Source organism: Vanellus vanellus (assembly GCF_965231255.1).
Source record: "Vanellus vanellus genome assembly, chromosome: 1".
NCBI lineage: Eukaryota > Metazoa > Chordata > Aves > Charadriiformes > Charadriidae > Vanellus > Vanellus vanellus.
This window is the reverse complement of record NC_138905.1, coordinates 107,146,281-107,218,369: the sequence shown is the minus strand read 5'-3', so window position 1 is coordinate 107,218,369 and position 72,089 is coordinate 107,146,281.

Genomic DNA, 72,089 nt, shown 5'->3' with positions numbered 1-72,089 from the left:
TTCACTTAGTATTTCAAGTTATTCTCAATGAATAGAAGTATGAAGAATAAATACAAGTTAAACAAACACTTATCTCATCTCAAATGATGACAGCGTATACAAAATAAACTGAAAAGAATATGAAGAAAAATAACAGGCAGGTATAAACCGGTAAGAAAAAAGAAATCTAATTTTGAGGTAGAAACTATTCTCCCCCACCAAAAAAACACCCCAAACTGGAAATGACCAACACCCTCCCCCTCCCCAAACTGGACAGATAATTTCCATTACAATTTTAATTAGTTAAAACCTCTCATTCCCACTGAAAATATAGATATTAAATATTTGATCAGTCTTCATGTTTGATAAAATTATATTGGCTACAGATGAAACAATGAGTAAGTAGTATACCACTATTTACAAGTGTGCTGTGTATGCCTCAGATGTTTGAACGTGTGGTAGCTCTTATGGCTTTCGGCATGTACGTTATGGCCCGTTTGCAGTATGGCTGAAACCCTACATTTAGAATAGGGCTGACACATGCCTGGAAATCCTGGCCAAAGAACAGATTCTCAAAATTTGCCAGAACAAGAATTCCAGGTGGGGAAAGTGTATATAAATGGAAAAACAAAATAAAAATCAATACTTCGCCTTCTCGCGCCCAGTACACTGTAGACCTAAGAGGCATAAGAAAATGAAACAAAATTAGGAAAGCCTTTTGCCTCTAAGGACAAGATGTCTACGGGTGGTAGAAGGATATCATGTCTCACCATTTGGTGCCTGTGCTCCAAGGGGAGATTTTACTAGTTCTAAGAAAGGTTCCTAAAATGACTGAGAAAGGCATGCCATAAATTCAATCTGTTTAGTTTACTATGGAGAAGAATAAGGATAAAACTTCTCAGTGTATGTAGAGTACCCATATTTTAAAGCAACATGAATATCTGCAGTATCAGAATTCACCCACAATACGTGAGCTGAAATAGCTAAAAATTCAATAAATTCAACATCCAAATAAGGTGCAGTTTCTGTGTATTGAGATCTAATAACAAGTTGGCCTGGAAGATGGCAGACTTGCTCTTGCTTGGAGTATTTAAAATAGGATTCAATATAATTTAATGCATCTTTTGAAGATGGCTGTGTGGTATGTATATAAGGAAGCTTGGACTGGTGGCAACTTTGTTGGTTAAATAATTTAACTAGCATGTAATGTGAACCATACAGTATCACAGGGTTAGATTCAGAACTTTCTTGATAGAAGGCTGTGCTTTCAGTACTAACTTCTTTGTTGTATCCTTAATATTTGAAGTATTCTGTGACAGCAGGGAATCTAAGCCAACCCTGAATTTAGTGGTAAAGGCACATTTCAATTACGCCAGTAGATTTGGCAGCACCAAGGCTTGTTAACCATTCTTATTTTCATGACCATGATGTTACAAATACCGTGGGAAGCAAATCAAACCTCCTCATACCTGACAAGTAAAAAGAGTGACTGGTAATAAAGCACGGCACTGCTCAAAATGATAAGCTGGTTGTTCCATTGCAATAAATCAACATTACTTCTTTGGCGATGAAGTCTCTTGGATTTATGCCAGCTAAGGGTCTGACCAGCATGTAGCACTTTGAAATCTGGAGAAACCATTTTTCTTGGCTGCAATACATCTCATTCGTCATAAAACCACAGTAAAACATTCAGAAAGGTTACTTAATACATTGTCAAAGTAAATGCATCTCTGTAAATCAGAGTCAGCGCGGCTACGTCTCGGGTGATACTAGTGTTGCTAAGGTAACTACTAATTTCCACCCTAGAGTAAATAGTTACATAAAGCTGACAGCTTATTCAATTTTATGTGTTAGATTCTGGGGCAGCACATGCTTTTTATTTCCTCCTGTGATATTGACCCTAGTTCGGGTTGCGTACCCCTTGGCTGCTTAAAATCAGAGGTCACCTTTATCGCTTGCCAAAAAAGCTATCAAGGTAACAGCCAGCAAATCTGATCCCTCTTGTCTGCCACTTTCTTATACCCTTTGCTTTTTATTTTGTGTCAGGTTATGAGTCAAATTTCTTGACTCACACACTGAAGCTTAGAAACAGCGTCTCTAAAATACCATGTAGATGGTTTCTAAGTAAAGGCACACAGCTGTTACCAACCCAGTTTTCCCACTTAATTTGAATCTCCAATAAGTAGCTCACTTGTCTTTTCCTTTTCCACTTGTTGGGCTCTTTGGTGGGCAGCTGTTAGTAGCTGGTTGAAAACACACAGCAGTACTTACATGTTCATTGGAACTCCTCTAAAACTATTGTTTCAAGTGCAAAATGTTTAGTGACAACAGCAGCTTAAACTATTCCTTTCCCTGTCTTATGGTGCACTTTGCTTCTTACTGTGCTGGCACAATGATTTGATAGCCTGTGCTACAGCTCTGATTAGGATTCTCTCTTAAAAATGAAAAAAAGCCTTCCCTGACTGCCTTTTTTATTAGCCCAAATCAATTCCTTGATTGGGTTGAAAGAATGGCCCTATAAACAGGCATCCTGACAAAACTGAGGATGTTTGTGTGCATGGCAACAGGAAAATGGGTATGTCAGATGAGAAGGGCAAGGAAAACAAAATACCTAAAAATTCAGACTTACTGCACTCACACAAGTATCCTAAAACCACAACACACATTTTTTAATTCTGCATTTACCATTTCCTTCCTCGCTTAAGAAGATGCTAGGCTGTAGCTTTCCTGTTTAGTTCTTGCCTCAGCTTTTGATACAAGGTCTGAATATGCCTAGAATGCATTGTTCTGATCTAATGCATCTGTAGCTAAATTCAAACATACCCTTTGAGTTTCATAGAGTGACATCAGTTTACACCAGCAGAGAAACTAACTTAAGAAGATACAACTTAGTAGGGCAACAACCATCTGCACACCTGTCAGGATTGTCGAAATAAATGCTGAATAGTCATTGGCCTGTAGCTGCTACTTGAAATGACTTTTGAATATAATCAGTTTATGTTATAAGAGGTTTAATCTCACTTGAAAATGCAGTAGAAGGGGGAAAAAAAGGAAAAAAAAAATCAAGCCTGAGTTTACAACAAAAAAAATCTTCATGTCATTTGCCAAAAAAAAATTACTTTATGAAATACCCATACATTTGCAAAGAATATGGTTGATAGAAAAAAACCAAAAGTATATTTTTGTTTTATTTCATTTTCCACTAATATAAACAAGCTAATTTTCCAGGTATGGAATTAAAGTTATCTGACCTAAATACCTGAACCTCATACCTATTTTTAACATAGTTGCATGAAAGAGACTTAAACTAGTTATTTATATGCCCACATCCATATTATCATCACATTTATGCCGCTTATTCAGAGAACAGAAGAACACAATGTGTATTAAAAGATATGGCGTTGACAGCTTGTCAGATGTCCTGTTTTCCCCTGAAACAGAGTACTAATCACTGTCTCACACTGAAGATGTAATCCTATAAACATTAAACTGCAATGGTGGAAATGTGGGATTGAAAGACTTTCTCAAGAGATTCAGAAAACGTTTAAGGTCTAGATCAGAAAACTATTGCTTTTGGGAGAGACTGATCCCCATTCCAACCCCACATGCAGCGTCAGTGATTGAATGCAACATCTTTATATTGGTGAGAAAGTATCATGGACTCTCTCAAGGAAAACAGCTCATGGACTCTCTCTCAAGAAAAACAGCTAAGCAAACTCCCTTTAGTTTGTTCAGCCTTCAAGAGCGGCTGACATCTGTGAATCAATTAAGGATTCCAGAAAGCTCCCAGGAGGCACGAGGGCAGCAAGTATTTATTTGCACAAGCTGGTTGCACTCTCGAGTCTTTTCTTGAATGGTTGTTTTCTATTCCTGTTTAGTCTTTGAAATCTAAACCAATAATAGAGATGATTTTATTAAGCGGACAGATGCCCTTAACAAACCAGACTGGAATCATCATTCCCTTTGACATAAATTTATGTAGCAGTTGTCAGATGGTAACGACTTTCAGTCATCACCATGTCTGAATCTGAGGCAGTGAATTGTGTAATAATAGGGTCGGTGCTGCGTTACCAGTTTCCTGAACCATGTAGTGTCCTGCATCCATCTTGGAAAGAATAGATCTCGATGTTCCTAACAAAATGTTAGAAAATTAAGATTCTTCTTTCAATGCTCATCTAACGTGTACAGACTGAACAATCAATTAAGTTTCCTGCAGTCACGACTGACTTTTTAAAAGAAACTTCTAACATAAATCCTCCTTCTTTAGTAATTTTTGTGACTATCACAGTTAAAACATCCCTTCATATAATACCCCAAAAAAGTTTAGAGCAACGGTTTCCATCTATGCAAAGTGAATATAATCAAGGCCAGATGTGTCAGAAACAAATTAAAACAAATGTCATTTGAGAATTCCTCAGGCTTATGGCCATACTGCCAGCAAGAAAATGGACACAGATGTTTGCATCATGTACTGAATTTTCTGGAAAACTAGTGAAGGAAATCGTTTTCTATTTCTTGAAGGATAGAAATTAAAAAGAGTATATTTAACTCTAACTTCATTTTATAGTGCAAATTAGTGTGTGGGCAGCAAATGATTTTATGCAATATTGACCTATAATACAATAGTATTGGCATAAACATGAAAATTTTATTAATATAAAGTATTTTTAAATTAACTTATTTTGCAAGTGCACCTTAATATTTGCATCTTATGGCATACTTTGAAGAGTGATGCTGAAGGACAAGTCACCATAAATACTCTATTGCAAAATTACCTGTTAGCTTCCTGCCTGTTTTTGCTTCAAAGCCTGTAAAAAGTTACATGTGTTTACCCCAAGTGACAATACTATTTTGTTTGTTAGTATACAGACTTATAGAAAAGCAGTTGCATAGTACTAAGTGCACACTACCATTAATGGACCGAGGAGTTTCATCCCTCAGGAAGTCAAGGAGCTGATTAACTGATATTTGCATGTCCATAGGATTGCAGAATTACAGAATACAGGAAGTAAGGATGACAGCGAAGTAAGCAAGATACCAAACCACAAATCAGTCCTTAACACGGGATGAGGTGAATCTATAGTAGGATATTTGGGCTCCTGAAGATGAGCTTATCTGCCTGAAAATTCTCCCACATATCTACATATACATTTCAGCTACACACATTAGTTTGAGAATGGGTATCACAGGGGTTAAAAGAGGAAGAAATGCCTTTTGGTGACTGTGATAACCATTAACCTCTTTCACATACATTAAGGTCTTGGGAAGCATGCCAAAATCACAAAGGTCCTCAGGGAGTGTGTCACAGTATGAAACAAAACTATCGACATACTCACAAATACACTCTAAATTCTTTGAAATGATTGAAGTCTTTCCTCTTTCCTTAGGATGACCATAGCTTTATTAACACCCCAAATAGGTTTTCCTTTTTCCTTTCCTGTGCCTGTCTGTGATAACAAAACCTTCTGTATTAATCATATGAATAGCATACAGGAGATCCGCATTAAACTATTCAAAAAATTACCCTGCATGCAGCAGTTGAAACTAAAATAGATGTAGTAAAATGTAAGAAATTGGATACATCTGATCTAAGTCAGTACGACCACATATTGGTTAACTACTACATAGAACAAGAATTACTCCAATATATCTTTAGGAATAACTGCAACCCTTAAAAGAAAGTATTTGAAAAGAAAGTGTTTGAAAACTTTTGATAATATTCCAGGGCAGAAGATTCAGGAAGTTTCTAGGACAGAAGTCACTTATAAACTTGTGCACTTTTCAGCCAGTAAATGAGTTACTAATACTTCCTACCCAAGTCCTTCTGAAGGTCCAGAGACTATTTTGTCAGTATGCATGATAAAATAGAGTAGGACGAGCTCCATTCTCAGTTATGCTGCAAATAAAGCTAAGCTATGCATGTGATGTGCTGCTTTGCTGCAATTTGTGTTTCAAAGACAAAAAGACTGTCTACCATGTTTTGTGGAGCTCAGGAACCGTGGTAGCTCCTGGTCTACATTCACACAAACAGGAAAGTCTCTCTAACACCTCTTCTATGCATCTATCAATCTCTTTTTCTTCTTGGGAAATGATAGACTTGACCATCTAAAGGGCCTTTTCTAACATTATAAACCTGGGTCCTAAAATTCTGTAATTACCAGTTTCTTCTTCATGTCATTAAAGATGTCAGGTTGGAAAGGCTTTGGGAGTCATCTCTACCCAACTCCCATCTCAGTGCAGGGATAATTTCAAATTTAGCTAGTGCTGGAAATGAAGAAACCAGAATGGTCTGAGCAACCTGTTCCAGGGTTTGACCATCCTCTCTGTGAAAGATTTTTTTTTCTTAGATCTAATTACAATTTCCCTTGCTGCAGCCTCTGTTCATTACCTCTTGCCCTTTTGCTGTGAACCTCTGACAAAGGTCTAGCTCCATCTTCTCTATAAATCCCTTTTAAGAAGTTGAAAGTGACATTTAGATCTCCCCCTAGCCTTATGTTCTTCACTGTGCCACTATTGAGCTCCATGACATTTCTGTCAGCCTGTTTCTTTAGCTTACTGAAATCTCTCTGAATGACAGTCCTACCCTCCAATGCATTGGTTGGTCCCCCATGATACGGTGTCACCTGCAAACCTGATGAGAATTTATCATCATTTTCACCACTCAGCTCATTAATAGAGACGTTAATCAGTATTTTCCCCCGTATCAGCTGCTGACTAGTAGTCACCTGCCAGTTGGACTTCACACCACTGATCATCTTTTGGCAGCTTAGCAAGTTTTCCAGCTGTCCAGCCTATTTTTACCACTGTGGCTGCAGAAATACTACTATGGAAGACAACGTCCAAGGCTCTGTTATAGTCAGAGTAAACAATATCCTCTGCTCTCCCCTTATCCACCAAGCCAGTCGTCTCATCCTCAAAGGCAATCAGATCATTCAGACACAATTTACCCTTAGTGAATGCAAAGTAGTTAACAGTCACCATGGGTTTTGTGTCCCTGGGAATGGTAAATCAGTAGAATTTGCTCCATAACCTTCGTCAGGGCCAAGAGTGGACTGACTGGCCTATAGTTCTCCGAATTCTTCTCCTTGCCTTTCATGAATGTAGACTGATTTGCCTTTTTCTAGTCACCAGGGACATCCTCGAATGGCCACAACCTCTCAAAGATGCCAGAAAGCAGCCCTGTGACTTCAGACTGTTCCCTAAGCATCCTTGAAAATATCCAGTCCCACAGATTTCTGCTTCTCTGGTTTGCTTAAGTGGTCCCTTGCCTGGTCCTCCTCTACCATTAGTAGGGTTCATTCCCAGAGACTCTGCCACTGGACGCAGGATATATCAGGTGCCTAAAAGCCAACCTTGCCACAATAAAGACCTAGCCAAAGAAGGCACCAAGCCTTTCCACATCCTTTGTCATTACAATACTTACCCCAGGTCATTTGTTCCTTCTTTATCTTCTTACAATTTCAGGAAAAAAAAAAATCCTGTTCTTTGTTAACATACTTAACCACTAAACACTTCTTTATGGTGAGGGTGACAGAGCACTGGCACAGGCTGCCCAGGGAGGTTGTGGAGTCCCCTTCCCTGGAGATTTTCAAGACCCTCCCGGATGCAGCCCTGAGTAATGTGCTCTGGGCAATCCTGCTTTAGCAGGGGAGTTGGACTAGATGATCTCTAGAGGTCCCTTCCAACTCTGATAATTCTGTGATTCTGTGATTCTGTGAACCAAATAAACATTTTAATCATATTTACACATCAGCTGGGAATGAAGCTGGATTGCTGTAGTAAACAAGTTCACTGTGTAGTTTTTGTTTTAATAGTATTTCAACATATATAATAAAACTTTTTTTCAGTATCTCTCTTTTACTGTTTGTGCCTTTGCTAGGTAACCTCTGCCTTCCTATAATTTAGGAAATGTAGCCAACTTCGATCCACCATGACATTTCAAATGTTTAGTTTCTCTGTACAAATATTTTACTTTATACATTTACTGTTAAACCTTAGGTAGAAACAAATTAAATTGCTGTAAGATTACTTAAAGATAAAATTTCCAAGCTAAAGAGATCTATCCTGCCAGCAAATAAACCAGTAATAAAATATTAATTTCGAATTCAGGCAGGTCAGTAATTTTTTGTGTACCGTGAAGCTGAGAATAGCAGCTTCATACCAGGCATTAACCTTGGGTCTCTTAGCCAAGAGAGATGTCTTCAAAGATCCGGAAGGTAAGCTGTTATCATCAGAAATGTGTACTTACATATCAGCATAGACACAATTATACAGAGTGAAAACAAAAATCCCCCGTTTAGAGAATATTAATGTTTCAAAACCAAGCTTTCAAAAAACCCCAAAACCTAGGAAAACACCATTTGCAGTTGTCCCAGAAACTATAAATCGGCATGCTATGCCTATACTTACAGGCTGGCTTTAATCCTATGATTTTCCTTTTCCCTACAATACTCGTGCCATTCAAAGTACACAATAGACACTTTGCTCTTCATAACAACTCGTCAATACTTTCTGTACTTCTCCTCAGGATATGTCCTTTTGTTCAAGCTTTATTTACTATGCAGTCTCTAAATCTGCTCTGATTAGCATCACACAAGGACTCTGTGAGAGAGGGAGAAAGAGAAGTGCATTCTCCCCGGCACCATTCAATTTCTTCAGAATGTGAGTCCTGCAACTACAAACCTTTTCACAACACAAGTTCTAAATTATCCACATAAACGACACTGGAATACATAATCCTCTTTATATAACCTTCCCTTCAAAAACTAGCTTATTCCCAGAACAAAATTTCCACATTTTAATCTCTGAAAGAGGGAGGGTGAGTGGTGGGAAGCAGACAAGAACACAATCATTTGTGCAACAAGGAAAAGATGGAAAAGGGCAAAACAAATTGTCAAGTGGCTCCTGAGCACAGTTAATTTGCTCACCTAAACCCAGGTCTTCCATCATGTCATATCCATTTACCACCTGAAGTATAAGTCAAAATCAATTTCCTGTTCCTCTGTCTCCTCACCTGCTGTTGGTGTCCCCATCATTTCCTTTTCCTGTTGGTAGCATCAGTCTTCCTGCCTATAGATCTGTAGTTTCTCTCACACTCACAAATTTTGCCTTTCTCTCTGATCAGCTTCCCAAAATATTGATCTTCTGTCTCCACTTCAGCTGCTACCCTTATGGCATTCAGACCAGCCAGCATCTCTTTGTGGAGCTGTCATGGAACTGTATAAAGTTAAGGGAGGCATTTAGAGCATGGAAAGGACAGCTTTCTTCCTCACTTTGATGTCCTGCTCTGGTTGGACACGTGTCAACAACTCAGAGCTGAAATTGCAGAGAAAAATGATGGAAGCAAGACAGTAGCTCTTCACAAATTCCTCAAAATCCGGAAACAGAGCTTCAAAGTCGCATTAATTTTGCTGAATTTTGTTCTTTGCAACCATTTTGGTTTTCCAGCTATTTAGAAGTCAGCCTTACGTTCATAAAGTTAACAAACACTGCACTATCAAATTCTCCTCTCCAGCAAAGGTGGATCTCATGTTTAAAAGCATGGAGGCTATTGACTTGCTCAAGTCTTAAAGTGGGAAAAAAAACATGACATTTTTCTTCAACCTCATGCTCAAAAAGGCAGAAATCTCCACGTTTCCTTACTTCCAAAAACCTCAGCCTGAAGATGATGCGCTATAAGGTTACATTTGCATTGTATGAGGAAAGAGAAGCGAATAATGTGGTACAGCTCTTGCCTTAGTCTCACCAGGTAGAAAGCATGGACCACATTATATATTGGTGTAACAATCGCATGTGCATTCAGCTCCAGCCAGGATGGAAAATTTCAACATGAACAAATAGAAGGAGAAAATAAGGTGATGTAAAGGTTGACAGAAAAAAAAGCACTTGCATAGTATTTCAAGAGGATGACAGGCAAGAATGGGCATATCACCCATTTGTCCAAGTCTCCAGACTACAGACCTGATTTCATTACAATGGAGAAGCTTATGCTTTTTTTAAGCCAAAGGATCGTACATGTTGAAGTCCACAATGGTCTGTGTGTTGCTTACTATTTAGCCATTTCATTTCTTTTCATGCTGCTCTGGTCAACAGGATCAAACCCTGATCCAACTGAAATGGGAGTTTTGCCACTGACATGAATGAATAAGAGAACTTCCCCAGCTCAAGTCATAAATTAGTTTGAAGATGTGGCTTAGTCTAGAACGTGCAATTGTCAGGAAAGGAATTTGACTCCTTGTCTGTGTTTAGATATTGTGTAACACATTTTGAGTGTCACTTTGGCATAAATAGTGGTAAATACCACAAGAAATAAAATATTAATTCTATAGCATATAGCCTTTATTTCTTAATATATACACAACTATATAAACATATCATACAATTTATATATATTCATGTAAATTATTTCATATAGTGTGTGTATATACTATATGTATATGTATGTACTTATGTTGTACGTGCTGTAAGTATATAACTATATGTACACTGTTACAGTCTCCAGGAATAAGAAAACACATTTTATATATTAAGGTGTTTTCTCTGTCAGTTCTGGTCATGATTTTCTCACTCCTTCCTGATCTTTAGTTACAAGGTAGTTTCTGAGAAATCTGAGAGATGACTGAATTTCTGTCACCTTCTTCAAGACTTGAGGAAGAAAAATTGATTTTTGTTTCTTCAGCCCAAACCTCTTATGGGAAGAAGTTGGCTTAAATTTTTATAACACAAAGCCTGCTAAGTTTGTCTTATTGTTGGGGGAGACAGAATCACTCACTGTGATATGTATTGAAAAGTATTCCATTGCCAGGGCAAGAAAGTCAAGATGTCTTCATGCCGTCCAGAAGGGAACTAAGAAATGAAATTTCCCTGTGGTCAGCATCACAGATTGCAAGGAAAGTTAAAATTTTAGCCACATATTCCTCAAGTATAGCCTGGCATTTGACCAAAGAGCTGCTCTGAGAAGGTCCGAATATCCTAAAACTACGGACACCCGCTTTCACACTGCAAGTACAATGGGTAGAACAGAATAAATTCCTTTTCTGCCTCCTTTGTGTTGCTTGGTCTTTGGCAACCTTATTAATTCAAATAGGGTCCTTTCCCCTTCTGCCTATCCTTCATAAATGGTGACTGGCCAGTAGAACGATTTTGATTGATCAAGGAATGTAAAGGTCAGAGGGCTACCAAAAGATGAGGAAGAGTGACTTAGTCATTGCAGGAAAGTCAGAGGGGTTGTAAAATGCTGCAGACTAAGTCAGCCATTCTGTTATAGTTCAAAAGAGAGAGAGAGAAAAGGGTAATACAGCACTGGTCACACACGCACACCCAGAGCATCACCTGAACACTGATTTTCCTCAGCTTGATTCTTTTATTTTTGTCAGAATTATCCAATTATTAAAGGTGAGTTCACTAGGACATTGGTGTATGAAGGTCAAAGAAAGCATATGGCGATGCAGTTGACATGCCTGAGAGAAAAATGCCATCCAGAGGGACCTGGACAAGCTCAAGAAGTGCACCTGTTTGAACCCCATGCCAAGTCCAGGGTCCTGCTCCTGAGTCAAGGCAATCCCTGGTATCAATACAGGCTGGGGGATGAAGGGATTGAGAGCAGCCCTGCTGAGAAGGACTTGGGGGTGCTGGTGGATGAAAAGCTGGACATGAACCAGCAACGTGCGCTCACAGCACAGAAGGCCAACAGTATCCTGGGCTGCATCAAAAGAAGTATGGCCAGCAGGTTGAGGGAGGTGATTCTGCCCCTCTATGCTGCTCTGGTGAGACCCCACCTGAAGTACTGCGTGCAGCTTTGGGGCACTCAGCACGAGACATGGACCTGTTGGAGCGGGTCCAGAGGAAGGACACAAAAATGATGAGAGGGCTGGAGCTCCTCTCCTATGAGGATGGGCGGGGAGAGTTGGGGTTGTTGAGCCTGAAGAAAAGAAGGCTCCGGGGAGACCTTATTGCAGCCTTTGAATACTTAAAGAGGTCTTATAAGAAAGATGGGGATAGATGTTTTAGTAGGGCCTGTAGCAATAGGACAAAAGGGGTAATGATTTTAAACTAAATGAGGGTAGATTTAGGCTAGATAGAAGGAAGAAAAGTTTTACGATGGGGGTGGTGAAACACTGGAGGAGGTTGCCCACAGAGGTTGCAGATGCCCCATCCCTGGAAACATTCAAGGTCAGGTTGGACGGGGCTCTGAGCAACCTGATCTAGTTGAAGATGTCCTTGCTCATTGCAGGGGTGTTGGATGACCTTTAAAGGTCTCTTCCAACCCAAACTATTCTGTGATTCTATCTTCCAGTCTATGTAGGTATAGCTACATAAAGTAGAGTCTATATGCCACATCACGTTCTGGGGGATCTCTCTTTTGTAGGCTTGAAGCTAAGTCATAGATAGAAAATGGCTTGCAAATTTCCTGCCAGTCAGGTAAACCAGCAGAGGATTTTTTTGGTATATAGCAGTACTACAGGACTGGAAGGTGTACTATAGGCAATCTTAGGAATAAGAAAAAAAAAAAAAGAGAAAAAAATATTTCCTGAAAATACTGCTTTCCCTTCCCATTTTTCTGTTTTTAGATACAGCAAGTGATATTGATCGAGTTGATAAATCATTTGTTCCATTCATCCACGCTTGGAAACATTCCATCTACTTATAATAGCTAGTGGAAATAGAGGTGTTTCAGTATACTACTTATTTTGGTTTATCCGATATTATTAAGGCTTTTTTACTTACAGTATTGAAAGAACTGAACTAATTTCTAAAAAAAAAAGAAAACAAAACCAAAAAAACTCCCCCCAAAATCAAACCCAAATCAGTTTTATACTAAAAAAGAGATATTGTAAGGAATATTTTTTTAAATAAGTACAACTAGTTTCCAAGCTCATTCGGGATTAAAATCAAGGAGTATTTCCTTTGATCCAAATTTTGAGACATTTATCTCCCCAAACCTGTGCATAGAAGGTTGTTGTTAACTCAATTTTGATTATGTAGTGCAAACATTGCCTTGTTCACAGGAGTTTCTTACTTAGAACTGTGATGCGTGTCTGACATTTCCTTTCTGCTCTGGACTTTATTATAAACTTAAACATAATTCCTTCCCATTCTTCCTCAAAAGTTCTGGGTTGTTGGAGTTAGCAGTAGACTTAACATTACAGATTTTAAGAAGTATCTCTCTCTGAACAGCTCCTTTTCCATGAACTGTCTTTAATTTATTATTTTTTTGAAGGTACTATAAAACACATTACAGGATATTTGACAATATGACCTTTGTGGGCTAAAGGGTTTATTTTAGCTATCTAATGGTAGATTGCATAAATTAACATAAAATCTTTTTATTTCTTATATAGACTAAAAAGTATATTAAAAGATCAACATAAATCTAATAACTACACCTAATGTAATAGAAATATTGCTTTTAATTTAATGAAGTGTTTTCAGGACTGCATTACCATCTATATTTTTAATAATATCAAAGTCAAGTTATTGATGGATGAGAAAATTCAAAACCTGTCATATTTGGAAAGCTAAATTGTTGGTGATTAGTAAATATGAGTTCCCTGAGCACTTTGTATAGGTTATTGACAATGGTAATTAGATTTTTTCCCCTCACAATCAAGGTACATTTGAGCTTCCAAAATTTAAAAATTCTCCATTGTCATACCTGTGCTATATTCAGTAAATGTTACTCCCATATTTTGATGCTTTTTCTTCTTCGCCAACCAAAGGAAATATAGCCCTTAAGCAATGAACTGCAAGAGCTTTAAAACTGTAGACATTACCTGCAGATGAACTGCTACTTAGATAAAAGAATTATGAACTAAAATAACTGGATTCAGATGTGACATATATATTGCACACCCTCGAATAAGTACCTGATAGAAGCTTTTATGCAGTAAGTGTTACCTGAAGGAGCTGAAGGAATAGTAAATGCAGGCAACCTAGACATTGCTGGAGAAGAGGGTGAAGATCCAATGAAATGTCACAAACTCTGCCAGAAATGAGGTCCACAAACTGACCAGAAGCTACAAAGAATCCTAATGGGAATGGGTGCGCTGATGATTTTTTTAATGTTTAGATAGAGGATGACTTTTTTGCTGGCGTGATTTAAAGATGGCTATGTCAGGGGAAGGACTAAAATATATTATGGTGAGTACACAATGTTACGTGATATTTTAACATTCATAGATGAAGATCAAGACATACAAGACAAAAATAATTCGGAATGTTTTGAAATGTTCCACCAGCAGAAGACATAGACAGATTATTCAAAAGAGGGACTCACTTTAGTCCATAGGTACTGTAGTGGTGTAAGGATCAAGACTCAAACTAAGCCTGAAGATGAATTATTTGAGGCATGCGCAGATCAAATTCTGAAAAGCAAAGCATTACAATTTGAGCTAAAACATTCTGAAGTTAAAAAATAAATAGTAGGGCTGATGAAAATGAAATATGAGAGATGTGAAATATAGAATGAGAAACAAAGGCTTTTTTTATAAATAATGCTGCTCCTCTTTCTTGCAGCTCACATGGGATGGTCAGCTCTCTTCTGACCTCAATTTAAAGCAACCTCTGATCTGGGGAAAAATATGCTGTGACTCATCTGCAAATCTGATACAGCAGGCAAGTTTTTTTCCATAATCTGCATTTCACTTCACTGTTTCTGGGTCAGACTCCCAACACCAGTGCTCAGTTCCTTCTGATTTCCTCCCTGCTCACACTTGATCTGCAGATCACCACGTTACCTCCTTTACATCATCCTTCTCCCCTGCAGTGGGGCTGAAAGGCCTGAGAGTTACTTCTTTGATCGACTACTCACTTTTTCCCAAAGTGACGTTGGTCACTATTTTCTCCCTTCCCTGTTGCCTTTTTGTGGCTGCTCACTCGGGAGGCCCCGCCAACCTGTGCTCCCTTCGCAGCTGTCTCCCTGGTTTCTGTCCTAAGCTCACCATCCAGGTGGCTTCGCTTGTCCACCTCCTGGTTTTCTGCCTTCACCCCCTCTTATGCTGTGCTAATTCTGGTACCGTTCTACACACATCATGTTAAAACTAGTAGTAGTAATTCTTTACTCTGGCATTATAGGGCTGTCTAGGAGCCAGTCGCCAGGGGAGCGAGGCAGACCGCAGGTTCCTATCTTTTTACATGCAGTTATGAAAAAAAAAGTCGCATATCCTCAACCTGTTGCACTAGGACACATTGTTCATTCCCGACTGCCAGCTTGCATGCAGAAGGACACAGAATCCCAATCAGCAAAGGTTACATGCCTTCAGCTCCCTGATTGAGATGATGCCTTCTCTTGTTATTCTGCCTGCATCACCCTGCACTGAGTGCGTAGGAAGCAAAATACTCTTACCTGTGTCCTGTGCAATTCTGAACATTGCCAATGCACGTCAGTTCCCAAGGCCATGGCATTTACGTGTCCCCACTTACCCACTTCTACGCTTCAGCATATGCTGTCAAACTTGAAAAGCCAGTGGGTTTCTGCTTGTTTTGCCTCCTTCCATTTCCTTCTTCTCCCTTACGCACACAGGCTTGTAAATCTAAGAGAGGAATATGGCTCCGCATAAGATTTTGGAAAGCGTCTTCCTTGGTTTATAAGTGTTCTCATTACAAGGTACACAAAGGTAGCAACAAAGCTCACAGACGAGAAGGAAAGTAATTGTAATTCTACCAAGGCTTCTAATTCAAGCAAACTGCTTCAAATGTTAATAGATTTCCAACGCAATACCATCTAATCCTACACTGTCAATTTATATAGTGGGAGAATCACCCGCACTGACATGTTTAATGTGCTTTTTGTAGCCAACCACCTTGAGCCGCGATCTCGTCAGTTCTCATTAGGCAAATGAAGCAGAGGCGGGTCAGTCTGTGGACGGGAGACCTCTGGGGACAGCTGGATGCTGTAGCATGCTCCCGCCAGGAAATATGTTCAGCCATTAAGGAAGTCACACAGCAGCAGCCCCTGCCGTCCCACCCAGCCCTGCGTCCTGCCACAGACTTCCCCATGACAGTCGGCAAATCTCTGCGCCGCCCTCTCGCCTCCGCTTCACCCTCCTGTGAGCAGGCAGCAGACGTGGCGATGGCGACTCGCTGCAGGAGGTGACACTCTTCCCTACGGGTCCGTATTAAACTAACGTCGCAGAAAGTGGCAGTAGGCACTCTGCTAATAGAGGTTTTGTCCTCAGGATGAGAAATAAAATATCATCTGACTTGCGGTCATTAAAAATCCCACAGCACTTTTTACCAGACTGGGGTTTAACACCGGTATCCTGATCATATTCCAATGTGGGTAATTGCATTTCACCTACTTAAATTCCCCTGGTGCGCCAGCTGAATTCTCCTGTTCACCTCTTGAGCTGAAATCGGCAGCACCAGCAATGCAAAGGTTGCTACTACACGCTGCCCTGCTGATGGCTGTGTTTTAGCAAAGCAGTGCATCCCTTCCTACATACAGAGAATTTCAAATTCTTCTTAGAGCAACTTGATGCGTGTGAATGGTGCTATATATACACACAAAACAATCAGTCAATAACAGGAAAATTATGCAGCATTAAAGGATTTCAAAATAAATTAGTTTACCCTCCCCACAAATCATTAACTTAAAAAAAAAACAAAAAAAAAAACAAACCCAGACAATACAGCATATACAAATTAATATCTTGGTCTGTTGAAGAAGTAAACATTTCTCTAATATAACTGAGAGCATGGGTATTGATTTTTGAGCAGATAGGGTACTGCAGCCTCTAGCAATCCTATGATTAAATCACCAGCTTCAGCGCTGGCATCAGTGTTTCCTTCAGTTAAAAAAAAATTAAAAATAGATATGCAGAGGATATCTCCAGATCCCTAGAGCCATTCCTCTGAGTAAACCAGCAACATTTAAATATTTCCCTGAGGGCTTTTGATCTAGTGCTAGATGATCTGACTGAAGTTGATCATTTTAGTACTTCTTTGAACAGGAAGTAGTTTCTGCCTTTCAAACTTAAGTTGTTAAAGCTTTGAATGGAAATAAATTAAAAACTGCAAGCAGCCTCTATGACAGGGCTTTCTGAGCACTCTGTGTGCAAACAGATTTGCTGGTCTCACAGGTTCTGACCTGCATCTCCGGAAAGTTAACACCACTCTTCCTTTGGTTTTCCTAGACTTAAACCAAAGCTTCCCACTTGGAGGCAGCAGGCGCTGCGAAGATACAGGACTCCCACTGCCAGAAACGGAGGCTTTCATATAACTCAACAGCATCAGCAACAGCTATGGAATGCAAAGACCTTTGAAAATCCGTAACCTGCCATCAGAGTAATCTGTTCCATAAAATATGCAAGAAAATTTGGAGATCTGATAAAAAAATCCACTGAAATCAGCAGGCTGGGTTAATTTAGAGGAAATCAAAACCTAGACATGCCTTGGTAAAGCTAAGTTTGTTTATTATCGGTCATAACGCTTCTAATGGATTCAAAATTCAGTTCAAGAAAGTTTATCATCTTACCTGTCTTGTGTGCTTTATATTAAGGAACAACACAGAAAAATAGTTTTACAAAAAGATTCCTTTAAAGCTGCCTTAAATGGCTCATATATTCAGGACTTCAAGTGGTATACAAAGGGCCACATTTTCCATTTTAATTAAAACAATGAGAAATTAGAGCATTAAACCTATTGAATTTTTTATATATAAATTAAATGAGGAACTTAAATGATAAGGCCAAGAATGGAGCACTATTGAAACAGCAGCCCCAAGCATAATGATCTGTTAAAAAGGATTAGAGAAGAAATTCTCTAAATATTAATAAAAAAGAGAAGTTACTGGAAATTATACTTTTTAATTTAAGACCATTTATTTCTTATAAATATTTTCTATTTAAGGCCTAATATGCATTAAATATTGATAAAATCTTTATTAAAATAGTTTCACAGTGGCACAATAATTTTTGAATTCCTGAAACGATAGGACAAAGAAGTCCTAAATTGGCAAATTTGATTACTAGGAAATTAACCATCCATAGGGAGCTCCCCACAGACCCACCAAAGCAATTTCTGCACCATGTCCCAGTTACTCCTGGCCAGTGATGGGTTGTGCCCTGGGGTCATAGAAAAGGTCACAGGTGGTGCCACCTGAACACACTCACCTGCCTGATCCCTGCCAAGACAACTTTGGTCACTCCAGGAAACAAAAATTTACTAGTGCAATTATTACACACACAGTGCTATAGTAAACAGGCTGTAGAATAAAAAATGTACACTACAGGGAGCTTGTGCTACATGAAGACTTTTTCCTGCAATAATCTTTCATCAAGAATAATTTGTTCATAGCACCTCTCACTCATTACTTCATTGGAGGAGGTAGCTATATTTTTCAAATGTGTAAATGTGCTTTTATTTTACATCTCTTTTTCTTTCTTCCTTCCTTCCACCTTCCCTTCTTTCCTAACATGTTTTCATGACAGTGATACTATCCCAAAAGCAGTATGATTTGCTAGGTTTTGTTACTATTGCTGTCAATATTCTTCAGCCAATCATCTAATGTAAACACCTTTTATTCACTTCAAGGGTAATTTGTTCTGAAAACAATGAAAAAATACATCCAATTTTTCTTATATAAATGTTAAGGTAATATGATCTAGCAATCATCAGCGGCTATTATTATATTTTTTCTGAGTTCTAATAATCTACATTGTTTCAAAACTGGGGTGGGTTTGGCTGGGACAGCGTGAATTTTTCTTCACAGCAGTTGGCAAGGGGCTACGTTTTGCATTTGTGCTGAAAGCAGTTTTGATAATACTGGATGTTTTAGCTGTTGCTGAGCAGTGCTTGCACTCTCGCAAGGCCTTTTCTGCTCCTCACCCTGCCCCACCAGTGAGCAGGCTGGGGGTGCACGAGCGGTTGGGAGGCGACACAGCTGGGACAGCTGACCCCAACTGACCAAAGGGATGTCCCAGACCACATGGTGTTGTGCTCAGCAATAAAACCAGGGGGGAGGCTAGCAGGGTGGCTGCTGCTCGGGGACTGGCTGGGCATCAGTCAGCTGGTGGTGAGCAATTGTTTTAATTTGCATCACTTTTCTTTCTTGGCTTTTATTTCACTCTTTTTGATATTTTCCTTTTCGTTACAATTTATTCTTATTATTCTATTTCAATTATTAAACTGTTTTTATCTCAACTCATGAATTTTCTCACTTTTACGCTTCCTATTCTCTTCCCCCATTCTGCTGAGGGGGAGCGAGTGCGCAGCTGTGTGGCGCTCAGTTGCTGGCTGGGGTTAAACCACGACACAAAACTAATAGTCAGAGTGGTTTGGTTAGTCACAAATAACTGTAAGTACATCTTAAGCAAGTTTCAAGCAAACATGAAATCATAGCCAACTGACATCATGGCAGGAATATTAAATCTGGCATTTCTAGAAAATGTTAGAATTTTTAAATGAACAGATAGACATAAGTGGAAGAATCTGGCTCAGTGTTTATTAGCTGTAGTGTGTTCTTGCCTTGCAAACTTTACAGGGGAATAATGCAACAGATCTTAGCAAATGCTTAAATCACTTCTCCTATTGACCTTGTCCTGCTATCATTCATCACAGGGAAAGCTTTCTTTTGATGTACGTATCATAAGCTTGTCTTCAATTTTCAGTAATATATTAGGAAGATGAAGGAAACAGAAGAGTAATAGCAAATGCAACAGCATTTTTCCTCCCTTTTGAAATTTCCTGAACTGCACTCTGCTTTCAAAGCAATAAGCTTTCTGGGCATATTGTAGAAAATAGCAGAGGATTCATGCTCATAACTTCAGAAACAGGTTTTCCCACTTTGTGTTAGTCATACAAATGTGACGCCTGCATTTTATAATTGCTCAGCAATACTCTTTATTCCATCCCTCGTAGCCATACGATGAGCAGGATTATATAATTTGCACACAAGGGGAATAGATCCCTATTGCCTCCCTACACATGGATGAGGGAGCATTTTGATTTAGTCATTAGATTGAAGAGTCTTTTATCCTACTTAGTTTGCTTTTCTCCATGTGCCAGAGCATTTCAGCTTGAGAAAAGAAGGCAAACCTCACCAACTTAACTTTCATTTCAGATTATTTCACCTCTTGGGAATAAGTAAAGAAGATATTCACTGAATTCAGCTGTTTATAACTACTAATGAAAAAACTTTTCCCGCCACTGCCAAACTCTTTCTGAGAGCAAAGACTGCTCTTCTTTTGACCCAAAGAGTCTCCATACTGAAGGCGAGAACAACGTTTAGTTTTACGGAGCAGAATTTTAAATTTAAACAAACGATTTTTCAATCTTTAGGTTCTCATCTCCATGGCAACCAGGGACATTTGGGAAAATCTTGCAACTACGGAGTAGGCACACAATTTATATATTATTAATGCAATATTTCCTAAAGGAAAGTCCAAATGACTGTGAATTCCTTCTTTTTTCTATACCTTTCTTGGCCTTATTTTCTAAGGTTTTCTTGTTATTGGCCAGCTGTCCTCCAATCTCAGCACAATTAAAACAGAGCCCTCCCACTTTCCCTTCCCTAAATATATTTCCGTTACCCTAGTCTCAGATTTAGGACAACCCTAACTTTCCTCCCACTCGGTTACACAACTTGTAATCATTTTTGAGTTATCCGTCCATATAATCCCACACAACATTATCTAGATCTTGCAGGTTCCTCAGGCACAAGATATTTAAGAACTTGAGCTGTCCGGAATGAGAGGAGAAACAGGTTTTCATCCAAGTCTTCATTCTGCTGTGTCTCAGCTACTGCAGTTTCCACTCCTCTGGCCTAAATACCATATGTCTTCACTTCTATCTGTTCAATTTTTTCTGCCAAAATAACTGTTCTGGCTCATACATTTCTGGCACCATCTCCCTGATTCATCTCTACAAATTCCTTCCTGAGTATAAGACATTTTATGGATTAGCCATTGTATACCTGGTATCACCACACCAGCACTATTGCTGCTGAAGGTAGGATGGTAAAAGTCACTATTTGAATAACAGATGGTAAAAGTCACTATTTGAATAACATCAAGGAGAACAGCATTATGATTTTTTAATGCATATGGCTATATTCAGAATTCCTGCTTCCGTTTCACTCAGAATCAAGATGCAGCTGCTGGTGAGGCAGCAGTTCTCCCTTGCTTTATGCTCTTTTGCCTTATCAGACCTATGAAAACCTCGCAGGTATAGGACAGTTTATATGCTATCACTATGGGCCAAAATATTTTTCCATAATTATTTCATTCCCACCATGTTCTTCCTTACTTACTTTGACATATCAATCGTCTCTCATTCTATCTAGATTGGAAGCTCTTCAGGACAGAATTTTCTTTCCATACTTTTGTGTGACGGTTATACAGAACATGATGCAGCTGTAAAGCTTGAATCCTTAGATTCTACTACAAGATAAATAGCCATCTCTAACTGAGAGAACAGGCATATTCGCAACACATTGAACTCATGCAAGGGAATCAGGGCACAGTCAGACTAATGTAGATCATCGGAGGTGGATCCTGCAAGACAAAATGTTGGATCATTTATTGTGTTGCTCCTTGGTGTTCCACTGATCACAGAAAAGAACTGATGCTGTAATTGTTTGAGGTTCTTTCTTTTTCCCTCTGTATATTTGATTTCGTTGCTGAGGACAAGAAATCATGGCTGGGAAGACATATCCTGCTTTAACCCATTTATAATACAATAGTTGAAAAAAAGGAAAAAAAAAAGGGAAAAATTCTTAGAGTGAAAGAAGATTACAGGAAGAGTGGATCATAAATATTCTATTTTTTAATAATATATCACATTCAAACTTACTCTGTAGCTCTGCAATACCGCTTGGGGCTTTCAGTATTAAGTGATGTTTTATGTGATTGCATTAGTTACCTTTTTTTTTTTTTTTAGAGTTTAATAAATTCTTGTTAGTGCACCGTCAGATAGCTAATAAGGTATAAAAGAAGTCATTAGCTTAACCTCAGAAAGATATCTTAACTAGTGAACTATAAAATTCTGAGCTCTTTTAAGCGTCACCTGGAGAACTGGGAGGCATCTTCCATCTCTAATTCAAAAATCTGAAATTGAATATCCTGCTATACTTGAATAAGCAAATAATGAGTGCTGCTTATGCAGTTAGCTCACAGATGTGGTCACTGCAAGAAAGGGCAAGAAAGAAGAAGCATATGTGACCAAAAAATTGAAAAGATATTAATGAGATTTCAAATGCAAAGTGAAAATCTGAAGTCATCATACACTTAAGAGAGACTGAAAATAAAGACTTGTGGATTTATTTTTATTTCTTGTTTTTATGTAAAGTCATCTAAAGATTACTTTATCTAAAGAACTGTGTCATCTCATTAAATAAGCCCAGTAAAACAATTTGATCTGCATAGATGAACATGTGTATCCAAAGAGAATTCCGAGGAAGCCCATGTTATTCCACATAGGTTGCAAGAAGAAAGGTACGTGATGAATTCATTAATTTTAAAAAATATCCCATATAACTTTATAATTAGCATTGTTTGCATATCTATATCTCCCTATATAGATACATACACCCACAGAGGTGAAGGCTGATTGTTTACAATGGCCTGTTGTAAAATATTGAAAAATCAAATTTTAACAGCAAGCACAGAGTTATAGTTCATTGAATACGGCCCATTTTAAACAAAAGAAACTTCCTCAGAAAACTGCATAATGGATTCAAATCAAGATTCCATGCTTTGCAGTACAACTTAGTCTCCTTTGTTTTGTCTGTAAAGCTACCAAGTATACAGGGTAGTAAGGGACAGCCAGTGGCTGAACAATATGCTGCAAATTAACATACATTTAGATATAGTTGACATTAAAACATAGAGTAACAATGTAATTTAAAAACTGTTGAACAGAGAACTAGTAGATCAGAATTGCAAATTTATTAAAAGATATGGAATAAATTATTCCACATGTGGATTAATATTTGCATGAATTTGAACCTATGATTTTGTAACTCAAACCCTTACTCATATTCCATCTCTACTATTTACAACAATTCTTTCTTCATTACCAAGGCAAAGATATATCAGAAATAGGGGAAAAAATATACAAAATCTTTTCTCACCTTTATTACAGCAAACCTTTATCATATTTTACAGTCCTTATATAAAAATATATGGGTTTTTCCTACTTTATCTTCTTAAACACAGAGTAGTAATAAAGCCATCTATTTTACTTCCTCTGTCCTTAAGTACTCCACTGCTTTCTTGTTCATTTTACCATTACATCTCAGATGAAATCTCAACTTATTCTTCATGCTCCTAATCTATTTTTTTGCCATTGCAATTATCTCTGTAAGTACATTATAAGTATAAATAAAGAATTTGGGGAGCGAATTCTTATGAAAAGATGATACAACAAGAAAAAAGCATGCTTTAGTATGTGAGCCAGATTCTCCACAACTACCTTACAACAAAGCATGGTATTAAGTAATAGCAATGCTGTACAACTGGCAGCATAGTTTCATCTCATGTAAAAACAGGAAATAATATGGCTATTTTTTATGCAAATTTTAAAAAAACAACCCTACATAATTCATTAAAATAAACTACTTTCTTAAAAAAAAACACCTGTGTCTCTGCAAATGAACGCAGTTAAATAGGAAAATTCCTACTTTTGCCTTTGGATGTATTCATGCATGCTATGCATTCTTTGCTGTCTGGTCATAGGTACAAAATTACATCAAAAGAAGGATGTATTTTAGTTCTGTGACTTCAGAGCACTAAGGTACATATCAGAATGTACACAGACACCTCCAGTTCCACAGCTGTTGCCTTTTCAGCTTTTCATAGGTTTACATTAGTTGACCAATACAGCTTGACAGCCTGCATTTCAGTTTCTTGAATCTCAGACCAGTAAGGACTATCTATCTTATTTCTGGAAGCTGCCCTTAGTATTTGAACAGCTTAAGATCAACGCATTTAGTGCTGACAGTTGTTTATCACACCCAGCTAAGAAAAAGTTCAGCCGAAAAAACCCTTCTGCTTTAAGAACTGTTATGTATCCTAATTGATACACAAAACTAAATGCCTCTACTCTCTATAGTAGGGACTAACAGGTTGCCACATCAACAAGATGGAAAAAAAGAAATAAAAGCCTACTGTTCATGAAAGATTGTGGGACTCCACTTTTCAGTCTGTGACAAAAGTATCCTGGCATGATTTTTTTATGCTTGGATGATGAGAACTTGGCCATACCATCTGTTCTAGAGCAGACTTTAGCTAAACACAGACCCATGCAGGTGCTGAATATAAGCAAGCCGATCCATCCAGCTACAGTGAGTTGAGCAGCAAAGACATCATTTCGAGTTCTGCTAAAGGTCTAGATGCCTGCCCTTACCACTTGGCTTGTGGTCTCTCCCCACAGGGAAAGCACCACCTCTCTTGACCTGCTGGGGATGCTCTGCCTGATGCAGCCCAGGAAGCCGTGGGCCTTCTTTGCTGCAAGAGTGCATTGTCAGGCCATGATCAACTTGGTGTCCACCAGAGTCCCCAGGTCCTTTTCTGACCAGCCACTTTTCAGCTAGTCAGCCCTCAGCCCTTGTCAGTGTATGAGGTTATTCTTTTCCAGGTGCAGGACTTTGCACTTCCTTTAGTTTGAATTTTTTCTCCAACTCACTTCACCTGCAGTAAACTCTAAAATTAATTTGTACCACAAAGACCTGTGCACAAATGATGAATTGAATCTAAGAAACAGTATCACAGCAAATGCAGATAGAGGGGAGGGAAATTAAAGACAAAAAAAAGGAGAAAAATAAAAAAAGGAAAAGGATAAAAAGTAAAAAGGAAAAGGTCAAAAGAAAAAAAGAAAAAAAAAAGTCTGAATAACCTTACAGAATGACAGCAGGAATAAGAAGTTGTTAATGGTACCCCAAAAAAGCAATAGTGTATTCTTCATTCAGCTTGTAAACTTCTATCATAAAATTATGCATGTGCCAAAAGAATTGCAGGACACATACCTGAAAGCTTCCTTTCCCTATGCAAATTTCATCCTAGGTGTATGCTCACGTTTTAAAAAAACATCAAGTACTTGTAAAATGTTCACCTTCACAAAGCGTTTTCATTTAAATACTCCATATACTATAAGCAGGGCTGACAACAACAGCTGTCTACAGTAGAGGCTACTAGCCACTTTCCATGACAGGGCTCTCTTCAGTTGATTATAATTAAATCCCTTGTCCTAAGGCTTAACTTTTTTTTCTTTTTTCTTTTTTCTTTTTTATTTTTAATATGTCATTTAACATATTTCTTCTTCCTCTAAAAAATAACCTAATTTTACTGAAGGAATCATCCTGATACGAGAACATTCAAAGTGTTCTCCCAACTGAGTATCCTCCTATTCCATTCAGTTAAAAGCTTTCAAGAATCTCAGTTCACATGTATACAGTAGCAACTTGTTAGAATTTGAACAGTCTCCAACAGTAGATACCACTCAAAGGTGTTCCCTGAAATTAATCCTCTTAGATATGATGAGTCCTTTGCTACAGGTTCTCAGAAGTGAGAACAGTGACACTGACAGCAGAGAAGAGAGAATGATACAATTTTCTAGTGCAGAACAAAGCAAACCCATACATTCAAAGGTCATTCCTCCCTACATCATGCCTTAAAACAATCATGCAAACTTAAAGAGTCCCCTTCCTCTATTCATATCGGAAGTGAGCTGATAAAAGGTATCTGCAGTCATTAAAGAAGTGGTTTTGCACATTCAGTGTGGACAATCATTTTACACCTTTGGGCATTTAAGTGTATGCTGGGATAAATCAAAATAAATTTCTATTGAGACCTAGCTCTACAGAGCAAGGTCCATTACAGGAGAAATGGAATCCCATACTGACTTCAGATGCAAAAGTAGAACTAAAAACAATTGGTTGCAGATGATATATAACAAAGATATCCAGAAATTCAATACAGAAGCACCAGATACTGCCAAGCCAACATGCAAATGTAATGTGCAAATATACACAGAAAAATATAGGGATATAAAAAAAGAAATAGAAATAACAAAGCGTTTGCAAATTCTCTTCTGAATACCTACAAAACATTTACCCCTAAGGATGTTTCAGCCTTAAGCACTTAAAGATTTTGGTCCGTACTGGGTTCCAAATAGCAATGAATTTCTTAATAGACCAAAGCTGACAATGGATTCCAATTCAGCAGTTGATACCGCTGACAAGCTGTAAGGAGACTAAGAACTACTGCAAATTGAATACTTTTGCCCTTGGAAACAAGACCATTCATTTCCTTTGCGATTACAAGACAATAAAATGGATGAGAGAGAATTATAGTTGGATGCATATGAGTTTGCAGTTTTAGTACCTCCTGGCTTAAAAATAAAAATATTAGTTACAAAATTCCACAAAAATTATATTAAAGTTCTAATGTGTGCGATTGAAAGAAAAGCAAGTAGTAACTATGCATCTGAACGTTCAAGTCCCCATTACCAAAACTATCTATAGGTGAATTCAAATTAGAAGCTTCTACCTAAAAAGTAGAACTTGCTCTCTAAATCTCTTTGAGTTTCTCATTACAACACAGAGACAAAGTCAATATACCTAAATATATTTCCTGTTGAGCCTCTGAAAGAGACTGCAGCATGTATTTCAGGGGGCACAGAAAAAAAAAACCAAACAAACAAGCAGCAAGAGAATAGATCTAAAGTAAAATTCTTTAACCAGTAGCCCCCCTGCATTTTTCACAAAACTATTTATTGCTATGCATATTAAATATATAGGCTGTTGCTGGCTCAGAGCATCTGGCAAAATGATGGCATATGTCTTAATATGTACAATTATCTATCAACCAAAGCAAAAGACAAAGTTATCATATATAAAATATCATTCAGTAGGGAAGAAGCCATATATTTAAATACGGGCATTAAGCTTTTTAAAGAAACAGGAGAGTAATGAAAACCAATCAGAACCAAAGAATAAGTCAATTGATTTTTGTCATTTATTTTACTGTTTTTTCCATCTTCTTCAGTTTAGTTTTCCTATCAATTGTTTTGCCAATTAATCATAATGAATGATTCTGTCTGGCACAGATTAACCATTCACTTAGAAAGGGTAGCATCCTATGGAATGCCCATAGGAATACTTTTCCAGGAATACTTCTACTACGTTCAGTGACTCCGTTTCCTGTGTTTTCTTTCTTTCTTTTTAATTCATTTTCAGTCCAGGAATTTCCAGGACAAAATAATCTTGAAGTTTAATGAATTAATACAGAAGTTTCTTGTTAGAACTCTTTTCAAGTACTACAGTTGTGAAGAACAAAACACCATCTGAACTGAGACAAGATATGCAGCTGAAAGCAGTTTCCAGCCCAGGAAGAAAAAGCACATTAAACAGCGAAATGTAAGAAATAGTTAGAATAGAAAAAATAATAATAAAAAGAATTCTTTTCACTTTAGTATACATCCAGCTGCTCTCTCCATATAAATGCATCTGGATAGCTAATGTGACTGAGGCAACGGAAAAAAAAAAAAATTTCCTGAGAAGAAAAACAGATTTTCTGGTAAGAATCTGTCAAACAATGGACAGCAACAGTTTATCTTTAGAAACAGTTGATGCAACAGAGAAATCTTTGATCAGTGCCCAAACCTGAGTTACGACTTCTGTAATGTGAATATGCTGGGGACAAGCAAAAGCAAGTATGTCTTCCTAGAAGAGACTGGTTGGCGAGGCCCTCGGAGTGCATCACATTGTGTAGCTGACCACCAGCATGACGGGATAAGCAGAATAAGGCTAGGGACTAGCTCCTTGTTGGTACCTGGAAGTGGGAATTAAGGGGAGCCAAACATCACAGACCACGATAGAGACAGCACAGCAAATATGGTTACGTTAAGGCACTCACTCCAATGCGCTAATGACTTAGTGAATAAATTCCGCAGCACAAAGAACCTCGTGGACTACAGCAGCACAGGAAATCAATATTTCCAAATTCATAGGAATGGTCTTAAATTTCTAGGAAAATTTCTAGGAAAATCCCACATTTTCAGAGCCGATCTCTGAGAAACTGTAAATACACACATGGTAGATGAAGACAGGGGAAGTTTTTTAATGACTGAATTTCCCCACAAAGATCAAAATCTAAGAGAGGTACATGTATGAATGAGTTAAAAGATACATCCGATATATATATATATGTATATTTTGTTGTTTTTAACAATGTGTTTATATGTTAGTCTTTGCTACGTTAAAGGTACTATCTCTGCTTAGTGGGATAGAAATTTTATAGGGCAAAGTCCTCAGATTCCACTGAAATCACGAAGAGCTTTACTTTGGTTTATTCATGGCCATAATTTCACTCACAGAGCTTGTAAGGAGAAATTTCCAGCATGCACAGATGTAGCGTATCTAAGTCAGGCAGCCACATCTTTTCAGTCCCCTGCCTCTCATTTCTTACATTATAACTGATATTTCCACTAAATGTTTTCCTGAATCAAAGGTTCCTCTAACAACATAACCCTCCTGCAGTATGAAACACATCTAAATAAGGTGACATATTTAGATGGTAGGTAAATCCTTACTGCCAACACAAACATCTTCAGAGGAGGGAAAATGTCGTTTCATTCTTAAAAGGGGAGAAAAATACCAACTGATAAAATGGTCAAACGGGGCTTGATCACAATTTATTTTTGACCTTTTTATGTCTTCTGTTCTCAATGATTTTCTGTCATTTCTGCCTAGCTCGGACCCAAGAACTGTCCCAGAGGTATTTAGCTTTATGTTGCTACTTAACTTTCAACCTCCGTTCTCAGGATTGAAAGATAAGTAACTAATTGTCACAGAGAGATCCAAGGGTTTATCACCTGTCCAGATCTACCAAGTTGGAAACAGCCCTACACTGGGAAACTTTTTCATACTCGGTCTGAGTGAAATATAGTTTTATATTATAACTTCATCACTGCCTACTTCTGTCAGTGTCATTATCTAAGACCACGATGATTAACTGACTGCTGTTCTGTTAGGCAGCAATTACTTTCCTTTTAAACTTATCACTTGTATCTTGAAGGGTAACATAACAGACTCATGTAAAAATCCACTAACTATAAAAAAAATACACACCTCTATATTATTACCTTCCTCTGTAATTGTGACTGGTTGTTTTCCAAAGAAATATATTCTGTTTCTCTTCATGTGTGCCCACCTAGTACACACAAAATGTCGGTAGCGTATGGAAAATTTCTCCACTGGTGTTTACGCTGCCGTGTGTTTTATCTTGCATCACCCTGCTTTTTACTTTTGCGTACAACATCTGAGTGTCTGACAAAGCACAGATGTTGCAGGAAGGGAAAAAGAATGATTTGAAACACAATTCTGCATTTTGCTGGGCTTTAAAGCAGGCATTTATGGGGAAGTATTACACACTGTTGAGAATAATGACTCTTCAGAAGACAGGCAGACACTAGCCCATACAGGTGCACATGTGCACACAGATTACATCAAGATAACAGCAAAACGCTTAAGCTATATGCTCATATTTTAGAAAAAGGAGGAAAAAAAAAAGCCACACATCCGTCAAGTCTGTTTATCCAAAGCAGTTATTGCCCTTGAGTTACATTTCTAGACCTTATTGAAGAACAAGCGATACATTGTTAACGTTTAGATCAATAAACAATTATTGTTCTTTGTGAGATGCTGAAAGGGGATTTAGAGAGTTTACAGGTAAGAGGCATAATTTACCAGCGGCTGTCAAACAACTGCAACACGCTCTTTCTCTGCGCCCCCCCCTCCCTTTTCTATTTGTGCAGGCTCCAGCAGGGACCATGACTGGCATTAGCCAGCACGTTGCCCCGTGGTGCGAGACACAGTCACCATGGGACCGGCAGGCTCCCTCAGCTCCTTTCAACGGCAATCGTGGCTCTGGCAGGGGCTTTGAACGCTTCTTATCTCTGGCTCCCCACCAGCTATTATTCACCTTCATCAACTCGTAATGATTTCAGCTTTTAAATAAAATAAGGAGATCAACTGACAAGTTTGGATCCTTGCAAACACATAAATAATGCTACGCCGCAAAAAGCTTTTTCTAAACTGAAAAACAAAACAACCCCTCCGCTTGCTTTAGAAGTCAAGTAATTAACGTCGCCCGCCACAAGCATTTTGTAAATAATGAATGGCCTGAAATCCCAAACACTATGTCTGTTTCCCTTATGCGTATCACAAGCTCCAGTTTTCACATTTGCCCACTTATAATGGTGTTGGTACAAAAACCTCCTGGAGTGGGAAATTTTAGCCTTTTCTAATAACAGGTTATCGATCAGCTAGGTTTACTAACACCAGTATAGTGTCATCCTGTTTCTTTCTCACTTGCTTAAAGAGTCTTTCTTCTAAAAAACATCCCCTTCCTCTGCTTTGTTACTGCCTTCACGAGGCTTAGTTTGATCAATTGCATCAAGAATGAAGCTTAGATCCATGAGCGTGGTAGGATCTATAAAATAGATCATAAATTGTTTCTGAAAGAGCTTAGTAATGATAGTTTGCTAACACCTGCTACTGCTAAACACTCCCTCTTCTGATTTTTAGAACCACAAGAACAACTAAATCCCAGGAAACCTTAATAACAATGCGTCACCAAAACCAGTTATTGTGAAGTGAGTAGAACAGGAGACTAATTGACGTTCTCTACAGGTCACTGGTGTTATTAAAAAAGCAGCTAGCGCCCTCAGGCCAGATTCTGCTTTCTCTTGTTCTGATACACCTCTGTGGACGTACTCAGGTGCCCCAGAGCCATTTCATGGGAGCAAATCAGTACCTTGTAAACATGCAGCAACTTTCACTCAAAACACTAAACTCAAAGCGCTATACAAACATTAAAAGTCTAGTTAATGTTATTATGTTTTGTGGATAAAGGAACAGAGTAAGGAGCTCATGTTTGGCTACTGAAAAAGATTTTGCAAAAGCTCTAGATAAAAACCCAGGAACCTTAACTAATCAGACCCCAGCCTCTGAACATGGAGTTGACAACAGCTTCATGCCTCACTGCTAGAGTTATTCACCTTGCACCAGTCTAAATATGTTAATGCGTTACATCTTGCCCCTCATCTTGTGAGATTTTGTATGTGTTGTATATGTGTGTGTAACCTTGTGCTCTTCTCTCCTCAGCTTATTTCATGGCTAGCAAAGTGTGGACCTACCAGATGGTCTGTCATATCAACACTTACTACCTTCCATAGAAATCTACGTGAAACCATAAAGAGCAGTAGACCCTTTACTACACGCACAATAAACTTGTGGTAGGAATTATCTTATATTTATAAACAAATAAGGAACAGTACATCAACAGAATTTCCCAACATATATATGATAGCATCATCTTCCCCATCTCTTTATCACTGTACCCCAACAATCAATTAGATTGGTAAGACTTAAAAAAAAAAATAAATTAAAGGAGGAGTCAATTTTACACTGGAATTGTAGAACCCTTCCTTGGATCATTTCAGAGGTTCTGAACAAACAATGAGAATTCAACCTGTGTAATTTCTCAAATCGTCATGAGGGTTCCTCATGCAGTCACTTGATGTGACAAGTGAGGTTTTAAAAAAACCCTAAAAATATTTTCAGATTTGATAAGAAATCTCAGGTCTTACTAATGCAACACCAGAGAGTTCTAGCTGAGCAGGCTATGACCGTTATCACATTACTGTAGATATGAAATTATATTGATGATGCATAGACTGTGAGAACCGATTCAGCCTTACTCCTCTAGTAAGCCACACATCAGAGAGGGAAAAATATCTCTGAAAAATCTGAAGAAATAGTGCGTTGTCCAGGGCCAGGGTGACATGCCGACCATGAGATGTTGCTTCCACTATCCACTGGTTGTTCCAGAGGAACAACTGCATTCCTCTCCCATTTTCTCCAATCCTCAAAGTGGATCTAGCAAAAAAAGAACAGGGCCACATCACCTGCAGTGTTTCTACTAACTTGGCAATTGTTAATTCAGCTATAGGGACAGTGGACCTCCTTAGTGCTGCTGCATGCACCATGTCCCTTACTTTACATAATAAAATATATCCCAGATATCCCTATTGCTCGTGCTCCCCCTCCTACCAACTTTTGTTTCTCCTTTTCTGTCATGAAGCTTTTGTTCAGGTGGATTTGGGGACTGAAGTGGGGTGGGGGTTGTCTCAGGACTACTGGTTGATTGCTGGATGTGTTCTTTATGAATTGGTACAACATTATTTTGAATATCATTTCTATTGAGGGTTTTGTACACTGTGGCACATCTCTTGTCACCAAGCAATGCGTTGCATCCAGGCATCTCAGATGACCTCACTGTTGAATATCTTCTGTGACTGCATGTTTCGCTCTCAAGCAACTGACGGTTGGCAGGTTTCCTTGCCACCCCTGAGAACATGCAAAACTCCTGATGGGAGCAATTGGGGAAAGCAGCTGCAGCTGCAGAGGCACTGAGGCAGCGGCCACTGGCCCCGCATGGTAGTGCATTAGCACATTGCACAGTGGCTGCTCAGCCTAGATGTTCAGACAGAGATGGCTTCTGGCCGAGGACATCAGTGCTAGCACGTTACGGTGCAATGGCTCATTCCCACCCCTCAGAAGTTTTTTGCTTTGACTTTTGGTTCAGCAACCATTTTTCCCTGAAGGTTCATTTTCTTGCCACTGTCCTTCAGTCTATTTAGGCTACATATGTTGCTGCACATACCTCGTGCACATCCCTTCCCTCTTGCACCAACCTTCCATAGGGATGTCTTTCCCTATCAAGAACACACTACAAAAGAAAGAAACAAAGAGCAGCTGTTGATATTTATTCCTTCCCACTTCAATTTGCAATGACTGATTCATCAGCTTTCCAATCCACACCTCTTCCATCTCAGTGAAGAACCAGAGACATCTTAGGAATATCCTTTTGGTGGATATAAATACCAAGAGCAAGGATAAAACAAAGTACCTTCCCTGTGAATTCTTGAAAGGACAAACAATCTTAGTAGTGGAGTTACAACTCAAAATTACTCAGATCAACTCAGGGCAGGCATATGGAACCAAGCAAAAGAAAAATATAAAGTTTAAGGTACAACACAGAGAAGGACTATATAATGTTCCTCATTATAAAGCAATATGTTCGTGTTTTATAATTTACCTATGAGCTTTGGGGTTTTTCAAGATAGTTTTTCTACTTCTGTAGAAATGCAGAAAATCTTTGCACTTTGTTATCTTTCTTTCCCTACTGAAATATTTCCTTCCCAATTGATTAGCAATAGAGCTATGGACGTCATCTATCTGGACTTCTGTAAGGCCTTTGACACAGAGCCCCACAAGATCCTGCTCTCTAAATTGAGGAGATATGGCTTTGATGGGTAGACTGTCCCATGGATGAGGAATTGGTTGGATGGTCACATCCAGAGGGTGGTGGTCAACAGCTCAATGTCCAGATGGAGACTGGTGATGAGCAGAGTCCCTCAGGGGTCCATATTGGGACCAGCACTATTTAATATCTTCATCAGTGACATAGACAGTGGGATCAAGTGAACCCTCAACAAGTTTGCAGATGACACCAAGCTGAGTGGTGCAGCTGACATGCCTGAGGGATGGGATGCCACCCAGAGGGACCTGGACAAGCTCGGGATGCAGACCTGTGTGAACCTTGTGAGGTTCCACAAGGCCAAGTGCAAGGTCCTTCAGATGGGTTAGAGCAAGCCCTGGTATCAATACAGGCTGGGGGATGAAAGGATTGAGAGCAGCCCTGCCAAGAAGGACTTGGGGGTACTGGTGGATGAAAAGCTGGACATGAACCAGCAATGTGTGCTTGCAGCCCAGAAAGCCAACCACATCCCGGACTGCATCAAAAGAAGCATGGCCAGCAAGTTAAGGGAGACGATTCTGCCCCTCTACTCTGCCCTGGCGAGTCCCCGCCTGGAGTACTGCGTGCAGCTCTGAGGTCTTCAGCTCAAGAAAAACATGTACCTGTTGGAGCAGGTCCAGAGGAGGGCCACAAAAATAATGAGAGGGCTGGAACACCTCTTCTCTGAGGACAAGCTGAGAGAGTTGGGGTTGTTCAGCCCGGAGAAAAGAAGGCTTCAGCAAGACCTTATTGCAGCCTTCAGTACTTAAAGGGGGCTTATAAGAAAGATGTGGACAAACTTTTTAGCAGAGTCTGTAGCGATAGGACAAGGGGTAATGGTTTTAAACAAAATGAGGGTAGATTGAGACTAGATATAAGGAGAGGTTGTAGATGCCCCAGAGATGTGGTAGATGCCCCATCTTTGGAAACATTCAAGTTCAGGTTGGACAGGGCTCTGAGCAACCTGATCTAGTTGAAGATGTCCCCACTCATTGCAGGGGTGTTGGACTAGATGACCTTTAAAGGTCCCTCCAACCCAAACTATTCTATGATTCTATTCTATGATCTTATGTGTTACTATTAAGTTCCAAGTAGCTTTTTGAAGCACGAAAACAACACAAATCAGCAAATGATCACTGAGAAGCAGATTCAGCTCTGTAGGATATCAGGTGGGATCTACTTTTCAACAGTCACAGAGAAATAATTTCCAAACCGTACTTCAGTCTGAGGCTTGCAGCTTCTCCTGTAAGTACTTATATCAACAGGTCTCTTATAAGTGTGAGGTATATGTTCTATTTTTTTGGTATTGACACTGAAACACTGTAATGGCCACACTGACTGTACGAAGGTGGCTTATATTTGCAAGAGCATTCTTTTTTGGTACATAGCCTTTAAATAGCTATCCATCTAATAAACCTACATAATTATTTTACCTTTCCATATTTGTGACATGAAATTTCACTTATTTTGGAAAAATCTATCTACACGCTTATCTCTCCATGAGGTCATCAAAGTAAGATGTTCCTTTTCCTGAGAACTGGAAGTCCTGGCATTCTCACCCTACGTTTCCCAGCCATTTACAGTTGTCTATGCTATAAGAATAATTTAGAAAACAACGAAATTAAAAGACAACATTTAGTCTGGGGAAGATTAAAGGCTACCTTTTCAGATTCTGGTGTGTATTTCACACATGTTGTACGGGTGTCTTCCAATAGTTTTGTAAGTATATTCCTGTTTCTACCAGGTAATTCTTTAAAGCTTTAACAGCAACATTTACAGCTGTGACTGCTGTCAAGTATTTGGTTTTCTGTCAGCTAAGCAGAGCATCAAGTCATGTTTCCTTGCTTCGCAATGCTCTATCATTTTTACTCCGGTTAATTTCTTTTCTACTTGTCGATACAATAAGTGGGACAAGAGTGAATGCATGAGGGTGTGTGTCTGATGTTTTTCTGCAATGGAAAATTCAGAGCATCTTAAACATTTTAGGTGCATCAAGTATAGCTTGACACACTGTATGATAGCTTGCTTAACAAAAGAGAAATCAGCAGCTCAAAGATATTTCACTACTGTAAAAAAATATCTAAGACTTCTAAATGGTAAACTTTGTATTTTGGTATGAATGATTTTTTGAAGCATATTCTCCATCCTTTTCTTTTTTGACTTTTAAACAAGCTTAGGAAAGCATGACTGATTTATTATACTTTCTTCACTGCAGGCATAGCTGAAGATAACATTTCCTCCTGTCTAAACACAATTCCTTTGGTACTGACCTCCTGTTTCCATTTTAAAAAAAAAAAAACAACTCTTTCAAAAGTCAGACTTTGAATTTATGGTTTTTGGTTGCTATGCCATCTCATTTAATATTAACCTCTTGAACTGTTAAAAAAATAATCACAAATATTTTTTGCATGTTGCTTTAACATGCAACATTTACTGCAAGTGTTTTTTAATTAATTTATTTTCTGACTTTGGACCACTAACTCTTTTCAGTCTCCTTTTGGCTGCTAACAGTCTCCTGCTAACTAGCAGAGAACACTGGAGAGAGAGAGAAATGCTAGCTCTGTTGAAATCACTGCCAAAACTTCCATCAGCTTTAACAAGGATATGACATAAGGTAATCTCGAATAGCTGTCACATGTGCCCTCCTACCACTTACAGGCATGTGCAAGGGCATTAACTGTCCTGGGAAAAAAAAAAAAAAAAAAAAAATCTGTTTCAAATGAGAGTGGGAATATAAGTTTCTGCTGAATGATCCAAGAAACTGGAGAGGTCTTTGGTTTGCTATTTGTCTTTTTCGTCCTTGTTTCTCTGACTTCTTTCCCCATAACAAGACTCATCATAACAAAAACCTGACACCATTACAGCTGCAAAGAGGTTTGTGACATTTCTTTGTCTCTACTGGACTGTTAGGAAAGCTTCAAGGTGATTTTCAAGACAAAACTGATCATCTACTTGCCATTAACGGGGATGATAATATGTTGTGACCGTAAAGTGTCTGTGATGACCTGTTGCAAAATTAAATTCTCACTATATATCTCTGTCGTGGTTTGGCCTCAGGCAGCAACAAAGAACCAGGCAGCCGCTCGCTCGACTCCCACAGCCGTGGGAAAAATCAGCAGAAAAGGGCAAAACTCGTGAGTTGAAACAGTGTAATTTAACAGAACAGCCAAAGGGAAGAAGAAAGAAAAACAGTAACACCGATAAAGGAGTATAAAGACGCGATTACAGTACCGCCGCGCAGCGCACCGACCGGACCAGCACCGCCGCAGCCCGCCCCCGAGTGGCGACCGATCCCCTCTCCCTGGCTAGCGTCTCTTATAGCGGGGCATGGGTCACGTGGGATGGAATACTTGCCTCCCCTGCCGGCTCCTTGGGGAAATTAACCCCATCCTTGCTGGAACCAGGACAATCTCTTGACAGTATAACATCACAAAGATATACTTACAATGAAATATGAATTATTAAATTTACTTATTATCTAACTCTATTGTCTATTCAGATCAATGCCACATATTTAAACAATGTCAGTAGAGGCAGGATTCCTAACAGAAACACTTATACTTGTAGCACATGAGGGTTGTTGTTCTGTATCATTGTGTCTCATTTTGAAAGGAAAAATATATTTCCTTATGATCATGCAAATATCTACTCTTTATAATCCCTATATTCTACGAGAGGACAATTTTTCATGACTGAAAATTCTGCTTTTCTGTTTGTGGTTGTTTCTATTGTATGTGCATAATTGGGGATTCATCTGTAAAATCATCATACTCTTATTTCATAGGGCAGTGGAGACACACTTCCCCGACCTTTAGCTTAAAGAAATGGTGCATTTTCCCTTGTGAACTAAGATTAGACAAAAAGATAAGTGAAAAGCATCAAAATGTCCATCACTGTAGTGAGCAAAATACTGAAACAAGATTGAGTTCCCAAGGTTTAGGCCTGTTCTCGTTGCACCTCAAATAAGGCTTTAAAAGAAAGAAAAGCTATTGCTATAAAAAGTATTTTTCTCTTTAAGAGCATAGATAAGAATTCAGACAGATGTTTTGGCATTTTCTTACAAATCGATGGTAGCCTCCTAGACTGCTTTTTTTTTCAGTTACACATTGGCTGAAGTTTTCTGAATGGTAGAAATCTAAATCAAGTGACAATATGTCCTATGATGACTAATACAATTGTAATGACAGCCTATGCCACAAGTAAGATACTTAAAATCTTTTTTACAGATGAATAAAAAGTTCACTTTTCCCAGCCTTTGGGTATCTGTATTTGAGCTCTTCATCTGGAATTTCTTTAAAGGAAATTGCAAGAAGGAGGGATGTGATTGACCTTGACTTAGGGTAGGCATCTAAAATAAATCAGTCTAATCACAGTCTGCTTCTCTCTAGCATCCAAATAGGCAATCAAGACAACTAGCTAACAGAATTAACTGATATATTTCAAGCAACTTAAAAGAAAATAATTTCACTGAGCCTTGGAAGTACAACCTTTTCAACTCAGTGGTTGTAACAGTTTGGGAAGACATCCAAACATCTTCCTAAACTTCTTATGCCTGGACACTGAAGCCTCTCCTGTACAATATCGCTGTACTGCAAAAAAATGTTGAGATTAATATTTGAGTGTGGTTTGAGTCCTTCCTAGCAGAATGCAGGCAAAGCGTGCTGAGTGATAAATTGAATCTCTGCCGCAAAACACAGAATTGCTTTTTGTCTGTGAAAAATTCACAGTTGATCCTAATTTGACATCGTTTTTCAACATCTGCAGACAACCACTAGGCAAAACAGTCATCAGACATACAATGGCTCACAATATGCAAAGGTTAGGTATCTTCTCCCTGACACTTGATAACCTGCTGTCCACGAGGACAGCAGAGAGGCTGGAAGAGTGAGACACAGGTGCTCAATAGCTGGCTAAGGTTGAAACTGAATCTCAGCAGACAAAGATGACTTTTTGGCAGGTAGAGGGTAGAGCTCTGAAAAGCTTGCACCAGGATATATGCTCCCATCGTGGGTGTTATGCCACGTTTACTCAGTTTATCCTATACTTCAGGAATGAATTTGGATTTCTCACGGAAACTGAGGTCTCCGAATAATGATATCTTTATTACCTACTATTTCGTTCCATATAGTAGCCTTGATCCCACTTTGACAAAAGAAAGAGTATCTGACCTCTGTTCTGTTTCATCACAAATTTTTGGTTACATTCCAACAATATGTGAGTGGGTTTGTTTATTTTTTATTTGTTAAAAAAAAATGACCTCTTGGGAAGCTCTAACTGCTGCTAAACACTCTAGTTCATCTTCCCAGTACCACAAACTAATGAATACACATACTATAATCTCTCTTCCACGTGAGAATTAACTGTGATGAGGAGAAGGATAATAGCTCTGACCGTTTAATGGCCTAAGGTGTGAAAAATTACCTCCAAGCCCAGGAAGGAAACCAATGCTTGATTGTCAGGCTCTGCGGGATGAGCCAACCTGACCTATGCTGAAAACAGTTTTCTTAGGTCCTGCGACAAGAACTCCTGTACGAAGAAAGGACTACTTTCCCCTTGAAGCACAAAGTACATTTTCATGACCTTGTGCTCACTAATATAAATACAGAAAAACATTGTGTAATTTAAAAAAACATAAATCCCTATCAAAACATAACACTTCACTGTCCATACAATGAGAGAACAAACAGCATCTGACATATTTAGTCACATTGCTTACGTGTAAAGTCTGGCAATAGAAGGGTACAGCAGTAAGGGTGATGTAAAAAGAACCAGCCACATATTTCCAGCTTGTTCCCTGAAATGAAAATCCAGGCGAAAAAGTGAGCAAAAGTGCTTGAAGTGAAAAATTTTGTAAAATTACCAATTTTCTAACAAAATAAAGAATAGTAAAGCATTAACAATGAACATATTATTAAATATCTTTGAAAATTATATGTTTTTCTTTAGGGTTCATTCTAACGTGAAAGACACTGTGTAAAAGCAAAAGGAAAAAACAAAATCAAAACAACTCTCCAGTCCAATTCCAAAATTACTTTGCCTTAAATAAAACACCAGAACTAAAATGCTTTAATACTTCTACAGGACTTTTTCTCTTGCATTTTTGCTTCTCCATAACTGGAAAAGCGAAGGTAAGTTTTTGCTTCTCCACAACTGGATTTTTCCCAAAATTAGTTTGTTAAATGCGCTCAGTTCTGTAAGATGGACAAAAGACCAATAATAAATCAGTCTTTGCTTGGAATGATTTTTTTATATTTATATTTATATTTCTACCTCATCCCTAATTTCATATTGAAGAAAAACCTAGCCGAACTGACAAAAGAACAGTGTTGTTTTGAGTAAAGCACAAACGTGGAAACAGAAAATCATTACTATGGTTCTAAATACACCAAAATTTGGTAAGGTATCCAGTAGGGTTTGGGAGTTTTTTTTCTGGATTTTATATCACGGAGGTAGAGTTACTTCCCTGTTAACAAGAAATAATCAATGTTGAAACCTTCCAACAAAGCTCACTTTTCACCAACTTTAGAATTTTTGACTGAAATTTGGTTTCTGGTCTATTTATTCCTCAGCAAACAGCAAAATTTCCTACGGAGAACAAACATACACCCCAAACTTCAATTTTTCTTTTTTTTTTTTCAGTTGGAGCATGAAATACCCTTACTCCATAGTATCTCTGCAGTGTTTTTCAAGAATAATAGCTTTGGTGTGTGGTTTTCCTCTCTAGTCTGCATTTTCCTTAAATGAGTAACTCCTCCATTGCAGACTGCGGGCACCCGACTTCCCTGATACGCAGCTTGCTCCCAGGCAACACCTCCCAGGCTGCCCTCTCCACCTCAGCCCATCGGGCTGCTCTGGGCGTGCTGCCCCCCGTGGGGAGCAATTCAGTCCTCTGGCTAAGTCACGTCAAAAGATTTGCCCCTCCTGACATATTCAAAAAAAGAACTGGCAAGCTTTTTGCTCTTTCAGCATTTAAGCATTCCAAACTCTGATCCCTTCTGGACTTGGCAGACTACCTAGAAAATAAATGCTATTGCCTCACATAAGATTGAGCTGACCAGACAAGCAGGCAGGGATCTTTGGATAAATGTAAGTTTTTGCAAGGAAAGGTCTGTCCGAGACAAGCCTTCGCCCTCACAGTGCAGCTGCTCCCCGCTTGTGGCTGCAAGAGAACAGGATGCTGTCGCGAAGGACGAGTGGTTCAACTAGATACGTGTTTAAGCAGCAGGTGGATGGAGGCAGGAGGACAGAAAGCGAGAGCAATTTGCTTCTCTCTCCTTCCTCATGGCCAACAGGAAAAAAAGACTTCTATCAAGAAGAAAGATCTAGGCTCCACGTTATCTGCTCTTGCTTGGGTATTTCTCACATGTGAAACTTTGTAATGCTGACAAGACTAGTAAGAAACACAGTTTGCAAAAAGATTCATTTTCCAGGTAAAATAATCCAATTTTTAGTGCTAATTGTGACAGTCATGGTGAACAGCATGAAATTGCCCATCGATACCCAGTTTCCCTCCACACGGTTTATTTTAGTGCTACCGTGCTGCAGTTTTATTAGCATAATTCTTGTAATACCGGACACATCATTGTCACAACATTTTAAGTCTGCTTTAAACAAACGCACAAAACGCCTGTCGATGCCAAACACAATACAGCCATTAATTTAGTTCTAAGGTACAAACTGAAAAAGATAAAATCAATACCTAAGAAAATAAGCAGATATTTTTGATTATTTTCTGCTGTACCAAAAATGGGGATGAGGGTTTTTGCTTTACAGGGTGAAGATAACATAAAATATCTAGAACAAATGGGTCAAAATTCTGCAGCCTTTGTAATATTTAATTGCATTCTTGACTTTGCAAGGCAAAAGCAATCCTGTGATAAATTGTCAACTATGAGCTATTAGATGAAGAAATGTGACATGGCAAAAGGGACATGGCTGCCAGGGATTATGGCACAGCAATGAGTGTCCTGTTTGACTCAACTGCTTTTAATCAGAAATAAGTTTGTGTAAAGTGCCCACAAATTCATAATGTGTAAAGCTAAAATTGGAGGGGGTGGTTGGGGGGGTGGGAAAGGTCAGTTGCTTCTTTAGGGGATCAGTCTGTGAATCTTCTCCAGTGGTACATTCCATATTCAGTACAATGCTATGAAGCAGCTGATCCTAGCAACTTCCAGACAATAGACATTATTCTCTTCTCTATTCAGTTAAAAAAATAATAAAATTCTCTATATAAGTGCTGCTGCTCATTATCATGTGGATGATAGCTATTTTAAAAACAGAAGGAAAAACATGGGCATCTTACAAGTTTATTTTAAATACTCAAAATATAAAGTATTAAAGAAATCTCAGTGAGCACTACTAAAGCTAAAAGAAAAATGTTAATAAATACCAAAACAATTTTTTTTTTCAATTATGGGAAAAAAATTAGAAAATATGAATGCGCCTCAAGCACCTTCATTTATGACAACAATCTCATTCATGGAATTAAACAGGGAATTCCTGGAAGGACCACCCACATTGGCAGTGATACTGTATATTATGAAAGCATAAGCTGATTCAGGAAATCCATATTTTCACTTAGATAACGAGTATATTAGCTTTTTCCTGGCCATGCAGTATATCAGAAAGCACAACAGCAATAAAAGAAAGTGAAAGAAATCTTTCATGGTGGTTGTAAGTCATGCAAGAGTAAAGCCTGATGGATGTGAGAGAGTCTCTTTGCAATGACCCTTTTTTAGACCTACTGCTACCATTACTGATGGGGGTAACTGTCCTAAGATAAATGATTGTCACTGATAAGACAGAATGAATAGACAAACAACTACCTGATTGAAATTCCCTTTTTTTTGTTGTTGTTGTTGTTGTCGTTTGTGTGTGTGGTACTGTTTAATCACCGATTGATTGACTGATTGACTGACTGACCAATTTGAAAGCAGGTTCAGCTTCTGTCTTTGCTTTGGGTTATCTTCCTGACAACAGGGGCTCAACCGTAGCTGGAGGCATTTGAGATCTTCTGACCTGTATTAAGATTTGAGAGTCTTGTATTCCTGATTCTCATAATAATGAGCTAGCTAGATACAAACAATGCTCATTTTCTGTACAGATACATACACTCCACCCTCATTATAAAACTATTTTCAAAAGCCAAGGATATTGAATGTTATAACAGTAATGTCAGCTCTCATGATTTAATCATGAGGCACATGAGTTTTTCGTTTAAATTTGATGTTCTCATGATCTCAATATTTTTCATGCAAATCTTGTTATTTCTGCATCCTTTCACACTCTAGCTTAAATTGCTTGTCAATTGCATTGCTCTCCTTGAGTGCAGTGCTTCTGAGATTCACCAGTATGATTTTACACATCTATTTATAACTATTACTTTAGCATTTTATCTCTTAAAGAAGACTTATACATCATCCAGAATCTCTTCACTGAGCCAGATGAGTTGGAAGCGATATTTCTTTTTCATTTTCAGGAAGATGAATGCAGAAACAGTTTAATTATCAATATATAAATTAGCCTAATGGTAAGGCTGCCCAGAAGAACTGATGAGAGCAAAAGGACAACAGAGCAAAGAGAAGAAGGAGCATACAGGAAGTTAATTACAGTCTTATGTTTCAAATATGCCTTACAAGAAGGAGAGGAAAAGGTATTTTATCTTTACTACACCTCAAAGCAGGAGTGTCTCCGGGGCTTAAATTAGCAGCAGCTTCTCTGACTCTGACTTTTGGAAATTCTCTCTCCCTACCCACCCATCCTGCTAGCAGTTAGGGTTTCGTGCCTTAACACTGAAATACCACAGTCTCTAATTTCTGTGAGACTGAGACCATGGTGCATGTACCTAAGTCACGGCAACATTTTTGCTTCTCTAAGCAAGAATTCATTATAGGACTCTAAGAATTTTCACGCTGTACATGCATGTATGCTCAGGTTGAGTCTAGCTGAAAACAAAGAAAATCAGGATGGCTCCAACGACTCATACACCTGGGAAAGACTGGCAGGGCTAGGGATGCCACATCGAGAAATTGGGGATTTATACATCATGGAACTGTGCAGTGATTGACTACCGGAACAACTGAATGGGAATATTTGACAATTAAAAGGAAAAATTATCTATACATCATATGTTTCATTGTTCAACTACAGCGTGAAATTTATAAGCTTCCACAGCTTTGCTACTTCTCACTACTCTCATAACCTAATGAAATGAAATACGTATGGTCTTGCCCTCTCTCTGCCAATTTGTCAGTTCTCTTAAAAGAAAAAAAAAATAATTGGTCAAGATCAATCAGATGGGCAGAATAGTAGAGATCTCCAATGATCTGTAGATTAGACAGGTAGATTAGGACACAAGGCTGCATTATCCCCCCAACACTCAGCTGCCTGTTTGGTCTGTCACTCAGCAAATGTGTAGTTTGGTGCCATCTGTAACGCATGCTGTTTCTTGCCTTGTCTGTAGTTAGAAAACACAGGAGGAAGCACAAGATACTCTATGGATTTAGGGATGCAGAAGTCAGGGATCAGAGAGACAATGGCATAGGCGACACAGGCAGGGGCTGAAATGACTGTTGTCAGAGCACAAGACATGGATTCACAAAAAGTGATGATTCTTTAGCGTCCCCACTCATAGAATAGCATCTTATAAAATAGCAGCAACTCACACTTCACCTCCTGTGTCATTCTGAGAGGTTTCCACATCATCTGCTGTCACACCATAGCAATACTTCCTATCAGTTCTGGATAGGAGCGGGTTCTTTATATCGCTACCTATTTGGAAAAATCAGATTAAAACCCCCCACTAGCTCATTTTTCCTTATAGGAATAAGAATAAGCAAACACAGGCTGTGTACCTTTTCATAATTTTAAAGAAGTATGCTCTTGTGCAACTAGTGCAGTTCTAAATAAAATTATATGACTATATAAAATCATCAGCACAACTCTAGATTAACAAAACATCTTGCTAAAAGAGAAACAGAAGCTTTATGTATATATACACACACACATACCCCTACATTGAATCTTCCTCTTTCATACAGCAAACATTTTTTACTAAAGATGTTCTAAATGAATAAAATCACTGATGAGAAAGAGGGCAGAACAAAAATAAAAAGCAGCAAAGTTGCTGAGCATCAGCAAGAGATAAAATATGACTTATTTACACATGGGCCACAATAATTATTCCATAGGCTCCTTTTAGGCTTGTCTAAGCACATTCTTTGTGCAGGAAGAGAAAAAGAAAAAAATAGAATACTAAGTCAAAGCACACATCACTAACCCTGTTTGGGGGCGGGGGAGATTTGTGATTAAGTTTGTCCCACTGGATAAGCCTGGCAAAAGTAATCCATTAACCACGTGGTCCATCTATTACACCTCTTTACTTGAGTACATCTGGAAAAATCTGTGTCTTTCATTGCAGTTTTGGAAATAATGAAGGTTAGGAATTATGAACTTAAAAACAGTCAGAGATCTGCTCCATTTGTGCCTGAGGAAGGAAAAGGCACAAAGTCCGAACATACTAATTTCTTTTGAATGAGCTCCATAAAAATTATCTGCTTAGAATAAAGACAGCAGTGACTTTATGACTGCTCGCACACAGTGTAGTTCAGGGCTTCTCAGATGTGTAGGCAAAATTGATTTTTACTGGTCCAACAGGTATGTGCATCCAGGGAGTGCAGCTCAGGCGTGGGACAGGACTCTTCCACCACAAAAAAGGAAGACTTGGGGGAAAAGAGCAGAAGGGAAACAGAAATCAGGAGAAAGCCCTCTAAGTGTCAGGCACTTTGCTCCTTCCATCACTGGAGCTACGTTGGGGCAAGAAGGGTGATGGCCCCATCTCTCCTTTCCTTAATCCCAGTCCTTTGGTCAATGCCAGCCATGCTAGGAGCCCAGGGTGTTGCTGTCCCGGACTGTGTGAACGGAACCTTTGTCAAGGCAGAGGGATGTCCCTCACGGCCCCAGGGATGCATAGCTCTCCCCAGGCTCTGCTGGAGGAGAAAGGGAGGTGAAAACGGAGCTGCCTTCACCATCCAGGAAAGAAATAGGACAAAAGGAGAGCAACGTAGCGTGACAGAAGAGGGGGTGCCTGCTCAGTGAGCTAGGACAATGTCTTGTAGAAATCTGTCAGAAATATCATAAGGAAAAGTATAGAGTTATTACCATTTCTATAGCCCCTAGGATCCCTCGGTGGCAGAACATTTTCAATGATTGTTTCTGTTTGGTGGAATCAATTATCTCCTGATAGATTCTCCTTCCAAGTTTAAGATTGCATTTAAAAACTCATCTGCTTTCTGAATTCTTATTGGGATGTTTTGAACTGTAGATTTTTTTTGGATGAGAATTTCGTTTATGAATCTCTCTATATTTCAAAGTAGTTGCCAAACCTATTTATGTCTGCATGTTATAAACTGTTCTACATACAGTATACAATTTAACTTGGATATCTGATTTATTAAGAATGGTTTGATATGCTATCAAAGTGAGAAACAAAAGGACAAAGCTGATAAAAATGAAGCACATTATGTTTATGTATTTTTAAAATCACACTTGTGCCTTAGAAGCTTCATTTATTATTTCAATAGACATTCAGACATGCTAGAAGCAGTATTATTATTAATTTTATTCCGAAAACCAAAGTGAAAATAAGGGGGGAGGGGGAAGGGCAATAAAGGATAAAATTGCCCTTTTTATTTGTTCATTGTTGAAGCAAGCAGTCTTATATGTAACCAATATTATATGTGCATAATACAATTCTTTCTGAAGGATTCTTAAAAGCTCCATAAAATATGAATATATCTTGAATGACATACTAATGCCTTCCTTACTCAAGCAAATTACTCTGAAAGTTATCAGACATTTGTGTGGTTAATTAGAAAAAAATAGCTGACCAGGACCTTATTCTGGAGGAGGACATTAGACTTGGTCTATTTGTGTAAATACATGTTTCACAGAAGGCGCTGTCACACTCCACCCCAGCAGTGCCTGTCCTTGTCTAAGAGCTGTAGCTGAGGGGCAGTCTGGAGCCCAAGTGCGCATTGCAATTACGGACAAAGTCTTCCCACCATCTTCAGACAAAAAGATGGTTGATCGCCTTTTTTCAGCTCTGCGCCTTGCCCTTGCCATCTATGGCTCTGCTAACTCCCAGAGAATAACAAGAGGTGCATTTGTATAAGTTTGCTTTTGAAAACCGTCTTGAAGCTAGATTGGATGTAAGCTGAAACGTTCAGACAGCCTATAGGCATCAGCTGCAGAGAATATATTATGTGGCACACTCAATCCATAATTAATGTTGGATGCGCATTTATTTTACAGCTGCCAATCCTGTGCAGGGACTGAGGTACCTTCATGTATGGATAATGTAGAAGGGAAAGATTAACACGAAGATGGAAGGCAGGCTTAAGGGTTACAATGGGTGGCTGAGGACATTGTTGGGCTGTCATTTTTCCAGTTTTGTTGATGAAATTGTCTCCTGGGCCACCTCAGCTCATTTTTTCTGTGATGTATTATTAGGCAGCCTTTGATGAGTTTCAGAAAGATCTGTCCTAGTTGCAATCACTGTTCTTCTGCATAATTACTGGCATTGGTACCAATTCTGCTTTCAGGTCTTCCTCCCACTGGCACTTTCGTAACATCGTCTGTTCCCAGAAATCCCCATCCGTCTTAGAGGACTACAGCCTGCACTCATGCCCCTCCAAGGAGCCTCTGCCCTCATGCAGGCTGAATTGCTGTGGGCAAACTCATACGCACATGGGCAAACCGCCCCATATTGTGTAAACTCTAGGAAGAACCATTGCGTCTTCCTCAGTAGGACCGTGGTCCACCATTGTGGCTCTCAGGTGCTACTGCAACACACACGTGGTGCAATACAAGACACAGCATTTTAAAAATTAAATTTTTGTTGCTTGATGTTAAGAAAATCTGTAGTAACAGTAGTTAGAAATCACCTTCCTTTGCAAATCTTTTTTTTTGTTAGACGCCATTTCTCCATGTAAGCATTTAGCTGTGGGTGGCATATTATTTGCAAAAAGCAAATACAAAAGGGAAGAAATCACAGCTAAAGTAAATTTTATATAACTTTTCTCTGCAATAGCACACTGTTCTTTCTAATACCTCTCTTATAGAAGGCTTGCCACAGTCCCTACTGCAGAGTGTTACAGCATAACACAATCATTGCAACACCTTATTAAAGGATAGAGGGTTTTGTTTGCTTTTCAAATCTGGGATCTGAATCAGAAGATGTGTTCCCAGATTATCCAATTTCCACAAGTGAAGTACGCTTTGTAAAACTCCTAGAAACCAATGGAAGTTTTAAATTAGAGAACCAAACTGATATTACAGGAAAAGCCAGAGACCTATTTTTGGCAATGCTAAGCATTTACAAACTGATAACATGTCTGAAAAACATCAAGCCCTGGGAACGCCAAAAAACCCCACACTTACAGGGCCCAGCTACCTCACTCTCTTAAATAGTGTGCTGTTTTTCAAGAATACTTCCTATTTTGAATACTAATTTGCTCTTATTTATGCATCTATAGTTGATTATGTGCTATGTCCATTTATATAGTACTTCATCTCAAAATAAAAAATGGCATTGATGACACTTTTGTTAGCAAATATCTGGTGAAGGAAAAATAATAATTCTTTTCATGCGACAGAGCACAATAATGTTTCTGACTTAGAAATTTCAGTTAAAATAAATGTTCAAAAACCTAAACAAATCAATATTCCAAGGATATAAAAAAGTCAGAAAATGTTCTTGCCATTTGAAGTTAACATTGTCGCTGCTGCCTAATGTCCTGAGCCCCTCAGCTCCCAGGACAGATAGATACCCTTACTATTCATGGGCTCCTCTTCAGCGCTGGGGACCAAATTGCACCTAAAGGATCTAACAGTACAGCTGTTTGCCGATTACAAGGCACTCTGGCACATCTCAAGATGAGATGAAAATCTTCCAGTCCGCTTCACTAAGGGATTTATTATTTCCCAGGCCTTTCCTCTATAGCATAATGAGAATAAAAGCTTCTGAGATTCACAGATCTTACCTAAGGTACAATAATGCATAGAAAACAGCATCTCTTTCTTCAAGTAAGAGCCCAAAGATTTTACAAAAGGCAAGGGAAAAGGAGCAAATATTAGACAAAAGAGGCTATTCTTCCTGATAAAAATAAATAAATAAATAAATCCGAATCTGAGCCCACAAGAGATTTCAGGCTCAAAAAATACATACGTCTGTGCTGAGGCATGGAACCTCTAAGGTGCTTCATTACTGGCATTTAAAGCTACTTTCAAGGAACACCTGGACTTGAGTAAGCAGTGTGATCAGACAATGTCAGCAGGGGCTGACAGATTTAGAGAAGAGCACTACACGTTCAAAAGTCATTTTAAAGCTGGAAACTGCATTGTCAGCAAACCATTTACAATAACTTAAGTACCCCAAAGTACATTATTGTTAACGCTAGAGCTCTTCTATAGGTGATTCAATACTCATCCAGTCTGATTCCTCTCAGAAAGACATGGTTTCTGTTCTTTACTTGTCACAGTTTTATTAGCAGCTTTAACATTCATGATTCCAAATATGCTTTTCTGTATGTTCTTCTTTGTCTTACAGTATTTTTACAATTACCTATAGAAACAATTGCTAAAAATCACAATTTTCTCCTACCCAATAGTATGATTCCCAGGATGCAGTCATTTGCCTCATGCATTAAATTTGAGCATGAAGGAGAAAGTGTTCAGTGGCCACTGCCTTGTTTGTGTTCCCACTTGGATTACTGTTTGGAAAGTCTGAGCTTTCTGCAGTGTTACTGAGACTGTGAAGTAATGGCCAAAACTCAAAGAAGCTGTAAGCTTTTCTACTTTCCACGTAGCCAAAAATACTTGATAAGCCATTTATGCCTATATGGCTGTCATTATGCCCAGGAAGAACTTGCACTGATCTAATTAATAACACTGCTTCCAGATAGTGACGCTTAAGCGGAGATTAAAATTGCTTAAAGATGAGTATGAACTCTATTTCACAGATGGGGGAAAAATGATTTGATGAATTGGTTTGCATAAGACTTCACAAAGAGAAGGAAAGAGGAAATTTATCTGATTCAGATCTTAGTTATTTTTATATGACTATCATATTCTTGTCTTTAAATATATCTATACGTATGTATTGCACACACAAATACACACATATCTATGAGGATCATTTAAGTTAAAAAACGTTTTCCAGAAAAATATTGTTCTCAAAGGAACTAATATTCATGTATATATCTTGTGCATCAAACTGTGGGAATAACAAGTGTTATTTTGGTGTCTAAATATAAAGTGAAATGCAGTCACTTGAGCAAGTAACATGCTCCCCACACCCCTCTTTGTCAGCCCTGGTTTCCTGTCACGTACCATATATTCAGACTGTGTTTTCAAATACAGGTACAGGGAAAAAGAGAAGAAAAAGGCACAGGCCAAAGTTACCTTTTCCAAGTTGGAAAACTGAAGGGCATCTTCAGGACAGTGATGAATTCCTCCAGAAGGTAGGAGGATAAGCATGTGGTTTTGTACACACATACACATATTTCTGCAAGCATATGGAGTGATAGAGGAGCCAGTTTGTCATATTGGCATGCTCATATTGGTAGCAGGAATCACCTATTAATTATTTTCATGCTTTATACAATGCTAGAAGAGTACCAGTCTTCACTGTGTCCTATGTTGTTGCAAAAAGCTTAAAGAAAAACCAAATCGCCAACACATTTTGGGACTTTCTCCAATCCAACAAGAAGACAGGGATGGGCATAGTTTGTGCAAACCTCTGACCCAGTCCAAAAATCTTTGCATTTAGAAAGAATTCAAATACCTAAGACAAAGGCAAAACAAACAAACAATCCTGAGTTGCTCCAGGGAAGGGATTTAATTTCTTATCTTTGTGATCGCTGAACTGATGCATCCTTTACTCTTACATAACTGTTTGTTTGCCCATAGCTTCCAAACACCACTTCATTTATTAGGTCAATTTGTTGACTTGGTTCAGGTTCAGACATAAATCTGTATCCTGTATCAACACTGTTAATGTGCTTAAAAGTATGTAATGAATGCTGCACTTCCAGATAAGTATAATGGATACCAAACCTCACAAAACAGCTGGATGTGTACGTACCTGATGAGAAAAAACAATACTCTGAGAAACAATAACCTTTCCTGTTGGTAAATTATTCCACAAGTCTACCTAATTTTGAATTGTATTTATATTTCAGTATCTTCTCATATGTAATGCACAACAACTTGAATTCCAGATGGACATCCAAATCATCTGGTATTTTTAAACCATAATTTTGGATTTCTTAAATGAACTCTTCCTCATTATCAATCTTTTTACAACGTTACTCAGAATCTTGGACTAAACTCCAGGCCATATTTTCTAAATTCAGATCTCACAGAACATCCCTGATAAACTTAGCATACACAAAGTAAATTTGTGCATAGAATAGACAAATGCACAAATAATTACCTTTTTTGTAAACACAAAATGTATATTTTGTAGGCACAGAAAAATCATTCATCCACATTTTGCGGGGCAAGTTTCAGGTACCAAGTTAAAAATGCACTAGTTTAAATGAAGAACAGGCTGCAATTAAGTAAAGAACCATAACCTCTATTATTCATGCCCATTAAAAGAAGTCAATATTGTCTTGAAGGCACACGTGAAGCAGGGACTGGCATAACTCAATGAACTAATGTATTTGCAACGTTATGTTGCAACCATTACATTTCTGCCCTTTGTGTCCACCTGATTTAGGGCTCAAACTGGACTACATGCTACTGGTAACCAGTTCAAGCCTCCTTTTCTCAGATTGTGCAGGCACCCAGGCCCTGGCAGCGCCAATTAGAAAGCCATCAGAATAACGCTGCTGAAGTGCAGTATCACAGTACTTGCAAGATGAACACCAGGCACCTAAAGGGGAGTTCTGCCTATAGTCTTTTGTCTAGTTTTAACAAAACAGTTTGATGCAGTGGCATTTTGAGCTAGAGGAGTCACAACTTTCAAATGCAAGTGTTCTGCCTTAAGAAGAGAAGGCAAGGAAATGGGGTTGAGTGGGAAACCTACCTCCTGCTAAGCAAAATAGTCCTTTGAGAACCATCTGCAACATGTAGTCTGGAGTTCTGGTTTTCATGTTCCAAATTTGACATGAGAGAGGTTCAGACTGTCCCAAAGTCTGCTGTTTCTGCTGTCATCAGAACAACACATTAAAGAGTTTTGCTCTCTGTGAAGGAGGAGTTCATTTTTGTCCCTATGGATCTTCAACCCCTTTGCACTCTGATAGCATATCTGGTGAACTGGAAATTATACCAGTTTCAACAGATGCTGCAGAGCAAGAAGAAATGTTTACAGCCATCAGGGAATTAGAGAGAAGACTAACTACTACACTGGGCTGAAACTTATTTTTAACTAAAAATATCAGAGAAAAATTATGTTTTTGGGCCTTGAGAACACAAATTGAACACCAAAGAACAAGATAAAAAACCAGCAATTTTTCCTCCTGTTTTTTTTGTGTTTTTTTTTTTTTTTAAATGGAGAAACAAGGAAGTTGTGATGTGGTATTTACTCCTTGGCCCGAGTCATAAATCATTTGGATCTTAAACTGACACAATACCTTTGCTACTCTTATGGAGCAAATGTGTTTCCCCAGACAGCGCTTTGTGGTTTGTTTCATGCACCTCTAGAATGCAAAAAATTATGCAACTTGACTTCATTCAGAATTATTTTCCCAATCTTTTACTTTAGCATTCTCTTCTAACACATGCTCCCTTCATATTTCAATTAAATGCATCCCTTCCTAACAAGAGTGCAGAGAAAAAGCACAAGAACAATCAACTATAAAAATACTGTTAGGACCTGAAACTCATTGTTCACTTTGCTCCTACACACCTTGTTTCTTCATCATTCCTCTCTCCCCTAACTTAAAACCCCTTGGGACCAGATCAGACACTTATTTTGCATTAGTACACTGCTTGGCACGTTTGGTTTCAATTGTTCCTTTTGCACTATTACAATCTTCTACTTGCTGGAAGATCTGTAAACTCAGTCTCCACAACAAAAGTCAAAGATCCAATTAATAACCTTCTACATTGCAACACTTTGTATTTCTGCATCTACAGACATTTTATTGCCCTTATCCACTTTATGAATCCTTCATCTTTTCAAGCGTAGGACAGCAAGTCAAGGTCTTTTGACATAACAGCACCCAGAAATTATTTCTGCTACTGATATCCTCATATAAACTTTTGAGGAGACCTACAGCTGCTGAAGGATCTGAATAGGTCTCAGAGAAAGCACACCATGTATTTATGCCCTGAAATTACATTAGAGTGGCATATAAATTTCTGATAGAATGTTTGTGTGATTGACATAAGACACTTTTCAAAGAGGCATCCGTAGGCTTTTTCTCCTTTGCTGCTTAACTATCTAGAGTTTTGCTTCAAACACTACAATAAGATACTGAATGCTCTGTTAATTGCACAGGAGTCCACTAGCACCAAGTGACAACAGTAGCTGCAGAAATACAAACCAAAAGTGACATTGCAGCATACAGTCTTCATTTCAGTGACTATTTTTAAAAAGGCACTCATGTGAAAACTTTATAGTATATACAAAGGCTCTAAAAAAACAAAAACAAACCAGAGTGAAGTTCTCGAACAGCAACACGTGCTGGTGAAGTCTTGTTGTGCACATCAGTTACAATTAGGAGGTCGTCTGGTTATCAGACCGATCTGTGAACTAGAATGGAAACTGCTCAATCTGATTGCATTCATGTCTTGTGCTGTTAAAAACACCTATTACAGAATGTCATTGGAGAGTTTTCATACTCATGTTAAGGCTGCAGAGTATAAGGATACTTTTCATTACATCACCTGTACCCACACAACAACATTCACAATCTGACCATTATTCGATAAACCACAAGTTTTGCCTAATTAACTGTGTATAAACACTGCCATAACTGTATTTGAATTTTCAAGGACAAATGTTACTGTTCTGAGTTACCTCATCTACCTAGATAATCTTGTGCAAAACAGGTGCTACGCATTTTCAAAACAGAATGGTATATATCCAGCCTTGCTATAAGTAATGGTAAGATATAAAGCATTGGAACATCCAGCACAACTTTGTTTTTCTGTTCTGGTAAACACCAACAATTTCAAAAAGTCAGCAACATGCTGAGTGGCAACAGAAAAACTGGGCTGGAAGGGAGGACTCATTGTGTTTATTTAGATTATAACACTAATTAGAATTCCATATTATGCATTTACATTGATTAGTTACGCGCATCTATTATTGGCAACAATTTTTTCTAATTGTTTTGAGTAGTGTACAAGCATTTACCAACTAAAGAAAACTTTAACAGACAATTGAGTTGGACAATAAAGAATTATTTTGCTGGGACAAGAGAAAAATGTGGAAGACACCAAAGGCAGCAAGAAATGGTGTGAGGGATATGTGACGGAGAGGGAACAGAACTATGGCAGCTGGAAAGGAGCAGGAAGAAAACAGCAAGCAGGATCAGAATGAAGGGGGAATGGGAAGAGCAAGTACAGAAGTTTCTCTCAGGGTTAGGAGAGCAACGGCGAAAGAAGGGGAGATCTGAGCATCTGAGCTGACCACTTCCGATCTGAAGCTTCCTTTTCCCTCAGTGGCTCTAGGGGCACCGGAGTCTTAAAAGCTGTGCCCAGAGGAGCTTTGGCATTAAGAAAATTTAAAAATGGTCCACTGCTCCAGAGTAGGAGCCCTGCAGAACAAGAAACTACTTGGCTACAACAGTTCTGCTGAGTGAGCCAGTGCACCCAAATCAAAAAGTAAATCTGTTACTACATTTTGACAAAAACCAAAACCAAAACAAAACCCTCAAAACTATGGATTTAAGAATCTTTTGTTTCCTTACATTCTTTTATTAAGATGAAGTATTACATCCTCTTGAGAAGGTATCTCACAATTAAATCACACCAGTGTTTTCTCCCCAAATTCTACCCTAATGTTACAAATTCTCTCTTCTGCTGTAGGTGCAGTGATGAGGCAGCATGCCTATTGCCTTGTGCATTTTTAAAGAGTATCCCCAAAATAACACCCCTGTTCACAGCTGGTTTAAACATATTCACGTGTCAAGTCCTTAAATGACCTCTCCTCTTTTTGGAGGAAAGTAGTAACAACAAAGCATGCTGTTTAAACATTTGCTGCGTTCCACCTAATTATACGGATGATGCCATGCAAAACCGAAATGCCTTATTTTCCCTCCAAAGTTTGCCTTGCCTTTGGCTGATTTGGTCTCTGTTCAACTGGACCATTGCAAAGATCTGTGCTCCGAGGCTCTTCAAAGCACAGTAAAACATTTCTGGCTTTATGACAGTTACCTCTCAAAGAATCATGAGTTTCCAGCAAATCTTTCATGTGTTTTTTTCCTCTCCCTACAATTTATGGGTGAATCTAACTCCCCCCTGCCCCCGGCCCCACTTGACATCCTCAGTTTTCTTTTATGATGTGATTTTATTTTATAGTTAGATACAGTACTTCTCTAAAGCAAGTTGTAGATTTGGCAGGAAGTATGCTGCTTCCATTATCCTAGAAACTCAAACTAGCTGTAGATAATGCAAAAAGAGTTAAAAAAAATTTGCAGTAAACGTCTATTCTTATCAGACCAATTCTGTTCTTCCTTTTTGCTTTCCCCAGAAGATTACCAAGTTTTTCAAGTAGTAAGTGCAGACATACAATCAGCCATTCTGTCACCAAAGAAGGCACCGTAACATACTGTGGATTACCTCGGACTAACTGAAGATTACAATCAGCTAGCTTGCTTGGACACCAACAAATATTTCACTGCAGCTGCACAGAAGACAGGACAGTATAACTTGCTCTGCTCTTTGGTAGGCTTGCAGAAGGGTGTGGATACAATTAACCAAGCTAGTCTTTATTTTTCTGCACGTGACTGGTTCACACCAACCACAGAGTAACCAAAATACATGCTCAAAGCAATACACTTTCCCCTACAAGAAGCGAAGAAGTGATCTCAGTGTGTTGAACATTTGTGACATCTCACACCATGCACTTATGATCTCCATCCTAGTCACAGAAAGAAAGGCAGGATTTTGCAAGTTAAGTTACTGTCTAAGCGTCATTTCTCAAACAACTGGATACATTTGATGTTTCTAAAGTCCGAGCTGAAGATCGTATTATATTCTTGCAAATGTTTCTGAACTCCAGTTGCAGTTTATGTTCCACAGATGCGTGAGCAGCTCTTCTCTTATTTACACTTCTGCTTTCAAACAAGACCTGACCCAAAGCAAAGCTGCTTGCTTCTGGGGCTGTAAGCTTCATGTGAGCTCTTGTGTCCCTTAGATTAGGTCACACTAAGGGGCACAAATTTGCAGAGTGAGACTTAAAAAGGAAAGTCGGGAAAACAGGAGATGGATATAATAAATCAGGAAACAAACAACATGATAAAGAACCTATAGAGAGGATTACTAACAGCTTTCTCTTCACAGCCTTGAAAGTATCAACAAGTTGCAAAAACACACAGTCGTGGTATATTATGTACTGATACTTTGGAGATAAGAAAAAAGTACTATCGCCCCCAAATTGTTTGTAGCTACAGAAACATTTGTAGAACATAAAGTGACAAAAATATTTCACAGTAATACATATATTCGTGACTAACACCCACAATGCCTGTGTTTATTTTCATATACCACTCTTACCACTGCCTCCTTTGCTCTATTGGTAATTATTGGTAAGGATGTCTGCTATTTATTCTGGCAGGGTTGTTAGGTAATTATCCTTCCACTTTTTTTGGGCGCATTGAATGTATTAGCCTGGCTTGCCCCTCAGTCCTTCTTTCTGAGAACTAGCACGCAAACTCATCCCAATAGATACTGAGCAGCCACCCCCAAGTTACATATTGGTTTTACAATACCTTACACATACTAACATATGACTTTGATAGTAGATCAGTTAACTCCTGTCTTTACTGAAAACAGTAGGAACAGTGCAGTTAGTAAGCTGGCTACGAGTTAGAGAGGCAAAAGGAAACCCTTAATAATATTAACAATTCATTCACTGATATTCCACCAAGGATCCCTTATATACAACATCAGTATATAGGGCCACTACATGGACAAGCTCAGAATCCCATTAAATATAGCAATGATTAAACATACACCAGAAATAGAAGAAAGAAAGAAGAAAAGACAGTTTATTGTATAGAAGTGACTGCTTGGACCTTAACCTTGCAGGCTGCTCCACATGGGGACACTTCTGCCTTTTTAAAGTCACATCAGTTATGATTCCCCAAATATGTGTCCCCAACAGATACAGTTTAACAAAATTATTTAACTAGTCCTGAGAGTATTTCTATTAATGGCAGGGGAAACTCTTTCTTTCTTTCTTTCCTTCCCTCAAGGTGCATCACGCCAGGAAGGCAATACATTCCAACTTAAACCACGTGGTTACACAGCAAAAGGAGACACCACACTGCAAAATTTGTCACTGTTGTAGTAGATTAGGCTGTAAAGTATCCATTGCAAAACGTACAAAAGCCAAGCACAATCTTCTCTTTTATGGCTCTTAATCCATGTTTGAGTTCATTGCTGTAGGCCTGCTTTACACTAATGGGGACTCCTACAAATGAGCAGATTCTCTGAATTCAAGAGTAATTATGCTAATGGGACTACTAGCACTAGTTGTAGAGCAGTAGTAATACAAGAATTGCACATAAACCGTATATTTCCACGCCATTCCATGAGTTACTTGCTCCCAAATGAAAACTGCTGGTAGCCTGTGTTTATTTATGCTTTGAAGTAGATCATAATTTGTTTCATTTCTGACACAAAAGCTTCCCTAGAAAGCAAAAACATTTATTTATTTCAATTGACCCTGCCTTGAAATAATCATGGGATTTGTTTGTTGGCCAAAAACGTTTCTACAATGCTTGTGATTACAGAGCTAGCGGAAAGCACAGATCTCGGAGCTTTTTCTCCAAGCAAACTCTTTTTATTTATAAAAACAAACTACCCTCCCCCAGCTTCCGTGGCCAAATTTTTTGAAAAATCTAATTTTTCATTGCCTACAGTGGATCTGTTTGATTTGGCCCCAAAATTGCAGCTAAACCCAAGCTTTTTACTTCATGGTATATGCAATAGCTTTCGGATACTAACAGTTATGCCATTCACGTGGAGAGTACATGTGTAATGCAGGGTACAGGTGAGGAGGAAAAAAAAAAGTCACCACCACCCAACCCAAAAAACACATCTTGCCAAATCAAATCCACCAAATAGACTCATCACTTATAATTGGCCCTGCTGTGCATATAGCAAGTAATGCAACTGTGTGCTATTGCTCTGTAAGGGCTATTTATATACTGTGACACACTGAAATACTCTGCTGAAAAAAGGAGTAGCCTAAAACAGCAAAGCCCTGTCTCACAAGTAAGCTGTTGTCTGGCTTTGTTAGCATCAGGGAAGTCTAAGAAGGACCGACACCTTTATGTGATGCAGAGAATTAGGATCAAAGCAACCCTTCCACAATCTGACATTGTTTTACACTCTGAAGTACATTGACCCTTTTAAATTTGTTTACTATTTTGACCTTTTTAAATTAAACCCTTACTTTTTTTTTTTTCCTGTAGACAGTAAAACACAGACAAAATTGCGAACTAGGTGTAAATTGATCAAAGATTCATTAAGAACAAGACAAATAGCATATCAGGTTAAATGTACTACACCATTAGATGGTTTAAGCAGTTGCTTCAGTAAATTGAACCTCACACTGCAAAAGCAAGGCTTAATAGACAGAACCGCCTCCCTAAGAAGTCAGAACAAGTCAGGTTTTACATAGCTGATACTTATGTATTTGAGACATTTCATACTAATACAATACATTAATATCTAATACACACAATGCCACATTAAAGCTATGAGAACAGGGAGGAAAAAATGGTAAAGAATAAGACACTTATTTAAAAGAGCCAATACAGGTCAAGGCTTCAGAGGAATTTAATACTGCTACTAATCACCACATCATCCATGTAAAACACATAGACGTGAAGTCACAGTTTGGCAATAACTTAGCCACAACACAGTCAGTGGAGACGAGAAAGAATGTTGTCATTATTTCTTCTATTTTTATACTAGGAAATGAGAAGCAAGTAGGAATCACAGATGGGAGTTTCTTACAATTAATTTAAGAAACAAAAAGCAAGAGTATAGGGCCCAAGAATTCCACCATCTGTATGCTGATGCAGAGCAGTAGTCTTATTCAGTAGTAAAGTCACCATCTCAATATCTTTGGTCCCAAACCCCTCTTCCAAGATTTAAATAGCAGGACTTTGACATGACCAGTAAGTGATATCCCCATCAGACAAACCAATACAGAGCATACAATCCCCAAGTCACCATTTATTGAAATATAGTCAAGGAGTTGCAAAATACAATGAGATAAATAGATTTTGAATACTGTCCCAGTCTCCCAAAGATTAAATCAGTCTAAGTTTGAGAATTTATCACGTATATACAAGGTCATGGTCAACCATCTATCTAAACTGGCTCTGCTTTGAGTGTGGGACTGGTCCATATGAACTCCAAAGGTCCTTCCTGTCTAAATTATTCTACATATCACCCATTTATGACTTGCCCAACACTGCAAAGCAAACAGAGCATCAGACCTCCTCCCTTCTCCTTTAACACATCTGAAGTGAGCCAGCTACTTTTGCTCCTAGTACTGGTTTGAATATTAAGTGCATCTTTGAGAATGTTTTCACAAGCTTCCCAATTCCACTTCCAAAACCCAAAATGAGGGAAAACAGCAATTGTTGCATGAAATTTTGACAGATGTTTTGGAAAAGATACGTCTTCCCAATACTTAAATACTGAGAGGTTTTTTAAAAAAAAAAAAAAAGTGATGGACACAGCACTTCTTAATGAAATGGACAGCAACAACTTCAAAGGGCTTTGCATTCATGAGGCAATGATTATGGTCTGTCCTAGACCTCTGTCAAGTCCAGCAAATATTCTCTGATTGCTCTTATTTCTATCAACGCAACTTGTCCTCATGACTTTGTGCAGGAATGATTGCAATTTGGAGACAAACAGGCTTAAAATAAGAGAATCATGCTGCTTTCCTCCCTGCTAGTACAACCTCAAGAAGAACCTCACGTTTTGCCTATGTTGTGCTGTATTTGCCTGCAGAGAGATTAGGCTCCCTAGCATTTTCTGTCATCAGCTTCTTTGGTTACCGACATGGTGATCGCCAGCATACCCTCATGATCACGACTTCCACAGTGTCACACGTTTCCAGAAGCAGCCTGGCTTTTCAGATGCGAGATCCTCAGAGCCCAAAGGCACAACCATGCCATAGTGCACAGACTGTGCGCTTGAGCAGTCATACAGTACAGCATGATGCTGAAGTCGCCTGTGGCCGAGATACTTTTGGGATTGGAAGCAGGAAGCCCTGGTCAGAGGCTTATTGGGTTAGGTGCAAAGCCATACTAACACAGTTACCACGCTTCCTGGACTGGAACGGGTATTGCCACACACTCCTGCACACTGACTAACACATATGTGTATATAAGGGTACTAGCCCAAGACTTCTTTTGCAGTTTTAGTACAGACTGTAAAAGCACTATAAGCCACTTCAGAAAACATGATTTTTCAAGGCGCTACCCTTTAATATTTAAGTATAATTCAAAGTAAAATATCAGTCTGCATGATGTATCACTGGAATAAATGAAAATATTATGAAAGAAGGAACTGTTGTTTTAGGAAATGACTGACAGGAAAAAAAACTTGTGACAGGCACATGATTCAAATTCCTTTGAATTAAGTGCTGTTGACTATACTGATATCAACATCCGTCTAACCAGTGAGTAAGGATTCACATTACAGAGACAGACAACCACACTGAAGACCACAGTCATCCTAGATTTACAAAGTTACAGGATCAACACCAATGGAAGATAAAGGGCTTCCATGGTAACATCACTCAGAGTGAGGCTTTTAGAAAAATAATGTTCAGCAGGAGATAACAACTGCAGGCAGAGTAGATGGAAGGGAAAAAAAAAAAAGAAAAAGAAGAAATCTGACAGGAGTGAATAAGACAGAACATGAGAAGATTTTTGGAGGTATTTTTAAAAGATGAGGATCTCTTACATTTGCATAATCTGCTTGCTCCTTTACAACCAGTCACAGGTAGAATCACTTTACCTGCTTTTCCAATGATGGTAGCAGTTTTGGTGGACATGCAAGTAATCAGTGTAATGAGAACAAATGGCAAGATAGCCACATGTAATCTTAAAAGGAGAAATGCAGAAATGTTACTTTTTTCCTCAGGTATGCGTTCAAAAACGCACATTGCCGTTGCACTCATTCAGTATCCTTCAAAGTCTGTTTTAAGACTTTATTAGGATTTTAAACCCTTGTTGTATTTTAGGAGACTGTGCTTCAAAAGGCAGTGGCAACCTCAGGTTGACAGTAAAAGGGCGCACTAGCAGTTAGTCACAAAAAGAGGAATATTATTTATGTACGGATAAAGCAATTTTGCTTAATCCACATGGGCTTCTCAATGCACCTCATAGAAGCATTAGAAACTTTACTGAACCATGGGAAAAGAAGAATAAACATCAGTTGCACCACTCTAAAGCTGTGTCCTGGTTTGAGGTAAAACAGAACCAATTTTCTGTTCAGTAATTTTGCTTTGCACCTAAGCCTCTTCTAACTACTGAAATTAACAGCATATTGTGCAGACACTGTTCGCTCTCAGGGTGATAAGACCTATGTCTATAGCTGATGCCCAGGCATGGGATGCAGAGAGGCTCCTGCTCATACTTATTGCTATAACAGCCAAGGGCAGATAACTTTGTTATGTGCCCCATTGGAGGGTCGGAAGCAGAAAAGTGTAGAGGGGTCCCACCTGCGGGGAGGAGTGAACAGGACAGGTGACCCAAAACTGACCCACAGGGTATTCCATCCCATCTGCCTCATGCTCAGTATAAAAGCTGAGGGATCAAAGGGTCAGCGCTTTTTCTTCAGTGGTAAACATCCGAGGAGGACTCTGTCTGTTTGTCTGCCTTTGATCCCGATCCCTGCATTCCTGAATCCAGATCCAGAATCCAGTTCCTGTCCATCACCTAGTCCAGTCTGGGACTTTCCCCATGCCTGCAAATGACATGAATATCATCCTGGGAGCTTGATATGATTTTGTCTATATGTCATTAGGAAATAATAATAGAATAATAAAAAGGAAATAAGGTAGTTTAGTTCCTTCTCAACTCATAAGTCTCTTTTCTCTCTCCCCCCTCTCCTTGGAGAGAGAAGTGGGGGAGAGCATCTGTTGTTTGTGTCAGTGACCAGTCCAGCCCAAACCATGACAAGCTGGAATGGAAAAAAAAAAAAAAAAAAATCTATGAATGATTATTTTCAGTTGGTCCAAAACTGGCTTCATTTTGTCACTTGATCAAATACTGCTTTATGCACTTTTATTTAATGTGAAATATTTAATGTGGCATGCATACACATGTACTGCCTTGCTTCGAAAAGTTTTCCAAAAAAACCCCCACCAAGTTAGATCAACATTACTATTTAAAGATTGAAAATATTAACAGTTCATCTATTGAAGCAAATGAGGGAGAAAATAGCAGTGAAGAATGCTAAAGCAGTAAAAAAAGCCCCTGAAATTTTCCTTCCTTTAATGGATGCAAGGAAAATACTAAATGTACAAACTGATCAAATTGTGCCAAACACTCCTTAGTTATAACAGCATGGATACAGTGTATTTCAGTTGACATCTGTTTTGTGACACCCTATTTACTCCTGTGGGGCTGAGAATTTGCAGCTTCTGCAGGAAACTGCAGCTTGAACTGTCAAAAACACAGACTTCAGGAGGTCCTGGGAACAGATTTTTTTCAGCTGGCTTATTTCTGCTTGGCAATGACCATTTAGAATGAAGCACCCAGAATATCCCACACTACTCCCTTGTACCAATTCAGCATCTACTTAGAGGTGAATCTCAAGAAAAAGGGAGCCGTTTATAGCTGACAGCAAAATCCAACTCACCCAGATGAGTATGCAAACCTGATATGAATATCAAGTAGCAAACATGGCTGATATTAATTTTGCAATGAAAAAACACTAGTAAGGGAAAAACCTGCACACACTGCCATCTTCCATCCCTGACTATCACGTGTGCTCTGATGGATGCTACTTCCATCCCCCGTTTTGTGGTTATAACAATACACCCCAACCATGTGTGGGGTCAAGCAATATGTTGGGATGGAAATTCTTGAGTCAATATACCTGTGGTTCTATTTGCAATGAGAAACATTTATTCTTCATTGTGATGTTAGGGTTACGTCATTATACCAGGAGCAAATCCTCCATCCTTTTTTGATTTTGATCCTTTTCAAATGCACCTGAAGGCAGACGTACTCTTAGAATTGCAGTAGTTTCCATGTATTAAACACTGCAAGAATCGTAATGATCTTGGCTCATATTTTGTCAGCAAGGGCAAATTTCCTTTAAAGAAAGAGCTAATTACTTTTGTTTCAGATCGCCAAACTCCCTCAAGGTTGCATTGTAATGAGATTCAAAAGACTCACCAGAACTGAGTTGAAAGCACATTTGGCATTTTTAAATATGCATTCAGATAAACTTGATAAATTTGTTGATATGCTGTTAGCTATCACTCTATATGATACCCTGACATGTTACTCTTTGCACAAAATCTGCCATCAAACACACTGCACCTTTAGTAGAAAAATGTAATGCATTCATCAGGGACTAACAATATAAGAATGTGGAGAAGAAAAAAAAAGGACAGCAAATAAAAAGCCAAATGAAAATGCAAGAGGCAAGAAGTAATGACTTCCATCTTGCATGGATTGAAACATCACTCGTCGTGCTATCAGAGCAGTGCGACACAATTAAAAGCTAGGTTTAAAAGAGGAAAAAAAAAAAAGACAAACATTCCAAGAGAAGCACTGAGGCTATCTTGATTGTACAAATACATACTTCTAAACTGAAAGCTGTCTTGGTGGCAATGGCATCTTTATATTCAGCAGGATTGCATCACCATTCATATCACACAGGGTGTTTTACTAGATTTTGTTCTCATTAGCTCTGAGCAAACAACTGAACTAGGAGTGAAGATGCTGAATCCTATTCTTTCTTGAGCATTGTTTACCAGATCCCTCACTAACTCCCAATCAGTTCCACCTCTGCAATTTTATTGAAGGCAATGAGTTTCCACAGGTATTGTCATACACCGTAATTAGAAAGCAGTTTCACTTCAGTGAGACTTTATTGGCTTGACAAGCCATACAGAGCTTATAAGTGTGTAAGAAGAAAGAGAACATTGCCAGCTCTGTCAAAAACCAAAGAACATCCTTCTAGCAGAAAGTGACTTTTTCAAGTCTGAGCTTTGATATCCTGTCAGCAACTGCAGCACATGGGCATTGGACAACCTCCATTAGTATGTTTCTGAGCACTTCTCATGCTTCATGTTCACGTTTCACGTTTGAGGTCCCAACTAGAAGAGCTGCAATACGAGTGCTGCTTTCATATTCCTTAAGAACACATATTTCACGTCTTGTTTTTTTTTGTATGCAACAGTGTGCATTCTATTCTCTGTCACTCTTTTGTTGCTTTGTAATAACCCATATGAGTAGTGATAACACACACACACATTGTTGTTCTGTCTCTTTGTATTTTGATTAGCAAAGCAGATCATCTCAACAACCTACCTGAATGTTTGCTGTTGCACTCCAGTACTCCCCTAATGTCAATGACAAGCCTAGGGCTCTTGAAAGGAAAATGAACGTCTCAGCTAGTCTGTCTGTAGGGATTTCCTAAGAGTAGTGTGCTTTTCAATACCAGGTATCTCTTTCCTATGAATGGAAACCATGGATGGGCAGACACAAAATTTACCGTGATGTGTAAAATACAGTCCTTCCCATACCAGTCAAGCCTTCAGGAAAATTACTGTACCTGATTGAACACAGGTCTTCAGTCTCCAAGATTTTAAAACCTGTTCTTCATTCTCCATTTTACACAAGGATTTTAGGAAATATTTTTAAAGCTTACTAGAGTTATAATACCCCCCCCCCCCTTTTGCTGCTTTATTCACTATTAATAACTATGCTGTGTAATTGCTATGCTTCCTAGGATTGTGATACATCTACTCACTGACTAAGAACTTTAAGCATTCGAATGCTCCAATAATCAAGTATGTTCAGTATTGCTTCATTCATACTAAGTAGCCACAAGTATGGTATCCCTCATCAGACTCAGATCTAACTGAAGTCATGCCTTTACTGTTTAAGCTGTCCCACATATTGTCATTTCTGGCTGATTTGGATCCTTCAGGGAACATGAATTTTCCCCTGCAGTTCCTTGACAAGACTTGGCAATTGCATCAGTACGAGTCAGGTTGTCACTTAAATTCTCATTTTACTCTCTTTTGCTATTGACATATGTCCCCCCCTACCAATCTTCCATATGAAATAAACCTAGATTTCAGTAATTCTAGTCTCATGTTTCTTAGCTCATTGAATCAACCATATGAAATATTCTCTACATCATAATTAACATTATATAATATCATAGATTATTATCTTCCAGTTCTATCCTTTTTGTCCCACTGAAATCTTTGCCTCCTGGGCAATGTTGTAGATAGTTGTCTTCTAAATCCTTTAAGTAATCCAGCCACTCCTTCCTGTAGGTACTTCTGACCTTGCAATCAAATGCTAGGACAACTATCTCCTTTCTCCTGCTTGTCCATTAAACTGCCTTAGATGAGGTTCTTTTGTAAATTTACTCCTACAGGATAATTTCCTCAAAAAAGATCTCTGCCCCCATACTTTCTTCTGACTAAATGAGTCTTATCAGTGTTTTCACCTTTGCCACCACCTTTACGCCTTCTTGATTTCTTTTTCTTTCTTTTTTTTTTTTTTTTTTTTTTTTTCCTGCTGCAGTAGCCTCCAGACCATTAACTTTATCTAAAGCCCTTTCACAGGTAGATCTTATTACCTGTTACCTGCATTTACTGCATTAATTTGCATTCAGTTAAAAAAAAATTAAATAACTATATCTTTATACCCTAAACACTTGCTTTTGAGAAAGCAGGCTATGTCCATACCACAGACACTATGGTTCTGCATCAAAATATAGGCGAGAAGCCTTCACTTGGTTTCAAAGACCTCTGAATTTCCTACAGTCATATTCAGTTGCATTAAAACATTGTAATACTATAGCATTTGTTAGTGGAGGAAGGGGATGTTATCGTTTGGCAAGGTAAACTTTATTTTTAGAGTTCAGTAGAGCTAGAATAGTTTCAGCTTCGGTGTTCATGAATTCAAATGCAGGTTCCAATAGTTACCCCTCTAAAACCCTAGAAAAATCATTTCACCCATTTATTTCTTTATGAGAGTGTTACTGCATTTTGGTACTGAAAGAATTAAGTGTTTTAAAGCCTACACCATCATTAAGGCATTTCCACAGTAAAGGTAACCTCTCTCACCTCTTTCTTCTTCTCCCCCTTCCCCAGAATCCCCAAACCCCATATGCCATCAAAATTCAGGAGAAAAGGGAATGGGTGTGCAGGGAGAGATTTAGAAGTCTGTCAAAACAGAAGACAAGAAGTAAATAGTTGAGCTGATAAGTTACCCTTACAGTAAAAGAACCCACAAAAATCACACTTATGAATAATTCAAGAAAAAAAAAAGACTCCCTTTCCATAGGGAATATATTCATAAACCTCTTTAAAAATCAAAGCTGTGGACTACAAGTGCACCTCTGCAGAGATAATCACCAGGAAAGAAAAAAAAAAGAAAAACAACTCACTAATAACATAACTCAAAGAAAACAAACCAAGACAACCTCACCTCCTTCCACTTGCAGGGTTACTGGCTCAGCCAGCTGCCAACCCACTCCGAATGCTCAGAGCTACAGGACCCTCCTGATCCCAGGCAGCAGATGAAACCCAGCTGCTCTGAGGGAAGCAGGCTCTGGTACACCCTTTCCCACTTTAACAGCTGCTGCCAGTTATCTCATCACAAGCATGTGAGGAATGGAAAGCATCAGCTCAATTTGCCCCTTAGAGACATAAAGGGCTTATAAAATCCTCTGTAAGTGATTATCTTCTCAGTATTACTTTTCAGAAAACGTTAAAAGTTTCTTCCAAAATATATGGCACGCAGGATTTAAAAAGAAGAAAAATCATACTTGGTCAAATGTATAAAAAAGATGAACGAAGTACTGGTGTTTCTTTCATGAAGAGGCAGAAAGTTGATACTGTTCCTCTAGGTCTTCTATTTTTTTCCTTTAAAGTGGGGCTGAGATGCAAAAAATAAAAAAAAAATTGATGTAACACAAGAAGCAGAGAAATTCTTCCCACAAAGAGCTAACAATTTCCTACCATTTCCCCCCTTAAGAACCTGAATATGCTTTATAAAGTTTGTATCCTCAAAATACCATTTCCTCCTTATAAAAGTCAATCACTTCTCTAAAGTAAAACATGCTTAGGTACACCAGATTCTTGTGAAAAGTAACACCGAGTAAACCAACATATTAAAATGCTTAGCTAGGCTTTTCTGTTGAAATTTGGAGAGCAAATATTATTGGCAACCTGCAGACCCTTAGATTTATATTTTGAAGTCCAACATTTCACAGTAATTCAGATCTAAGATTTTAAATTTTGATCCCTCATTAAATTTCCTGTGTATTGAAAGATGATCTGTTATGCACTGATCCTGGAAATAATTATGCACATGCTAAATTTAATGTGCTGTAAGTAATCATTGCAATGACCCTTAGTGCATATAAAATTAAGTGGGCATGTATAACCTTGCAAGTTCTAGGCCATAGTTTAGTTTATCATACAATTTCTTTTTTACTCACTTTGTGTAGATTAGTAACTGAGAACAAAAAGACAGGCCTTTGTGAAACTTAGAAAAATCAGAGAGAAGAACAAAGAGTGTGAGTCATGAGTTTTTGCCTGCCTCTTTCTACAATGTATGGGCAAATACTACTTTTTTTTTTTTTTTCCATTTCAAAAAGAAATGGTCATCATAGCTAAAATGATGCACTAAGAAGTGTATGTGGTCATCTATTCACCAAAAGAATTCTTGAGGCAAGGTCCCTTGTGCTTCAGCAGGAACCCACCAAATTTGATCACTCTCTGCAAACATAGGGATCTCCTTGTGTGAACCTCATTGCACGCTTACAGCCTGAGCAGGGCCTTTCAAAGCGAAATACTGCTGTCTTGTAATTTCACCAGAAAAAGACTTCAGGTTTGTAGTGTAGGCCTGAAGACTTGGCATGGATCGGGAGAGATGGCAGGGAGGAGGCCAGCGTGCAGCTTTCTGGTTTTGTGAGTATTTGGAAGCTTGGATCCTGCCAGAAGAGCCATCACAGCGAAGTATATGATGCTTTATAGCACAAACATTTCAAGTGGTAGAACTTATGTGTCAGGAATGCAAATTAAAGTACGTATTCTCTACAGCAGCTCTTAGGTAACATGAAATAGTATTATAAGGAAGAAATAAGTGACAAAGGAAAAAAAGCAAGCAAAATTTCCTGGGAGCTTTTGTGAAGAAGAAATAAGCAATATTGTTCCCCACTCACTGAGGGATGTCACGGTGAGTGGAGAGAGAGTGAGGCAACAAAGGACAAAAAGGAAAGGAAGAGAAGCAATCAAGGGGGTTACAAACTTTACTTTCCAGTTTTGGAAGGCATTGAAGTGTGGCCATTTTGCCTTTTACATTCTTATTTGCAAAACATAGAGCAAAGACCTGTGGAAGTTTGGCTGTGACTCACAATGTATGTAGATTGTACACGGACTTGTTCTTCTTGAAATAGCAAAGTAAAAAGTAATACTTCTATGAAAAGCTATGCATAGATTTGCAACAATATCACTGTACTCAAATATCCATTCAAGTCTTTCATAAAGTTGTGCAAACAGGGTAGACATTATAAAGACTAACAGACATCAGAATTGAGTGCCAATTCTTGACATGAAAAGAATTTTCAAAATTATGGTTCATTAAAAGCAAGACTCGTAAAGCTTTCTTGACGACTCAAGTATGTCTTCACTATAGTCTAACAAGAAAGAAAAACAACCAACCAAAAAAAAAAACAAAAAACCAAACACCCAAACCAAGAAACCAAGTCTTCTCCATTTTCAGCTTACTTACACTTCAGAGCTAGTGAAAACCACCTCTATTTCAGCAAGGAAGAGGGTGAAGTTGTATTCCTTATTTTTGCACAACCAATGTATGGGGCTAAAATCCCTGAGTTCCCCAACAATCCCTGGTGATAGGGTCATTCTAGATCACTCCCACAGTTACTTCCCTGCCATGAACCTCTCTCTTGAGATGCCTACATCTCGTCATTAAGAACATATAGTGCCTAGAAAGTTCGGCCTCCCCATCTTAGGACCCTGATCTTCTTGTCTTCTTCATTCCCTCAAGGCAAGTCCCTCCCTACAGGAAGTAAATAGTTAATGATACTTCCCTGTCCTCTCCTTACAGGCTCCTTTGTCATCCAAAGGCTTGGAAGCATCACTTACATGGGCGGCAGCTAAGCATGGTCTAATTTCATGCGTGAATTTCAGCTCATTGTTATTCAACATAGCATTCAAGCATATCTGGAAACTTCAGCTTGTAGGTAAGTTCTCCTGAAATCATCAATGGGTTGCAAACACATCCTTTATATTAAGCAAGTGCCTTGCTGGACTGCATTTACTTCAGCATGATCTCCTTAATGCATGGCCTTGGCAAGAGCAGTAGGACTCAGTTCAGTTCTGAGCAGCCACTAACCTGTCACATTGAACAGGGGATTACACATATTACATGTGTATACACACGCATATGTATATATTTATATTTGGGATGCATATACATTTATTTATATTTGGGATGCATTGCTTCTGACAAGATACAAGCAGTGTGGCTCTTATTCCAAAGGCCCAGATAATTTTAAGATATCATCAGACTGACTCGGACGAACAAAATACCGACAACATCATTTCAAAGTCTAGCCAAATTTGCCAGGTTTGTTCCAAAGACTGTGGCCTCATGCCTAATGCCTTTGTTTATATGAACAGTGATGAAACATGCAGTTTCTCTACTTTACTGGCCAGATCTTCTCCAGCAAGAAGTTGTTGCGGTCCTTCAAGTAGCTCTACCATGTAGACTTTGCTCTCCTGTCACGGCCAGGAGCCCAGTATCCTCAGACTTGGCTGGCAGCCTGGCCGCCTGCCTGCTGCTGACAGGGAGCCATCGGGCAGCTCGTGCTTGGCAGCTGCCTGTGCCACCTGCCAAAGCCTGTGAGGGATCTGCGTGCCACCGGCCACCTGGCGCGGGACCCCTGGCTGCCTGCCACCCCTTGCCCGAGCCCAGCGGCCCTCCATCCAGCAGAGAGGTGCCATAAGACCTGGTGTCCCAGAGCCTCCTCTGCCGAAGCGTGCCCAAGCCCTGCTATTGCTTCAGTCTGTCCCCGAGGCCTCGGACAGCCCTGTGCCAACAGCCGCTGCTCCTCTCGTCCCAGCAAACGCCAGTGGCTGCTGGGTGCTGTGGGGTGGGAGTCCTGTCCTCTTCCCAGCAGCTCTGCTACCTGCCCCTTCTGGAAAGTCCACCGGTTTCCTGCAGTGGCTGCTCACCTCTTCCTTGCCTTTGTTCTTACGCTGCATGCTGGGTTAGAATGGAATGATCCTCAGGTGTCTACATACCTCTTTGCCCAGTCATTCTCCTCAGCTCCTCTTTCAGGGATATGGCAACATCTAATGCTGCTCACCTTTTCTGGGAATGATGAAAACATTCCCCTACCACCACTGCTGTGTTCCCCTTCTGCCTTATTCCCCCAGAAGTACCATGTACCCCAGGTGTTTAACCCCTTCTTTTATATGCATTATTTATGGACTGCTTTGGGCACTTCAAACGTGAAAGGAGGGATTTTGATCAAGCTGCCAAAGGAAGGGCAGTCACCGCTATGGCTCTGTGATACCCTTCATAGCTTCAGCTCTTGCCATCTTGCCAGATGTTGCAGAAATATCCAAGCATCTTCTATAACAGTGACAAAGCAATTTTAAAGAGTTTAAAATCTGTCCTACATGACTACTCATGGCACTAGTCTTATTTATTCTAATAAGCTGGACTTGTATTTAATGTCAAGCAGATACAGAGTCTGCATTTTGAAACATTTTGGATGATCTTGTGTTTCCTAGTCAGTAGAGGAAAGAGTCACAGCAACAACAATAACAATTCCTCCTTTCCAAAGAGAAGACATTTCTAACCCTAGATGTCCTGTCATCAAGGTTCACCAGACTTACCTGTGCCCGTGCTCCCTGCGAAATGAGCGTTTCCCGCAGTTCCCACGGTATGAGCTGCCTGTGCAGACTTCTGCAAACTTGCCCCTTGTGCCTCATCCCTGAGACCTTGCACCGGAGATGTAGGAAGAAGGATTTGCACTCAGCTGTTAACATCACTTCTCGCATTTTTAACCTGAAGTAAATGCTTAATGGTATATGAAAGGAATGCAAGAGCAACTGCAGGTTAATGCAGAATTAATTTGTCTAAAGAGGAACAGAGATGTCAGGCTCAACTATGAGGTTAGCCATGAAAAATATAGTTCCAAAATAAGAAAAAAATTAAGATAGAATAAAGAGGTATATCGGAGAAGGAGGAAATCAGGTAAGAGAGAAAAAAGGGGGAGGCATATTTGTCCAGAGTAGTCCTTTCTCTATTTCTATGATTTCTCACGCTCTTGTGTTCTAAGCCAAGATCAATTGGGATTAATCAGTTGTATAGAAACCATTGTGAACTCATTGCAGGCTTTTAGAGTTTAAATTTGTTTATTGAGCACAATTTTGTTAGCATCAGGTGCTGAAGTTACAGACACCAACACTAGCATAGAAATTACTTTATTTAGCTCCCAGTTGTAAGTTTCTATAGCAACTGGGTCCTATAACAGGAAGTTGAGTTTCTGGCACATGAATACTGCTGCTGCTGCTAGAGATTGTTAATACTGTATTTTTGGAGCACTCAGCTGTTCCTTAGGTCTTTCTAAGCCCCAACCCCCCATTATTTTTTTCCCAAGGTCTCTCTTCAGTATAAATCATCCTGCTTAGTCATACTTGCAATTGCACCTTTTGCTCTTAACCTTCCTTCCTGGGCTGTAACATAAAGTCCCTATTTCAGTCAAGGTTCAGTTTCCTTGGAACTGCTTGCAGGGCGACCTGTGCTGCATTCTCATATTGTGTAAAGTGGCAGAGCTGGAAGGAGGGGACCAGGGTGCTGAAGATGTCCTGAGTGTCCAGGGTAAGATGCCTCTCGTGGACCTACTACTCCTTGTGACTTTAAACCTGGGGCTGATTCTGTCCCAGATTGAGAAGAGAATCTGAAGTAAGCTCATGTGCTTTTAGGTAAGGTCAAGACTAAAGCTGCAGCACTGATTAGCAAACATTAGAGACCTCATTGCAGTTCCTATACTTGTTGGAAGCTCGTGGCTGCATACTACCTTTAGACATGGAATTTCACCAGTCAAAATTCTTGATGCACTTTCAGTCTTATCCCTACATTATTGAGCTCTGTTTAAAGGCTGCAGGAGTACTCCATAAAGAGAATTGTATTATTGGAGAGTGAACAAATGTTTCTTTTACCTGTAAGACTTCTTTATTTATATGTCTTTCACAGCTGTGAATCAATAGTCTTTCTTTGCAGCTACATGCTTGTAAGAGGTGTCGGACTGAGGTGCAAATCAGGACACATGACAACAGGACACACTCATATAAGTAGA